Source organism: Tachysurus vachellii, chromosome 12, assembly GCF_030014155.1.
Source record: "Tachysurus vachellii isolate PV-2020 chromosome 12, HZAU_Pvac_v1, whole genome shotgun sequence".
NCBI classification, from domain to species: domain Eukaryota; kingdom Metazoa; phylum Chordata; class Actinopteri; order Siluriformes; family Bagridae; genus Tachysurus; species Tachysurus vachellii.
The window spans coordinates 12,027,951-12,100,039 of record NC_083471.1 but is presented as its reverse complement, the minus strand read 5'-3'; the positions used below and the strand labels follow the sequence as shown (position 1 = coordinate 12,100,039).

The 72,089-nt window shown below is 36.9% G+C and overlaps 4 protein-coding genes, 3 long non-coding RNA genes and 1 pseudogene across 7 annotated transcripts; 4 read left to right on the top strand and 4 right to left on the bottom strand.

The window, feature by feature from the left end:
- The first annotated feature begins 7,237 nt into the window (after positions 1-7,237).
- tbx3b (T-box transcription factor 3b) lies at positions 7,238-10,605 on the top strand. The gene is made up of 4 exons (XM_060882591.1): positions 7,238-7,581; positions 8,476-8,743; positions 9,908-10,054; positions 10,471-10,605. Exons 1-4 carry the CDS (start codon positions 7,310-7,312, stop codon positions 10,603-10,605), a joined length of 822 nt encoding a protein of 273 aa, XP_060738574.1. The 5' UTR covers positions 7,238-7,309.
- Positions 10,606-11,484: 879 nt separating this feature from the next.
- LOC132855370 (uncharacterized) lies at positions 11,485-13,096 on the top strand. Its single transcript, XM_060884265.1, has 2 exons — positions 11,485-11,962; positions 12,630-13,096. The coding sequence occupies exons 1-2, from the start codon at positions 11,570-11,572 to the stop codon at positions 12,840-12,842; spliced, it is 606 nt and encodes a 201-aa protein (XP_060740248.1). The 5' UTR covers positions 11,485-11,569; the 3' UTR covers positions 12,843-13,096.
- A 1,224-nt stretch (positions 13,097-14,320) lies between these two features.
- tm2d2 (TM2 domain containing 2) lies at positions 14,321-21,142 on the top strand. The gene is made up of 4 exons (XM_060884062.1): positions 14,321-14,735; positions 18,661-18,748; positions 19,141-19,262; positions 20,270-21,142. Exons 1-4 carry the CDS (start codon positions 14,410-14,412, stop codon positions 20,481-20,483), a joined length of 750 nt encoding a protein of 249 aa, XP_060740045.1. The 5' UTR covers positions 14,321-14,409; the 3' UTR covers positions 20,484-21,142.
- An 826-nt stretch (positions 21,143-21,968) lies between these two features.
- Positions 21,969-37,729, bottom strand: htra4 (HtrA serine peptidase 4). The gene is made up of 10 exons (XM_060882590.1): positions 37,720-37,729; positions 35,757-36,203; positions 31,544-31,643; positions 31,118-31,322; positions 29,153-29,347; positions 28,617-28,649; positions 24,448-24,562; positions 24,109-24,166; positions 23,322-23,417; positions 21,969-22,302 (listed from the first exon to the last, which is right to left on the bottom strand). The coding sequence occupies exons 1-10, from the start codon at positions 37,727-37,729 to the stop codon at positions 22,137-22,139; spliced, it is 1,425 nt and encodes a 474-aa protein (XP_060738573.1). The 3' UTR covers positions 21,969-22,136.
- Positions 37,730-38,156: 427 nt separating this feature from the next.
- Positions 38,157-44,346, bottom strand: LOC132854295 (deoxynucleoside triphosphate triphosphohydrolase SAMHD1-like; annotated as a pseudogene).
- A 2,710-nt stretch (positions 44,347-47,056) lies between these two features.
- On the bottom strand, positions 47,057-48,447 carry LOC132855377 (uncharacterized). The gene is made up of 3 exons (XR_009649315.1): positions 47,840-48,447; positions 47,709-47,744; positions 47,057-47,328 (listed from the first exon to the last, which is right to left on the bottom strand). It is a non-coding gene; the product is annotated as an uncharacterized LOC132855377 (long non-coding RNA).
- A 16,983-nt stretch (positions 48,448-65,430) lies between these two features.
- LOC132855391 (uncharacterized) lies at positions 65,431-66,162 on the top strand. The gene is made up of 3 exons (XR_009649316.1): positions 65,431-65,550; positions 65,633-65,875; positions 65,972-66,162. It is a non-coding gene; the product is annotated as an uncharacterized LOC132855391 (long non-coding RNA).
- Positions 66,163-67,573: 1,411 nt separating this feature from the next.
- LOC132855338 (uncharacterized) lies at positions 67,574-68,443 on the bottom strand. Its single transcript, XR_009649312.1, has 3 exons — positions 68,410-68,443; positions 67,956-68,023; positions 67,574-67,720 (listed from the first exon to the last, which is right to left on the bottom strand). It is a non-coding gene; the product is annotated as an uncharacterized LOC132855338 (long non-coding RNA).
- Positions 68,444-72,089: the final 3,646 nt, after the last annotated feature.

Sequence of the window (72,089 nt, the reverse complement as noted above, 5' to 3'; positions counted from 1 at the left end):
GACTACACATTTTTTAGTGTGTTGTAGTGTGAAAGACTATTATTGGAGATTTTTTTTTGAAAAAAATTCTGCTGTAGCAATAATCTAAACTTTTATTATTTTTATTTTATTATTATTTTATGCTATTTTATTATTTTTCATGCAGGTGTTGTTTCCCAAAACAGTAAGATCCGTGAAATGGATCCAAACCTAGGAACCTTAGACAGAGCGATGTTTATATCAACCCAATTGAAATCAAATGAATATCTAACTAAAAAACTGCTTGTTTATCTATTGTAGATGTACTGTATAAAAAGTCTGATCTAAAAATGGGAAGTAAACGCATTTGACTGCTGGATGCATGACCTTAACACATCCTGTCCTTAAAACCTAATGATTTATATTATGAAGGAAATGCACAAAAGATATAAATTTGGCTTTAAATCCCACAAAATACATCAAGAAACATCCATTTCATCAGCATCACCAGTCTATCCAGTCCTTCTCACAATTGCTGTATATTATAGTCAAGTGCCCTCAATATGTCACCTTCCTCTCAATAAGCTAATTGTTCTAATGTGTGAAAATTGATTTCAGACCTCCTCCCTAGTCTTCCCATCCCTCACTCTCATTTTTCCCTGTTTCTGTCCTCCTTCTCGGAATGATTCATGTCCTCATTATTGATAAGCCTCTATTGATTTTGTAATGCAGTAAAAGCGTCCGCTTTATGTCCACTCCATTGTTTGTGTGTCTGTGTGTGTTTCCTGAATTAGATGTGTATCACAATCCACCAAATTGGGAAAGAAGGATGAGTGGAGATTCTACAACTTTGGAAAATGTATTTGATTTTCAGATTTTTTTTTCTTGAATATTTTGCAAATCACAAACTTTTCTGAAATTTCTTTATAGCTACTGAGAAACAATAAACAACCTATTTTATTCATGGGGTCAGTAATGTCTGGGGAAATTTTATAAAATTTCTCAAGCAACCTCTCAAATGACTGGCTGTATTTATTAATCAGATATTCAAACAGTCATAGCAATAATCTAACAATATATGTTTTCCATCTATATTAGATTTCTACAAATCAGATCAATCTGTGGATTAAACAATGTAATGTTTATGCTTTGAATCTGCCAAATAGAGATGATCGACCTCGAGCAACAAACTATTAACACCCAGGCTGCTGTGTGTGTTTAGAACCTCTGTGCAAATTCTACTCGTAAGTGTGCATTCCTTAAGATGAAAAAACAGTTTGATGCATCCTGAGTTGTGCCAGTTTCTCAAAGTTTCAATCATTTAGTAAGTGACATTGATCTTGATTATAAGAATTCATATATATATATATTCTATAGACACAATTTGTGCATCTTTAAAAAACCTGCAATAGGAAATTAAAACTTTAAATTAAAATTATGCAGAACTTCATGTTCATGTTCTCATCAAACATTAAAATTTGATCAAGGAAACAATTGCTATGACTTTTACCCTGCATGGTTTGATTATTTTCAGAATATTTCTGATATTGGGATAATTGGGATTTTTCACACAAAAGTCTCAGCAGGTCTGTATCTGGAAATGCCTTGATGATATCAGGAGGTGTATAGCAGCTCAAATAATCACTCTTTACACATCTGGTGAGCAGAAAAGCATCTAAGAATACAACACAATGGACACCAAATTTGGAAGATTTGAAAAACATTTCAAGGTGTAGTGTCAGTCCAGAGATTTATAGAATTTATAGAACCACAGGTATTTGTCACTCATCATTAGTTTGTAATAATGAATATGTGGGTTCAATCTTTATCATTTAAGAGTTCCAGAAACTACATGGCCACAATTTTTTTTATGTCTGCTTATGAATGTGTTGTCACAAAGATTATCTTTCAACAAATCGTGCTGAACTTTACAGATGTTAACTTCAATCAGGTTTCAATCAGGTCCTTGAGAAGCTGGACTGCAGTTGTTCCATGTACAATAAGACACATGATATCATGGTGCTTTTTTTTAATAGTTAATGAAGCAAGACATCTCTAGTGTAACAGGATGTTTTTGCAAAGACTAAACACCTAGACTCACCGTACTTTTTAAACATTAATTCGGTGATTTCTCCTCAAATCACTCAAACCATCAACATCAACAATGTTTACATATACTAGAATGTATTAGAAAAAATTAAGTAAAACAAAATTAGAATACATAATTTAACCCAACTTCACAACTTTCTTGTATAAACACTTTCTAGCATATCTTCTGCTCACCTTATTATAAAAAATAAAAAGGAAAAGTGTATTGAATGTACATGTCTAAAAATTCTCAAGGACGTCTATGAAACTGCAGAAAAACATTGTATTTGTGAAAACTATAGAATTGGCCATGTTTGGCCCTTACGAGAAGAAAAGAATACGAGTTTATCCACACTTGAATCTCTGCTAGGTCGAACCCTATTGATCACTACTTTGTGACTGTGCTTAAAAATTCCAATAAACATCCAGCTGGAAAAGATGGCACAATAAAAAAAAGGCTTAATTTAATATCCATTCACTGCACAACACAATTCAATCATGTAGCGTCCAGTATATCCCCATTGTGGTTTACTCAACTCTGAAGGTCATTTGTGCTAAGCTATCCTTCTCTGAAGAGATTTATCTTTTTTTTTATTGTTATTTGTGATAATTATATTCACCTTGGTTGAAGGTGCTCTAAAGAACCATTTCATGATTATAAAAAACTTAAATACAACAATAAAATGATCCATTTTTTCTCCTGGAAAGCACACAAGCAACAAAAAGAAGGACACTGCATTACCAAAACTGAATAACTGTGAGATTCTTGGATAAATTCAAACTGCTGTTTTCAAATCGCTTACAGTTATAAATTAATTTCAGAGCATCACAAAGCCCTTGATTTATTTTGGTCAGTAGTTTAGTAAATGATGCACATTTGTATTGTGCTAAACATCAAATTGCTTTATATAAGTGTTCTCAGAGGCGAGTAATACTGTAGTACCCTTTATTCCTGAGTGTTGGAAAGGATTTAATAATGATTTTATACAGTGACTTTTCTGTCCACTACAGCAGAAAAAATTGTTCGCAAAAGCTGTCAAGAGAGAAGAATGTCCGAAATAAGTGCCATTTGACCTGCTTCTCTCTTGCACCTTCTCTGTTTAACTGCATTCTTCTCACCTCCTCAGTCCAAACACGGCGGGTCACATGGGCCTGCTAGCGGCCCGACTATTCATCATACTCCCTCTAAGTACACACTGAGGTGTCTGAGAGATCGCAGAGACTAAAGACTCATTCCACCGTCTCTTCTCCCGCTACATTCTTACAGTCTTCAGCTTTACTTACTGCAGAGACTGATCTAAACATTCCTATCTCATTCTCTTTGCTATATTCTCAACAGGTTCTGATCTAATTCCTGATCCAGCAATCTTCATATGTCTAATACTCAACACTTATGCTATCTTGTTTTGAAAATCTACAGAAGTCATCTCAGAAGTATCTGATCTAACGACAGTCTTGTTTCCAATACTGTTACAGTAGGGGTCTAATCTTACAATTACATTACTTCCAATCTCAGTACAGCCTTCTAGTGAGTAGTGATGACTGATTTCCTATTTGCAACATCAACACTGTCTAATCCAGAAAATATCATTATGTTCCCAATATTAAAACCTCAACACTGTGTAATCTAGACAATTACATCATTCTCCCAATATCTGAATCTCAACACTGTCTAATCTAGAGAATAACATCATGTTTCCAATATTATAACCTTAACACTGTCTAATCTAGAGAACAACATCGTGTTTCCAAAATTATTATCCTAGAATACTTCTAAAATACTTTTAAAATACTATAGTATTCCCAACATCAACAGTGTGTAATCTAGAGAATACCATGATGTATTAGACAGTCCCTCGATCCAAATCTGATCAGGATAAAGTGCTTACAGAAATTGAATGTGTGTGAAAGTCTAATCTAGAGACTTGCTTTATAGTGTAATCTCAGCACAGTCTAAAAATCTAGAAACTACTACTAACAGCTCTCAATATATTTTGGTTACCTAATTTACCACTGTGCAATGATGTCACTGAATTTAGTTGGACAATCCAGCGTCCTGTTCTCCACCCCCTTGGCTGGGTCCAGTTTCATTCCGTTCCTTTTGAAGTGACACGAAGAGCACCCTGGGTTTTCCCTCACCCACATGCCAGAAAAGACCGGCTTGTTATTAGTAGACTGCTGGGGATTGGCACAGCTGCCCCATAAGCCTGTGTGTGTATGTGTGAGTGCGTGTGGGAGGGTGGGGGGGGTATTTCTCTCAACGCTGGTGGTACTCCAGAGAGCTGCTGAGTGACATAAAGTTGTTACAAAAGGCTGAGTGTGAAATGATTGAGATATTTTTTGGCATAGGTAACGCTTATGGAGTTGCTCAGGTACTTGGAACTAAACAGAATTTTAACATCAGAAGGCATTATTTCTGCAGCTTTATAACCTAAACTCCAATGTTTTATCATACGAATCTTCTGAAAATCTTGTTTTTGAAATTGTAAATAATTTAACCTGAAATGGTATTCATTTTGGGTTGGAATAAAAAAATAATTGCACACAAGGGCCTATTTAACAGCAGGGCTGGAATAAAAAAAGGTTAAACATAGCTCCCTAAGGGAAATCTGAGTTAATCCAGATTCCGGCACCATTCCAATCCCCCTCCTCTTTCTTATTTTCAACAGCAGAGGTGGCCTTGAATGCAAGGTCCTAAGCTTGGTTTGACTGGCATATACTGAGCCAGGCATTTCACATTTCATGCTTCAAAAGTCTAAAGGAAGAGAGGGATTGAAGGAATGTGTACAATTCGTGAAATATATACACAAATCTATACAATATTTGGCAGTGTCTTAATGGCAAATGTAATGTTAATGTGATTAAAGTACAGAGATGTGAATCCGTGGACATCCTAAATAGCTGGCTCTGTGTTAAAGAGAAAAGATTATTTGAAGCTTTCCACTGGTGATGAAAATTTGGTTTAGAGTTTGCAAAGATGAAATAACTATGAATGAACCAAATAGATTTTTGAAATTCATCAGTAATGTGGCTGGATATGTGTGGAAAACAGCAGAGATGAGGAAATACAGTGAGCTAAACCCAATGCCAGACTCCATTGTAATATAAAGCTGTAACTCAATATGTCACCTAATCCCAATTAACAGCATAGAACGATACGACTCCTGCCCTCATGAAATAAAAACACTTCTTGGCACAATCATTCTGCCACTCACTCCTGCTGATCTCACATCTGTTTTATTAAATGTCACAGAATCTAAAACCCAAAACTGACGAACAGTTTCTCAGTGCCGGTTACAGATCAGAGTCAGTAAGCAAAGGTAGTTAAAAAAAAAAAAAGGCTTTTTATTAATTTAGGCTTTTAAAAAATAATCAGCCAGCACAAGCAAACCAAAGAAGCTAAGAAAACCCAAGGAGAAGCATTAAAGGTGTGGTTGGGGTGGAGCTGGATCAGATAGCAGTAAGTAAACAGAATTTTTCCCCCCAAATATAAAGTTGTTAGATTATATCCCTTAAAATATGTTGGAAATAAAATGCAACAGCTTTAACCTCGAGTACAAGAGGTGCTATATTTCTGAAATTCTTTTCTTAAACAATACGTTCTTTATTTATCATCTTAGATCCATTTAAAAAATTTCTGTAATACATGTGTACAGTGTAGACAATTGTCTAGCAAATCTATTATGTAAACTGTAACTAAAATGAACACTACAGGTAAGCTGGCATCCCTGGGTTTCCTGTGGGTTCTCTGGTTTCCTCCCAGCCTAAAGATTTGGCTTGTATGCTGATTGCAATTTCTAAATTTGTCCATAGTGTGTAAATGTGTGTGTGTGATTGTACCCTGCAATGTGTGTGTATGTGTGTGTCAGTAAAGTGGGTGGGTTTTTTTGTTGTAGTTCATCAAAATGGTTTATTTCTACTTGTAGTGTAAGTCAATTGTATATAGTATGCTGATATTAAATGCCACCTGTGATTATTAGGAAACAAGTACAGGATGGGGCGGTGATGCAGTGCTGTCTGGCAGGTGTGTTTTATGGTATGACGGTTTGTGTTGCTTAGTGTCTTGTAGTTAAAGGAATGGAGATTGATTAATGCCGTGGTACGTAAAGAGGAGGAGAAACTCAGGTTTATTTTACTAAATAGCCAATCACTGGGAGTTTATGTACTGGACATATATCAGCCTCACACTTTATGCTGTACCTCTTTGAGATCTACATTAACTTTTAAACAGTATGTATGGACATAAAACTACAGAATATGCAAGAAGAGATATTTTGCTGAATCATAAAGCTTCGGGTCAGAAATTGTTCGTTTAAAAAAGAAAGAGGGAGATTACTACTCAGTTTATAGGGAGAACCTGTGTTACGAGAGAGAGAGAGAGAGAGAGAGAGAGAGAGAGAGAGAGAGAGAGAGAGAGAGAGAGAGAGAGAGAGATTCTTTAGAAATTTTAAATTGCAGAAAAAAAATCTAATCATACTACTTCGTATGAATCTTTTTCCATTGCATGTGCACATATTTCCTCTTCTTCTTCTTCTTCTTCTTCTTCTTCTTCTTCTTCTTCTTCTTATTATTATTATTACTGAGCACATATGTATTATTATTATTATTATTATTATTATTATTATTATTATTATTATTATTATTATTATTATTTTTATTGTTGTTGTTGTTGTTGTTGTTGTTGTTGTTGTTGTGGTTGTTGTTATTATTATTATAAATATAATTATTATTATTACAAAAGTTGTCTTAATGCAGCTTGACAGATCATAAAGAACATAAAAAAAAAAATAACTCAACCACGTGATTATTTTTGTATGGATTCTTCCTAAATACCATTCATATTGTTGACGTAATGACGTAGCGTTCCTTTAATTTTGCCATATGATTTTGCTTATAAGTGCAGGGTCTGTGTCATGTTTACTAGCCACGCCCAGCTCAAACGCGATTGGTTTGTGCGCGTTGCCCCAGGGAGCCAATCAGAAAGTGTCGTCTTTAGTTCCGTTTAAACTCCAGCTGGACTGTGATGAAGAGAAGAGGTCACCCTGCTCCTCTCACTGCACTTCTTCATTTCCTCCGTCTGTTCTTTTTTCCCTTCAGGAATAAATCATGCTAAAGAGGGTTTAGGAGGTTTTTAAGAGGCTTAGGGGATTAAGGACACATCCTGAAACATGAAGAAACAACTCCATGTCCAGAACTGAAGCTAAGCTCTTTTGAAAAGATCAAAAGTGATTTTATTTTGGTTCTTTGGATCATCCAGGTGTATATGGCGTACCATACTTCATTTTTCCCTTTGCTGGGGTGTGGGAGGCCTCTGATGGAGCAGATCACTGGGAACAGCATCATCATCTCCAGTCCTTCATCATCTTCTTCATTATCATCATCATCAGCTACTCATCATAACCTCCAACATGTGGAGAAAGAGGAAGGGGAGGAAGAGGAGGAGGAGGAAGAGGCGGTGGTGCACCTGGAGGGCATGGAGCTGTGGAGGCAGTTCCATAGGATCGGCACTGAAATGGTCATCACAAAGTCAGGGAGGTAAACAAACAAACATGACAAACTTGTGTTAAATATGCATCATTACCAGTATCAGTTTTTTTTTATTGCTTTAAAGGAAAGAAGGCAAAAGTACTTCAGAAATTCAGAAATTCATTTACTGTGGAGAAATGAAAAAAGTCCCATGTTGTAACTTTTCAGTGAAGCACTGAAAAATACTTGAAAGTTTCATCTGCATGATGAAATGTCTGAAAACCTTGTCTTAGACACGTTTAATCTGTTCAAAAATACTAAAAATATGGTATTGGACACGGGATTTCTAAACATATCTGTCAGTGTGTGATATTTGTGTGCACATTTACTGTATGTACCAGTGAACAAACAAGTTGTTCAGATGTTTTTAATCGAATTAAAAATAATAAAACAAACAAACTAATAAATGAATAAATAATTAAGACGCAGTATAGAACTTTGAACTGTAATACAATATAACAATGAAAAAGCTAATATACAATGTAATTACATTGTATACTCCCTATGTTTAAACTCCTTTATTATCGATCATTTTGGAATACTTCAAATGTTTTAAATCTTATATAAATTTAATCTAAAGGTTCCGTGTTGTATTACTGATCATTACTGAGTTACTATGTTAGTCAAATTTACGCCATTGACGTTGTTGTGTTTGTCCATGTGCCCTTAGTTTAATGTTTAAGCTGAGTAACTTACCATGTTTGTTAAATGCTGAATGTGTATGTGAAATTGTTTCATTTAAATATGATATGTCACAAGTAATATATAAAATTGTCTTGGAGCAACACAGCTGTGTACATCTATAATTATAATAACTAAATTATTATATTTAAAAAGTTTGAGCTTTTATTCCCATAAGGCCTCTGTCAGAATAACACGGCCATGTCTTCATGTTTTCTTGAGGCGGATGTTTCCTCCGTTGCGTGTGCGATGTAATGGTTTGGACCGCAGAGCGAGCTACGTGATGCTGATGGACATCATGTCATCAGACGGCTGCAGGTACAAGTTTCATCACTCGCGCTGGACGGTGGCAGGGAAAGCCGACCCGGAACTGCCCAAGCGTATGTACGTTCACCCGGACAGCCCAGCCTCTGGAGAACACTGGATGTCCCGAGTTGTGACGTTCCACAAGCTGAAACTGACCAACAACATCTCAGATAAACATGGATTTGTGAGTAATGATCACACCTGTAGTCTGAGTTCCAGTTTTTTGTCCTTGTGAAGTTACGCACCTTCTCACCATGTCAGAGTTCCCCAGTTTTCTCCTCTGAGAAATGTGAATTGCTTTGTATCCTTTGTATAAACTCACATATTCTATTTTTATTAAAACCCCATGGTGGTATTTCCTCTCCTCTCCTTTTATGACAGTTGTTACACTTTTATGTCTGAATTTAATTCCGTTCGTGTTTATTATAACTACAACTAGCTGCTGTTTGAGGTTCAGTCAGTGTCACCTGCCAGAATAAGTGCTCAAGAAAGACCAGAAAATGACAGCTAACATTTCTATATGTTGGCAGATAAGACAGAGCAATTAAATGGCATTTCAAAATGGTTTTATTTTTGTAAAGGCTGTTTGAAAAATGAAATATTTTATATTTTATAATATAAAATAATACATTAAAGGGAAAATATATTCCAGCAAAGTGACTAATTTCATCAGATGTTAAAAAAGAACAAATGTTCAAAATAAATAAATAAATTCATCGACAAATGAACAAAAAAACTGTATTAAAAAAAAAATTATTTTATAAGAATGTGAGAACTTTTCGGCTTATATATAAAGTAATACAAGAGTTTATAATTAATATTAAAACTGGTTTAAAACATTAAACAAATGAACAATATATAATTAAATATACAATTTATAAATGAGACAATAAGGTAAATGAATAATATTTAAACTACATATTTATCCCATTATACTTTATTACTTTGTGTGAGAAACTTCGAAAGTTACTGATACTTCAGTGAAATGTGTGGAGTTATTCAGGATTAACTTTTATTAGTAGTATTATAGTAATATAATATATGAAATGTTGATTCTTTACTGAATATTACTATAATCCTGTAATTTCCATTTGTTCAGAATGATGAAGAAATGAAAAGGAAGAAATATTTATAACCTCAAATCACATAGAAATTGATTTCCACGTCCAGTATCGTTGTTCATTTTGTTTAAAGACGTGAAAAGTCTCGAAAAGAAAGCAGTGTTACTACATGATTCTGTACATAATTACTATAAAAATCTAACATCTTTCTTCATCATAATCATTTCACTTTCATTGGTTTTCTAGAATTTTCTCTGTCAGAAATGAGATCATGTTTCTTGTTTCAGACCATTTTGAACTCCATGCATAAATACCAGCCGCGGCTGCACGTGGTGAGAGCCGACGATCTCCTCAAACTTCCCTACAGTGCATTCAGGACCTTCGTGTTTCCCGAGACTGAGTTTATCGCCGTCACTGCGTACCAGAACGACAAGGTTCCTCTCTCGCACTCCTTCCACTTTATTCACCAGCATGTGAACTTTATTATTATTATTATTATTATTATTATTATTATTATTATTATTATTATTTATTTATTTTATTTTTTTTTTATTCAGTAACTACATTATTATTAAAATGTAGCACAGTTGTACAAAATAATAACCTCTACATTTTAATTATAATTAATAAAGTATATTATGCTCTTTTATGGCTCATGTTTATTCATTCTAAATAATAAAAGAATGAAATCTGTGATCGGTGAACACATGATCATATAGTAGGTTTATAAATGATGTAATGTTTTACATTTATTAAGTATTTATTGTTGATGGTATCTTTTTTATGTGATCTAATCAGCACGCAGAGAGGAAGTGAACTGATATTTTACACCACATTTGATGTTGAACAGATAACGCAGCTGAAAATCGACAATAATCCGTTCGCAAAGGGATTCCGGGACACAGGAAACGGGAGGAGGGAGAAAAGGTCAGAACTGGGATGGAGCTGGGATCAAACACGAACAAAGAAAAGCTACATGAATTAACAAATAAATGAGTATGTTTTCTGTTAGAAAACCTGTAATGCTGCAGTTGAAGGCCAGAAACGTGGTGCAACATAAAGACAACGGATCCTCAGAGGACTTGACCTCTGATCGTCCTGGTCGTTTCCTCCAAGTTCCAACTGTTGCTACATCCAAACTTAAAGGTTACAACCTTGCTTTCTCTTCTTCCTCCTCTTCTTCCCCTCATATTACCTCAATAATGATCATAATAAAGGACAAAAAATAACAATAGAATAAAAAATATGAACACAAAATCAGATCTAATTATAAATAAACAAATAAGTACATAAGCAAGAAAATAAATAAATGCAAGCATTAATATGTACAATAAATAAATAAAAATAAATACAAATGAGCAAACAAATAGATATCTAAATAAATATGGAAAAATAAATAAAATGCATTAAATACAATTTCATTTTAAATTTTTAAGATTTTAATTTTCATTTTAAATAAAAAGCCTAAAAAATTACATAAGTGCAAATATATAATAATAATAATAATAATAATAATAATAATAATAATAATAATAATAATAATAATAATGAATAATTAATTAAATGAAGAAAGAAACAAATAAATGAATGACATAAATAGATAAATAGTGAATAGTTTTAGGCAATAGATAAATACATACATAATAGGTAAAAAGTGTATGTACAAAATAAACAAATAAATAAAATATCAAATTAAATAAGCAAAAAATATAGTTTAATAGAGAGACAGTGGAATATGTTGACAAACAAACAAACAAATAAATAAATAAAGTAATTTAATGAAAGAATAATCATCATATAATTAAATAATGACAGTTGCATGTCTGTGTGTGTGTGTGTGTGTGTGTGTGTGTGTGTGTGTGAGTGTGTGTCTGTGTGTGTTTTGTTGTGCAGATGTTTGTCAGAGCGACAGTGAGAGTGACGCAGAAGTTGAGAACTCGATCCATCAGATGAAAACCGACTCCAGAGAAATCTCCTCCATCAGCCACGAGCCCACAGACAGGCAGCCAACCAGAGGCTGTGATACAAATAAACGAGGCCAGAGTGTGGAGAAGCGCCTGTTTGACCTGACCTCTGTACCTCTGCACGCCGAACACTTCACGCGGACTCTGGAGGAGTGTTTCATTCACCGCTGCTGCTTTCCAGGACAGCAGCTTCTCGCCGGCGTGAGAAGAACGTCACGCTTACTGCCAAACCATAACTGTGTAAACATCTGGACGGCCACTGCTCCAGCTGCTGGAGAAAGCATCCGGGGCTGCAGCTACGGCGCCATGGAGACTTCACACCAGGCCATTCTGGGAAATTTCCCACTGTGCCTTCAGCAGCCTGAAACAACCTCGCAGGTACCATTTCATCGCTCTAATAAGAACCTGCAGTCCTAAATGTATCAGTGAAACAGTATCAGTCTCTCAGCATGTCAGTGAGCAGTCACATGAATCCATATAAATTACACCATCACATATCAGCAGCAAAAATATTCAGGTGTCAATATGCAGAAAAAATATTTTTAATAAGAAAATACTTCTACTAATAATATAGAAATAAATACGATAGATACATACAAGGTAAAATATTGAAATAAAATCATTTATAATAGACTTCAACAATGTAAAACTTGTGTCTTGAATGTTTTTTCATTATCATGATTTTTTGTTTCTTTCTTTCTTTTCTGAATAAATATGAAATAATTAAATGAATAATTCCTCAAAATAAAAATACAAAATACCCAAATATTCACACACACACGCACACACACACACACACACACACATATATATATAGTATATTTATCAAATCTGACCACAACTGAAAATAATAAACATTAGCAGAAATGTAATAAAAAGCCAAACAGGAAATAAATGTATAATAAAGTTTTAATGTTTATTGTTGCTGTATTTAAATGAGGATTTCACTTGGGGTTGATGATTGAAATCCTTTTCATAAATATTAAACTCTAATTTTGTACTGGATTTTTATGTGTTTTTATTTTTTTTTATTCGTGTTATTCAGGCTCTGATCATCTCTCATTGTTACCCGTATAACTGCATGCTGGCGACTCCTTGGACCCAGCGCATGGCCGCTTCGGCTCGCTGTGCTCCGTATCCTCTCCCACATGCCTCCCACACACACCTGCTGCAGCCCCGACGCCACACTCCAGCCCGAGTCCAGCCCGAGAGCAAAGCCTGCAGGGATCACAGGTCGCCCACGCAACCTTCCACATAAAAGACTTCATTTCAACTGAGCAGCAATAAACATTTCACACCTGTGACTGAAGTGAGAATAAATAAAAAAATCATAACGTAGAATAGGAGCTGGAGAAAGGCTCTTAATCTTCAACCGTTCACCTGTAAGTGGGCAAAACAGGGTAAGACAAGTCACTTCTTATTCATTTTATATTTTCCTGTGCAGCACAGAACATTCTGAGCTGAGTGAATTAAATGCATTGAGCTACAGCAACATTTACATGTTACAAATACATTTTGAACCAAAGCTTCCAAATTACACTAAGAAAATAAAACTAAAATTTACGTATTAGTACTATTAAAAAACGATCTTCCAGCTTTGTGAAAATGATCTTTTGCGATTGTGTTTTGATTAATCCCAAATCTCTAATTATTTATGTAAGACAAATTATTTATGTAAGACTCTAATTATGCTTATGTAAGATAAATCACACTGTACTTTCAGTGATCTTCTCCTTCATCAAATGAGCAAAAAGGTTAAAACATTAAAGAGTTATATTTGACATGGCTTGTCTTCCCCTGTTCTCCTCGACTCATCGGTAAGAAATCCATCACAGAATAAATGGAAATATAAATCAAGAAATATGAAGTTTTGGCTATTTATTATTGAGCATTTTGCAGATATGTGTGCATGAGTAATATATTGGAAGAGAAAGTGAAAGATATATGAAATGGACTTGTCATCAAATAAAGTGAATTTCTTTGTATACAGGACTCTGTGAGCATGATTCTGTTACTGTCTTTACACTGGGGTTGGAAATGATTTACTGTAATTGAACGTCAAATGTTGGTGTGTCTTAAATGTCACACAGATTCAGAAGGAGTTTGAGAGGTAGGTCATTTATAGACAGGAAATAAAAGACATTATTATTATTATAAATTAGTTATTATTATCAATTATCAACTATTATTATATCATTTTTGCTCCAAAACTATCATTTGGCAGTCATTTACAAAAAGCATTATAATTTATTTTAAAAGATTATTACTGTAGAACAGATGAATGTAACACTATTATTATTATTAGTGACTAAGAAATATATTAATTATTCAACTAATCAGAGCATTAATGAGACTTTGTGATGCTAAAATGAAAGTAAGCCTAAAAAATAAACAGAAACGACAGTAACTAGAACCTGCATCGACTCCATAGACTTTAACTGGCAAAAAAAATTGTAAAATAAATAAATAATATAGCCGCATATGTCAACGTCATCAGCGTGCGACGCTCTTAACAAACGCTTAATAATGATTAACGTTAATTAACGCTCCAATTTAGCTGTACAGTTTGTGTTTATGTATTTTTCCCACCTGTACAGCGTCCAGCCCAAACACTGTTATGTGTTGTCTAGACAACATTTTACAGTTTGTAATGCGCTTCATATTGCGTCATCACGAAGAGCTCGCTGATTGGAAAACCGTCCAACCGTCCCGCCAATCCTAGCTCAGTAGGCGGGACTTGCTGACATACGGGTAGCGACGCGGAGGCTTGTGTGGTTAGCATGAGCTAGCTCTTTAATCAGCGTCTTGAAGCGAAAGTCTTCGCCATGTCTCACATTTCTGTAAATTATGTGTTGTTAGGCGGACAGTTTTTCTTGCTCGTGTCGGTGCTGCTTTTGCAATGCCTGGAAGGGACTGAATCCGAAAACGCCACCACACCCGGAAGCAGAGAGACAACAGCAACCAGCACCATTACAACGACAACAACAACAACAACAACAACAACAGCAGCAGCTACTACAATCACAGCGCTGTTAACACAGCAACCTGAAGAAAATATAACATATAATAACATCACAACAGCAGAGCCGACAAACCACACGGAGCATTATGAATACAGCCCTCCATCACCGGTCGTCCTCTGCCGGTACCTGTAAGTGTTTAACGTTACCGAGCTCCTGAACTCAAAACCTGTTCGTAAATGCTGTATCATAATGGCCGATACTACAGAATTGCCAGGTTAAATATACAAAGAATCACTTTGTAATAATGTAAAGAAGATTTAAAAATTCTGTCAGTCGTTCCAATGTTTATTTTTCTCCCCAATGTCTCTGGAGACATTTAATGAGAGGTTATGATGAACATCCAGTTATTACTACATGTAGTACATGGATAGATTATCCGCTATAGCAGACATCCCAACCTGCAAAAAGAATTTTCCGGGAGGTATTCCGGTATCCCGCCATGGGAAAAGTCACTCTTACAAAATGTACTTCGTGCAACATTGTCATTATGTTTAACGCTTATAAGACAGGGGGACACTTTCGTGTAGTCTGGCGTAAAATGTGTATTATACTGTGGTTTTTCTGGAGCTCTCTCCCTCTGCCATGGGCCATGATGGCGCTTCTGTTTCTAGATACACTGATTAATTCGGTTCGGGAGAAGAGATAAAAGCCCCGCCCACACTGACTATTGATTGGTTGATTTACCGAATCAGGCCAATCAGGATGCTCTCTGTCTTACATGCGCTTAATGAGGCACACTAGCACACACACGCCATAGATATATACACCTATGCACACACGCAAGGTCTCTCGCTCCCATAGATATATACACTAGATGTCGCCTTGTATAGGGCAGTACATTGGAACGAATGCGTCAACTTAGCCGCCATCTTGGTACGGGGGACCCCCTCCTCTTAATGCATCAGCGTAAATGTAGGCAAAGAAATAAAATCACCATAAATCGTCATGAATGCCATTTTCTATTTTTTTTGGTCGTTCCAAAGGTCAGACATGTATTTATCATTAAGTCCAGAGAAAATTTAAGGTTTTGATATTTAGATAATCTACTTTTTCACAATATAATGCATAGTGCTAGTAGGTGTAAGTTTATTACTTACATTCTTCCACTTCCAACTTCAAATGAACAATCACTACTTACCTTCTAGCCTACTGCATGTGTTATGTTACTGCATAACACTGCTACAATGGTGTGACTATAAATGTTCATTTAAACATTTAAATTGTATTGGTTTATTAGACATGATACACAAAGCAATTTGCAGGTGGAAGCAAATCACAAATTTGAGAAAAACATAATGTGAAAGTTAGATAGTTGAGCTGCCAAAGACTGTTCAATCTTTTATTTATTCTTTTCCCGCAATATTTTTGCAACATTAAAAAAGTAAAGTCAGATAAACCAAAAAAAACCCCCCACAAAGTTTGACTCTGAGGCTGAACTTGTGTGTTACACTGCCAACCTAACTGGTGACATCCTACCAGGACTGTCAGCTGAGTTAACCATTTAAAAAAAAAGTGCTTAGTGTCCCTGCAACTTGTCCATGACTGACGTCTTTGTCACTTGGGACTCTACAAACAGATTCAGATTCTGATTATTTTATTTAATACCATGTCAGCAATCAAAAGCTATTTTCATGGCAAAAATTCAATTACAAAAACACAAATATCATATAAATACAATAAAAACAAAACAAATATAAACAGCAAGTCATATTATACATTTTTTTACTAACATAAGATAAAAAATCCAAACCCGTTTCAGGCATAATGTCATTAAATGTGTCCTTATGTGAAGTAACTTCATAAAAGAGCATTCTGCTAGTGTTAAGTCCAGGACAATCTAATAAAATATGTTTGACAGATAAGGGAATCTTATAAAACATACATAAAGTTGGGTCTTCACCTTTAAGCAAAAAAAGCATGGGTCAATTTTTAATGTCCTTATTAAGAGCTTCGGATTCTACAAACATTGTCTGTTTTCCTAACTGTCAAAAACTAATGGGTAACTAGCATGGATTAGCTGCGGTCGTTAACCAAGGACTGAAACAAACCAATGGAACAAGAAATATAATTTCCTAACATTCAATATCGTAATCCCTTGCTGTCTGGTTTTTAGATTTCTTTCATTTGAACAACCATATGCAGCACAGAAGTCCGGCATCGTCCATGCATTTAAGGTAAAGGAGCACCGTACAAAGATGGCGGCGGTTTTGATGCATTTTTAGGACCCCAGTGCGACATCTAGTGTATATATCTATAGCCCTATTCGGACGGGACTAGGGGGTCGTTAGAGAAATTTCAGTTTCACAGACGGGCATTTTTTGATTTTAATCCCGTCCGAATCTGCCATGTCTGTCTTTTTCTCACATGACCTGTGTAAAAGTTCCAGAGCAAATTACCTACTGTTTTTCAGCAAAATCTGCGCTCCTCTGAGAAATCTAATCTCGTCTGAATGCGAATGTCTGTGATTGCCGAAAATGTTTTGGTCAACGTGAACTACCGTATTAACCCTAGCGCACCGGTATTCAAGGTTCTGCTTTCTGCACACCAATAATGGATGTAAATGTGTAAGAGTTCTTTCATTTCTATAGTCAATTACATAATGTGAAAAATATATAAAAACGTATTTATTCCAGTGGGTTTATAAGAAGTTCTATATAAAACCATATGATGTTAATAAACTATTGATCGGTCATATGACCATACGCAATCCACGCATCATGGACATGTGGTCTTGTAAAACACAGACATGTAAAACACAGACACTCCTACCTCCGTAATAAACACAGAGATGTTAGTCCCGTCCGAATCCATACATGAAATGACAGACGTCGGCTGAAAAAAATTCTAACTCAAACGTCGTTTGGAAAACTAGTCCCTCTCGCTCGCTCGCTCTAGATTCTGGGGAGATTTTAACCAATTTGCGGGCATCAGGGAGCCGCTATCAATATGCGGGAGACTCCCGAAACTTCCGGGATACTTGGGATCAGTGGTGTAGTCGGGGCCATACGCACGTTTACGGAGTATGCTTACTTTTTCCCCAGGGCTGTTTGCGTCTTTTCTGCGACCCTCGTCTTTTCTTCCCCTTTAACTGCGTCGCATTTTTTAACTCGCAAAACTTCGTTGTAATTGGTTCATTTTTATTTGAATTCCGCCCCCTTATTGTATATTGTAAACTCTATGGTCTCTGTACTTGCTTTAGCTCAATGCACATTGCACAATAACAAGGGATATGTCCGCTGGGTATTTGTGCTTCTGTCATCCCAAGGCATTTTATGTAGAACCATTTTGTGCAGGTTCCACACTGAATCTATAAGGGGGGAAATATGTAAATTATATCTATAAAATATTTGCTTTAGGAATCCTGTAATGCATAAACGTATTGAAATATTTAATTACTTTAAATTTATCCATACACTCCCTGACAAAAGCGTTGTCACCTATCCAAGTTGTAGGAACAACAGATAATAACTTGACTTCTAGTTGATCATTTGGGATCAGAAGTGGCTTATATGAAAGGCAAAGGCCTCTAGATTAAGCTTATTTTTGCCCCCATATTGAATGTAACCCCAAACCATGATTCTTCCTCCACCGAACTTGACTGATTCTGTGTGAATCTTGGGTCCGTGTGGGTTCCAATAGGTCTTCTGCAGTATTTGCGATGATTGGGATGCAGTTCAATAGATGATTCATCAAAAAAATCAACCTTATGCCACTTTTTCACAGTCCATGTTACAATAGATAGAAAAAATGTTGAAAAAAAGAGGTGGGCGGGGGTAGTAGTATGCCACTTTTTTTTGAGGACTACACCACTGCTTGGGATGTCTGCTATAGGATTGGATTGGAGTGATGAATCGCTAAATTGAGGGAATTTGAAACAGCTTTCTAGTATAAAAAGCATAAATCTCGTTATTATTACTGTCTTTCTCAGGCATTGTGTTTAATATTAACACAAAGATAATTTAGGAACATCAAAATATGGTGTTAATATATTTATCTTCCTTGTCATTATGTGATTTATTTATTTTTTTATTTATTTATCTATTTTTTATTCAGTCCTGAGGAGTTTATATACTGCAAAGAACCTGTCAATCACGACGGAAACCTCACAGCCTTCCTGGATCTGGGACACGGCTGTGTAAAGGCAAGTACACCTTCCCACCACCCCTGTATTTTTACTTCTTCCCCAGAATAATTATGCCCCAAGTATGAGTGAACGAAGGAAGTCGATTCTTGTGTGGTTCGGTGCACTTTTGAAGATCTGAATCATTAAATGAGTGTAAAAATTAGGTTTATTAACAGCTTGAAAGTAGGAAAAAGAGCAAGGTACAAACTCCACTCGTGCTTGTACAGTAAAATAGCAGCTTTTAAAATGAAATTTGGGACATGGCCTCTGTTGAGTAAACCAAGTACTGTTTGATTAACTCCCTGTCTATTATACTACTATAAAGCGTTATAAAACTGCTACATTTTTATAATTAACACCGCCACCTTGTTTATTTTTTTGCTTTTAATTTCTGCTTTTTCTTTTTACAGATTGGAAATCAAGGTCAGGTGTACAAAGACGTGAATCACACTCAGGTGCAGTGTGCAGCCCTGGATGGCATCGAGTGTGCCGGACCTCGGGAATTCCTCAGAGGGAACGAACCATGCATCAAGTACTAGAACAGCTTCCTCATTGTTTGTTTTTCAAGTAACTAAATCATATTCAGCCTGTTAGAGGAAAAACCATCTGCTCCAAAGTGGACCGTTTTCCTGTAGCAGCGTCTCATTGTCTTTTAATCCTCTTACACCATAGCAAGTTTGCTGGATTATTTAACAACACTTTTCATTCTTTTCTCTCTGTACATTAGTAAGATGAAAGAAAAAAAAACAGTTTACAGACAATCCAGAACTCCTGAGCACTGAGACTTGAGACTCCTTCCATAAATATTGAATGCACAGAGTCTTCTAGCGATAAAATATTGATATACTGTATATAATAATGTTGCTCTGTGTGCACCACACACCACTAGAGGGTAGTCTAGCATTATGATTAAACACACCATGCTGAAGGCTGTTCTTTACAGTGTTGTATTGCTTCTAAAGGTAATATCTACAGATTTCATGTTCTAGGGGCGTAATTATGTAACCCACTTCCATTTGTCCTTCTATCTACAATTAACTGCATGTTCTTATGCGCTACGAAATGCCACATTTGCACCATGGTGCTGACAAGGTTAGAAAGCGCAGCCAGAATCACACTCCTATCTACCTTTTTTATTAAGAACAACAGGACTAGGCACTGCAGACAGATGTATCAGTTTAATCAGTTTCAGTGTTTCTGACTTCAAGAAGATTTTTCAATTAACATCCATTTTTATACTCCACAGTGCGACAAACAGGATCAGACATGCCACATCAGAAAATCTGTTATAAATCTGTTAATCAGTCACTCTAGAATTTCACAGATTTATTTTCCCTGATTTTGGTGAATGCTTGATTTGTCCGCAGCAATATGAAACTATATGAATTTGTTAAAACACAAACACAGGATTCTTTGTTTATACTCCAACCATTGAAGACACATTCCCATGAATTATTCTAACCCCACCCTATAAATATTTAGAATACAAGAAAAAAGTTCTATCATATACTGTAGATCTAATGTAAAGTGTGTCCACAGATACACGGGCCACTACTTCATCACCACGCTCTTGTACTCCTTCTTTCTGGGCTGCTTTGGAGTGGACCGCTTCTGCCTGGGCCACACGGGCACCGCCGTTGGAAAACTCCTGACTCTCGGAGGCCTGGGAATCTGGTGGTTTGTGGATCTCATCCTGCTCATAACCGGAGGACTGACGCCCAGCGATGGCAGCAACTGGTGCACGTTCTACTGATTGCTCACGTTTCCATCCGCAAGCGTCAGCAGATTTTTTTTTTACCGTGCTACTGTATCGTCACTGACACAAAGCACTTGATGTAAATGCAGCCTAGTTTGTGATTCTTTAAAATGAAAAGTCTAACATACGGCTTTGTTTTGTACAGTGTAAAGATTGTAAGTATTTTATTTGTTGCTGTAAATAAAATGTCATTCAATGTGTACAATACAGTGCATAAGTATTCACCCCCTTTAAGAAAGAGCTCTTTCTGCTCTGTATTTTGACCTTTAGAATAAATTCATACGTGTTTAATCAAGACACAGTGCAACTGTTTCATTTGTTTCAGTGCTTGGCCTTTCTGGAGAAAATCATTTATTCCTTGTCCCATGTATAAGCGGCTGTCGCTGTGTTTGATTTGCTTGATAAAATGTCATTTGCATAGGAAAGCTTACTGTCATGAAAATTTCGGTCATAAAGGCGCTGTTTATCGTATTACAGATCAACTATAGCACCGGAGATGCAAAATAAAACATCACTCACTCAAACCTTCTGAAGAAAACATGCAACAAACATATAAAACAATATCATTAGATATAAGACAAATCTTTGAAGCTTGGCACTGATCTCTGTTCCTGCTTTCAGTCAGTAATTGAATAAATTATGACTCTTTTGTTGAATCTGTGTGGTGTTAGGTCTCTGTCTGATTTATTTTACAGCAGGAAACGAACGTGTTGAAATGCCAATGGATTTATGGATTTAATTCTAATAACACGACATAATTGCTGTTGTTTTCAGCAACAAATTCTGATTTCTCATATGAACTGCCTGCAGCCTTTGACTTCAAAAAATATTAAATCTTTAAAAGCACCACAGAAACATTCCCTTTTGTTAGGAATTGAGAGAGAGAGAGAAATATTTCACCATAAAGACAATAAGGATAAAATTTGGGATGTAATTTCCTACAAAAACAATGCCCTTACGTATGCATATAGAGTTAATTGTGTTGTTCATTTGCATAATATTGTTTGTCACAACTGTCGTTTATTTATAGATATTAATTATAGATATATAGATTTATTAGTAAACTTTCTTTGCATTAAAACTGACCTTTGTTTGTAGTGCATTATGGGTAATACAGACAGTCCCATCACTACCACGAATAACCAAACCCTGAATTCTGATGCTGCATTCACATACGCTTTTTTCCGCTAATATACACTTTCACATACGCTTTTTTTTCCGCTAATATACACTTTCACATTCACATACGCTTTTTTTGTCGCTGTTATACAAAGCCACCAGTAGCTGCTGTTCCTATGCTAATACCGGTTGCCATGGCACTAGCAACTACAATTCTTTTCTTGACGCTAAAATGAAATCTTTTGGTGGAAGATTTATTTGGTGTTTGTGTATAAAATTCTGCAGCGTATATAATCAAACGAGAAGAAGATGAAGCAGCATGCTCACTTCTTTCTTCAATCCAATTGGTAGTCTCTGCTCCAAGTCGCTCCATAGTTCAACTTTTCTGAATTCACTGGACATGTCCACACGCGAAGTCGTCAGCTCTCGCTGAAAATAAACGTCTCTGGTTGCTTCATCTCTGCGGCTTGCAGTATGTGTGAATGCAGCATTAGATTGCGGTTGACAGTAACAGTGTTTGGGGTTCAGATATCACTCCAGTTCTCCTGGCACAACCGTCAAAGTGACAGCTTCGTTTAGGCGCCGCACTGTCACCAAGAGCGTTTTGGCTGATTGCACAGCGTGACTCACGTCGTCCGTGCTCTGAACTGACTTGCCGTTAATGCTGATGATCACATCGTGGTTCTTCAGGCCAGCGCTAAAAAAAAATAATAATTACACTCAGACGTGTGATGTTTGATCCCTAACATTATACAATCATGACGTGATACATTTTTGCAGAAATAGCTAGTTGCCTCTGCCAGGAGGTTACACGCTGCATAGATGTTGCTTTTAACATGATAATGACTTTAAACATATGTCCAAATCAATCAAACCGTAAAAGAACCATCCAGTTGAGATGAACATGAATCTGTGACCTGCAGAGAGCTGCTATACTGATGTTCATTAATAGAACTGTACTGCTAAAACTCTCATGCATCCTAATATACAGAAACATATTACCTCAAGCTTAGGTTATAGAATGGCTTTTCTCCAGAGTGGATGCTACTATGATACAAAGGGGATGCTTGTTTGTGTTAATGTGAGCCGATTTAGCCAGACTAATTGATGGTCTAAGATAATCGGACAGTGAATACCTTCTCACTATAGAAGATTTTATCAGGATAAATTCGTACACCAGGACCAGCGGATGAGGCCCAGATTGAACCTGCCTTTAGGAGAGATTCTAGGAAGGCGTAGATTTCCATCACCAAGATCATGATTCTGAATCAAAAGGGGATCATTTTCTGAGCACCGGGAGGCATCACCTTACTTTAACAACCACCTTCTTTTGTTCCTAAACCTCGCTAATCCCATCACTCAGCAGCTTTGGGGCAATGAGATTAATTGCACCTTTTTTGTTCACGCTCAAATCTTTTGTGGTTCCATAAAGCTCAGAAAAACCCTACAGTCTGTGCTTGCCACCTTTTTGTCATGCTGCCAACATGCCTTGCGGTGCATGACACATCATTATGGTGCAGAGAGAAAATGGAATGTTATCAAGCTGAGAAACGCACTGTAGAAGAAGCCCTGTGGCAAAAACTGGGACATAAATTGCATAAGGAAAGCTGGGCGTGATCACATGAGCGCCGCCTCAGGCTGCTGGGGTTACGTTGGAAGGAGCGAGAGATGAGGAGAGAGAGAGAGAGATGGGAAGGTCTGGGCCTGTTCTCTAACCTGGAGGCAGCCGTTCCAGGGATGACCTCGTAGATGTACACTCCTAAACTGACATCTGGGAAATCGCTCTCCCTCTCTTTCAGATTTCTGATTAAACTGCAAGAAAAAAACCACACAGATATATAATATAGAAAATGCACAGGAAAAGGTCACTTACAGAAACACTAACATGAGGCAGAGTGAATGTTGATTTGCATTTTTTTCATTGCTAAGATGCACATGCTTGATGGAATTGTTGCACTCGTTTTTTCTTTTCTGTACAGAAGATTTTTTAATGTAAGACTCACGCAGCCACTATTTTTCTCTGTTTATTGTCAATAAGATTTTTTATTATTTGATTTGTTTTCATTTTGGAGCCTTGAAAGCTGAATACTGAACCGAATGTTCTGGAAGCTACTGTAGTAATGAAGCTATTGCTGGCACTATACAGTAGTTTCTGAGCCCAATTGCTTGTTATGCAGTCTTTATTTTTTGAAACATTTTAATTAATTTCCTTAACCTGTTGGGTTAATCTTTTTTAAAAAGATATTTTCTGTGTATTTCCTGGCATGTTGTTTGAATGTATTGTTCCAGGCTAAAGTCGCCAAACTCTGAATGTTTTCATGCTAGCGAAAAAAAAAAAAAACTTGAGCAGTTTTGTCTGTAATTTATTAAATAGTATGTATATTTAAATAAAGATTTTCTATATTTTTTTCAAAAGAAGATCAAAAAGAAGCTTAAGTACCAGTCAGGACTTTTCATTTTGTCTAGCATAACAAAACATGGTAGCTAAATGGGCAGAACTTACGCTGGCGTCAGCTGAAACATTCTCACTCCCATATATCGTTTTTTGGGCTGCGTGTTCCCTGTAATCAAATGAGAACCACAATATGTTCATGTATTTCATGCTTAAACAATACAATGTTCAGTTTATTTCAACTCACTGTCCCTCTCTTTAGGACTAGAGAAGCGAAAGAATTAAAAACAGAAGGGTTAAAATAATAAAAATAAATAAATAAATAAAACCTTCAGAAAGAAGAGAGAAGAAAACATTATGTACATGTTCATAAATAAATAAAAAACAGAACAGTTTGACAGAGAAATAATAAAGCGTACGATTTATGTGGAGAAACAATGCTGGACAAACCTTTCCTTTGTCTCTCGTAGGAGTCTGCTAGGAACTGCCTTATCCGGTCCGAGGGAATCGCAAATGATATTCCTGCTGTGACCTTCAGCGTGTTTATGCCGATGACATCTCCATCCTTGAGACACAAACCCGACAGCATAATAACCAAAAAGCATCAAATTCCGAACAGTCTGGCTTTAGGAAAACATAAAGGTCGCACCGCACCACTTGTTTGAGAAGTGCAGTCCAAATTACTCCTGAAAGTTCTCTCCATTTTAATCAGAAAAAAAAGCAGAAATGGCAAATTAGCAGCTGGTATTTTGGGCCTGACCGTTTTAAACTGATTGAAGCATCACAGAAATGCAGCAGTATGAAAAATGAGATTCATTAAGGTTGAATAATAATAGAGCTGTTCTGGCCTTAGTCTGGTTTTTTAGACAGTCGACACATCATGTGAACTTATCTTCCACATTAATTAGTCCATGTGTGAGGACATTTTAAAGCCCTTATTAATGCCTGCTGGAATTTTTGTTCTTTCAAATTGGGTTTGATATGTAGTCAAATCTAATCCCTCTGTTTTACCACAACATGGCTGGATTCCTGAATCAGAGGGTGTTGATTAATTGTTGATTAATAAAAGAGGCAGTTGGATATTGATGCACTTGTTCATAATGTAATTATTTCTATAGTAACATTGAACGAACAGGTAGGTCACAAACAAACAAAGGAATTAATAAATAATTGTGCTCTTACAAATACAACATTGAAAAATGTTGAAGGAAATTGTTTATATAATAGTTTTTGGAAGGAGTCTCCAGTGTCAGCACTTTGTAACTGGAAGTTTTCAGGAGCTGCATTAACTTTAACAGAGAAAATGAGATGCTGGTGAAGAAATAACTTAATAACTGGTGTTTATGGAGATAATAGCTTCGAATGTAACTATAATCAGATAAAAAGCACAATTTGTCATTAATTAAAATAATAGCTGGCAAATTGCTGTGGAATAAAACACTATGTAATGTGCTGTTACTTTTGGGTGATAACAAGGGCATTACAACATTGATTAATTACCTATAACAACATGCCCTGAAGTATTTTATTCCTTACTTAATTTATCCATCCATATAATAAAAAAAAAATCACTTGTTACTTGCATCAGTAGCAAAGGTGGTTATTTTCAAACCAAGGTTGCCAGATTGTTTGTGTGACCAAATTACACCTAAACCTGTTTCCAGAAACCTGGAGCCAGACTCAAAAGGGAACTTCATTCTCAAATGATTCAAATGATTATAAACACAGGAGAGAGTGATTATAAATAATAATGTCCTTTCTACAGTCATATACAGTCAACTGGAGCTTCTAAGCAACTCATAATTAGCTCATTATCTGAGTACAGCTTTCATGTGCTCAATGATGGAGATACAGCGAAGAGAGAGCGTTATTTTGTGTATTGATTAAGACACTGTTCTCCTGATAGTCCTCATGGGGTCAGCAACTTCTCTTTGAATGTCTGAAATCTTCATTAAACGGAATCCAACTATACAACTGGACCAGGGGTCTCATTTATAAAGCGTGCGTACGCACAAAACGGGGCTGGAAAAGTAAGTACGCCAGTTCCCACGCAAAGGTTGTGATCTATAAAAAACAAACTTGACAAGAGAATGTGCACACCTTTAAGCAAACTTTGAGCTGTGCGTACGCACATTCTGGAGACAAAGGGAATTGGCGACACAGATGGTGAGGTCGTGAACTGAAGTTAGATTGTAGAAAATATATGTGAGAAGAACGATTATAAGAATTAATGACATTTAATTTTCACTCCATGTCATACATTATATCCATGAAGATTAAATCCAACAGTGTTATTTGTGCCAATAGACCAAAAAAATCCAAACGTAATTCAAAATGTATTTAAAAAAAAAATAATAATAATAATCAGCGCTGCCTTACAGTCACATTGTCCACAACGGGAGCACAGGAGGAGATGGCGCGACTACATGTGATACAGAATAGCAACCTTTTTATTAGAGAACTGCAAAGCAGAGTGTAAAAACGAAATATTTTCATTAATGTACATATATCATAAAATATCAACGTCTGCAAATACAGTCATGAAGCACAATCGCTACTCATCATCGGTCCTAACTATTATGGTGTTCATTACAAAACCGTCATGAAGAAGCATGTGTACACTATAACATTTTCGTCTTAAATTTTTGCCCACAAATTAATTCTGTGATTTTGTCAAGGTGTTAGCGATCAGTCTAATTGCTAGAAACATATAAATCCTCCGGTGACCCGGGTATGTAATGCTTCATGATGGCACTGCTGGCACTGTTGGAGAATTACGCCAATGGCAGAATAAGGAGAGAACGAGTTTTCAGGGACCATGATGATGACTGGCTAATAAGCCGATTTAGATTCCCTAGAGCTGTGCTCTTAGATCTATGTGCTGAATTGGGTCTAGTATTAGAGAGGGCAACACGCCGGAACCATGCCATCCCAGTCCAAATACAAGTCCTCACCACTCTGGGGTTCTTGGCAACCAGCTGTTTCCAGTGAGAATTGGCAGACAGGTAAATTATTTATATAAAAAAACTATAAGTAATCCTCAACTTTGTCTCTAAGACCTTTTTGTATATGAAATAATTCTATTGGAATCTATCATCTCACCCTATAGGTCTGGTATATCACAGCCGTCCCTGAGTGCCATAATATCTGTTATTTTGAATGGTATACTTAATATGGTAGTCGATACATCAGGTTCCCCTACACTGTGTGAGAACAGGCCGAAATTAAAATGCAATTTGCAGCAATGTCTGGTTTCCCTAATGTAATCGGCACAATTGACTACAGTCATGTTGCTATAAGGGCACCATCTGAAAATGAATTTGCTTATGTTTAACAATATTAAAAAGTAGAAACTAACAATTTTGTTTTTAATATAATTACAACAATGTTGTTTTTAATATAATTATAACCTGCAGGAGACAGTGGCTACCCCCTGAGACGGTGGCTCCTCACCCCATTTTTAAACCCGCAGAGCGCAGAGGAAACTCATTATAACGAGGTCCACTCTCGTGCCCGCGCAGTGATTTGCATTGACTATTTATGGTTAAAAATGTGCGTGTACAGGGCGGGATTTGAGGCTGGTTCACGTACGCACATCTGCGGGTGATCTGTGATTTATAAAGGGAACATTGCTTAGAGGAGTGCGTACGCACGGTTTTATAAATCTGAATATTTTTTGGCGTACGCCATTTTTGGCTTTTGGGCGTACGCAAACCTTTAGTAGGGATCCTACGCACAGTTTTATAAATGAGACCCCAGACCAGAACAAACCGTGAATGCCTGCAGAACAATAGCAAAATGAATATTGAACGAAGTAATATAGTTAGTTTATTGTTGCTTCTGTCTGTTAATGAAACATGTCTTCATTAACTCCATGAAAAAGGTCATTAGTGATGAGATAAATATTGATAATTTACTGATCTCTGGTTTCTAGGTTTAACACAAAAACATGTTCATTGCTGTGTTGTTCTTGTTGGTCTTCAACTTTAACTAGACATTTTTAACATTGGCTAATTTATTATTTTAAAAAAAACAATGCAAGAATTATTTATCGTTATTAATGCTAAGTTCATTTTATTTTTATTACATAGTTTCAGTTACCTTAAGGCAACCTTAATGTAAAATTGTTACCAATAGATGACCTTCTTAGACACAATCTGGCAATCTGGCTTTTGACAGAAGTTCTCTGCTGTTTTATTGTTCAGAAGGTAACTACGAATGAAATTCAGAGACCCTTAGTAGAATCAGATTCCTCTGAACCTATAGATATATAAATGTGCTTTCACCTCAGCCTTAAAAAAAGGAAAAAAACTTAACACAGGTCATTTTAAAATCTCTCAATTTCTGGTCACTAAATGAGAGTGTTGTTTTATTGCCAATTGCAGGGGGAAGCTGGATTGAAATATCACCCTGGGGCATGGCTTTGAGCAAACAGTGTTCTCACACTCTCAGGATCAATAGGAGAATATAAACCAGTGCAGATGATTTATCCAGACGAAAGCGAAACATAAACCAACAGTAGTTAAACAGAGAAAAAAGAGAGATCTAGAGCAAGAAACCCAGCATGAAGGATTAAAAACCAAAAAAGGATTGAGACACACAGAAGCTGATATGCTTACCAAATTAACCAGCGGCCCTCCAGAGTTGCCGTACTGCAAAACAAGTCAAATTTCATACACTTCGTTTTCTTTCACACCGCATGAAATCATCCTTATCTCCTGTACATGAAGCTTCAGAAGTGTTGAATGAGGTTAAAGTTCTCCCATGCTCTCCAAGCTAGACTTTAGTTTCCAATAACATATATATTTCTAACACATATTTCCACAGAGAAGCAGACAAAATATTTTGAATCAAAATATTTTAGTAGATGCAATAAATGATAATGAAATCAACTAATAATGTTTTCCACACAAATGACAGATGCAGAAGCTAAATTAACAATTATTAGTATAAGTTTGGGTGCAAATGTTATCCTTAGGACAAAACAAGAGATAAGATAATTAATTAATCAATTAATTAATTAATTAATTAATTGAACCTATTTCTAGCCATTTCTTTAAATCTATGGGGGCTCAGACTTTTACCCTGCACTCTACTCTCTCACAGGATTTTTTCTCTCAGGCAAACTCTTGACTGTATTCTTCCTTGCACATACGTTAATGATGGCGTCGGTCTGGATGTACTCCATGTCGGAGTTGTGGAGGCCAAGCTCACGGCTGCCGCGCTGCGTGGTGCTGATGATGCCTGTAGTGACGGTGTTCTGAAGCGAGAATGGGCTGCCGACAGCCACCACAAACTCGCCCGGCCGCAGGTCAGAGGAGCGGCCCAGAGACAGGACAGGCAAAGCCTCCTGCACGGACACAAAGTAAAGTTTAAACTCCAACAGTGTGGATACAGAAATCAATCTACCCTTGATCAATGTTCTCATTTTCACATCCAGTAACCACCTGTGTTTCAAAAGAGCTTGTCCATTTTGCTTATATAAACATCCCCACTTTACTACATGACCCATCAGCCACTGCATGTCCTACACCTGATCTGCTATTCCTCTAATCAGCACCCCAGTTTAACTTCTGGTTTCTGCAAACACCATCGTCTTTTGCTGATCATGTGGCATCATTTCAGGTACCTAAATATAATCTTACAATTTAATTAGTGCTTATGTCCTGAATGCTACTATGAAAACAACAACTGCAATGTAGATATGAATATGATTACAACCAAAGGACAAGTATTAAATTGTTTGTTTTTGCCACTTCAAACATGTGCAAATGCAGAAGGACAAAAAAGTCTGCTTTATGTATGTTATTAAAAATTCCTCTCTATTTTCAGGATAATTCCAGAGAAAGAGTTTAAAGGACTTTAATACGTATGTGTTGTGATTATTAATGTCCTGGCAAAAAAATTAAGCTGCCTATTGGGGGAAAAAAAACGCCACTCATCTGCACTCCTGCAGCATTGCCTGAAAGCTTTTTGGCGAGAAGTGAAAGGTAAAAGGCGGCACAGAAACGTGTCTCTGCCTGTCTTGCCTTGTCCGTGCCTAGCAGGGAGTGTTTTTATAGTAGAGCGAATGACACTCTCACTATTACCTGCTCTCCACGGGCACAACGCCTTGCTCCATCCCTGCCTTTCCCTCTCCAGGGTGCCGGCAGCGATGGATGTACCCCCATCTGCCTGAAAACGTTTTAGTCCATCTCATGAAGTCTGAACACTGCTTGTGACTGATTAATAGAGTCATTTGCTGTTGCCCTGCACAAGGTTACTGTGGCCTTACATACAATACAAGAAGATGGGATTTTCTTAGTGGCCTTAACAGGGTAAAGGAAATGTTAACTTGCTGCTCTTTTTTTTTTGCTAAGATCTGAGAGAGTTTCATACAATAGATGCTTCTTGCCTTAACCACCAAAGTATCATGAGGCAAATAGATACGTTTACATGTATATATGTGCAGATGAGAATTTCAGGCTAGATTTTGACCGTGTCAAGGACTGGATCTAAACCTTGCAGTAGTTTATGTGGCTCCTACTGGAATAATTGTATCCTGATCCTTTGAGATTACTCAGTGATGACTAGTAATGGCTATGTAACAATTGACAATGATGAAACACCAATGTGAACAGTGGTGGCCCAAGCCCTTTTGGCCTAATAGGCAAAACATTTTCTTTTCACATTCTGGCTGTCAGTAAGGCAACACACTGGACACAACATCAAAACAAACATCACCAATTACTGGATATGGATTTCACCTTGCATCATCAGTCTGCAGTTCATTTTTATTTATTTTCTTTGTTTGTTTTAGTCAACTTATCTAAATTTTTGTGATATCCTTAGTGTGCAAGCTGTTCTTTATATTGTCTTATCATTTTTAATTTGGACATCAAAGTTTTGTTCAAAACACTTTAAATCTTTTTGAGACGCGTCAAGCTTGAGTGCAAATCAACTTTAGCAAATGTCCTGCACTCGATACGGTGCTGCAGATCGCATTGTAGATTGACTGAGTTGCAAGTTGTTGTTCCCGAAGACCAATCAACAATCACCACTGTTTCTTTAGACTAATCACAGATCAACATTGTTCCCAGCAACCAATCACATGTTTGCCAAGTGGTACAATCCAGCTTACCTCTGCATCAATCTTAATCAGAGCGATATCCAATTTCTGGTCCACATCTTTGATCGTAGCATCATAATGGACACCACTGTTAAGCTCCACATTAATTCGCTGTTTGTTGGCTAGGACATGGGCATTGGTGACTATCCATCCATCTTCAGACACAATAAACCCTGAGCCAGTGGAGACAGGCATTTCCTGGTTTGTATATGGCAGTCTGAGGAAAAAGAATGAGTATTTGGATGAGAAGCTTCCATTATGCCCCAAAAGTATAGGCTCTGTGACTTTGTTGGAAGTATTATAGCAAGAGTTAGTCTAGTCATGATGCTAAAAGTTAAACAAGTGAGAGCTCTCCAAATGACCCCCTGATCTTGAAAAGATGCTCTTGCTGACTTCAGCTGTTCCATTTGTAAGTCTGCACCAATGAATTTTTCTTACCTTTTGAACAGCTCTAGATGAACGACTGCAGGAGCGATCTTGTCCACTACGTCTGCTATGAAGTTGAATTTGTTACGCATGCTGCTGGGGTTCTGAGAACCTGTTGAGGTAAAAGCACAAAATCTTGATTTGAATGATCTTTAATGATCTTTTATTGCCTCTGAAGTGAAAGTGTTAGTGTATTAAGATTACATTACAGACAATGTACCCTTATTAGCTCTGAATTTATTAATATACTTGAGAGCATACTGTTTGTTGTTTATAAGCCTTCCTCAGGGTCACCCCATTCCCAAGCATGTCCTTTTGCAAACCCTTTTTTGTAAAACTTCAGCCTTGTTAGAAGACCTCTCTCATTAGTCTGCTTTCTTAGTTCCACATATAACTTTTGTTACTGTTTTTGTAAAAAAGGTAAGAGATTGGGTTGTTATAATATATCATTAAACTGCACCTAAACCATCATCGCTCTGTATGCCCACCAGCCTATATACAGTCAGACAAAAAAAAATATTGTATAGGGGCAAATGAGCAACATGTGCAAACATGCCACATGTCAGAGCATTAAAGCTGTCCTGAGCATTAAAGCTGCTGCACTTAAAATGCCAGAGGTGATTTCATTGCCTTAAAGTGACGTGGGATGCTTATCTGTGCCCTCTCCTGAGTACACTGCAGGATGTAAACAGCATGCAAATATGTTTTATGGATTCCTGTAATGTAGAGAAATGAGAAATTTGGAGCACAGCAAGTGTTTCTGTTTTTGGAAGGTTCTACAATGGCATAGTACAGTTACAGTACGTGCCAATTTCTCTGCTGTTGCGTTTTTTTTCTCTGTGTGTAACACATGACAGATTGTATAAATCACTGAATACTGTTCCTTGGATTAGTTTTAAACACATCATCAATGATAGAACTCATGTTCACATAAAACTATCATACATTGTCTTCAATGAACTGATTCTGATAAACCCAGAAATTGTAGCTGTTTCAGTAGAATATTTATGACAGCATCTTGGTCTTATCCCAATGCTCTAGCCATGATACACAAAGAGATTATCACTGTTAAACTCATTTGGATCTTTGAACTGGAAATGGTTGTTAAAAGGTATTGATCAGTAGATGCAAAAATGTTTTAATATACTTGGATATACAAACTGCCAGTGTGAAGGCCATCATCAACAAGTGGAGAAGAAGAAGCCTTTATTTCACATATGTTACAGCACAGTGAAATTCTTTTCTTCACATATCCCAACTTTAGAGGTTGTGGACAAATCAGATTTTTTTAATGATCAGAGCACAAGGTCAGCCATGATACAGCACCCCTGGAGCAGTGAGGGTTAAAGGCCTTGCTCAAAGGCCCAACAGTAGCGGCTTGGCAGTGCTGGGGCTTGAACCCCGATCTTCCTTGATGGGTGGAAACACACTGACAAAATAAATCTCTGTTTAAAAATGACAAAAAGAAAAGGCAGGTTTGGCTGCCCAGAATCCTATAGAAACATTAAATGGCACTGCAGAAATATCTGGCATTTACTTCCGTTCTCTCACATTCTTCACCTGTCTGGACAATGAGGTAGGGCCTTTAAAAACCTCCAGGCTTACTGACATTTTGCCAAAATATTCATCAAATCACCCCCAAGTCATGTAAAAAAAAATCTAAAAGAAGTTTGGTGCAAAAACAAGACATCTGAATAACACCATACCCATGGTGAAGCATGATAGTGGCATAATACTATAGGGCTGCTTCTCTTTAGCTGGGACTGGGGAAGAAAAGAACGAATATTGGAATAACTCAGTTAGAGCCTGTTCCAAATCTTATCAAAAACCTGTGGACTGACTTAGAGGTTTGTGTACAAACAATCCCTATGTAAAGTAATAACATATTGGCCAGGAAGAGTGAAACAAAAGTGACCAAATAGACTGAGTGCTACATTACAAGCAAAACTATATACTATTATAATATACTATTACTGTTACTTGAACGAACTATTAGTTGAATGATGTACAACCAGATTATTGTATGTTTTCTTCTTTTTCTTCTAAAATGTTTTTATTTATATTTAACTTGAATTCTGTTGTTGGAAAAGATCTAACATGACTTATCTATGTTTTTCCAGGACACAAAAACCTTTTACAAGCTTATATACACTTTAAAAAAGATACACTTGATTAAAAATCTGTTGATTACCGTGGGATGGAGAGAACTGAAAAGACAACTATAAATCTCTATTTGTATTCTACCAAGATTTTTAAATCAGGTTATTACAAAGTCTTTGACTTGCCTCAGATCAGATTCACTGTAGAAATGAAGCATCATGTATCATGATTGAGTTTTAATGTACATAATAAAATTAAATATGAGACTAATGTTTTTGTGTACTGTATATTTTTTAAATAAAAATGTATGAGGACAGATGGAAAAAGACAGGTCAATGCAGGACAATGCAGGACTAGCAAAAGTTGGCTTTTATATCTTGCTACAGGACTACAAAAATACAAAAATAAAACATTTTGAGATATCAACAAATGGCTGATGTGATGTGAGTATTCTGACGTTGATAATTTTTCTACATAATGCTTTCTTTCTTTTATACAATAACGATTTGTCAATGATTAGATTTTTTATTATATAATGACCATGTATGTATGTTTTAAGTTATTTATCGATAAATGTAATATAAACTATTAAAAAAAAAATGGCAATCGTTGTGAATGAGAATTTTTGTCTCTCTTTTAGTTACTAAAACAAAAATGTATCTAGTTTGAGAAACCATAAAAAAATGCATTATCTTCTGTCCTGAAGACTTTTTCAAAAAGTTAAAATGGTGACTTTATCTCTGACTGTTACAAAGGGCCCACACATAAGATTACATCTAACATAAAAATTCAAAAGATAAAATGAATACATCTAAGTTGTAAAATTGATAATAGGTTGAAAAAAGAATACTTACTTTTATTTCTTATAAAGTTAAAATGATATTCAGGACCGCAATGATACAAAAACATAGGTTATCAATATAAAGGCTGAGAGCTAACATTACAGGTAGACTGTGCAAAAATGAAACATGCACTGTCAGCATTGTTTAATGGACTGAGCTATGAAAGTTCTCCCGACATTAAAAGAGCTCTATAATGTGGTCCAGTTTTTTTTTTTAAATCATTCAGAGTTTTATAGGAATACCAATAAATCCATCATCACAAACACCCCAAGTTACGATGTCACGAGGGGCCTGGCTTAAATTTTACATGAAGATGTGAAGTTTGACTCTGGCTTCACTGACACGTGAACTGACACGTGAGCTTTGTCTTTGACACTGGAGCATGTACAGTATATGTAAAGGGTAGTTTAATGCAAATATAGAGGACAATTCTGTTATTTCATTTGAGGAACAATGCTGTACAGTATTTAGTGGATCAGAATTTCTAAAATATCAAAGGTGCAATCTGAAATCAGTTATATTACTTATAGAACATGTGTGTGTCAGAATTTTTACAGCTTTCATAAGTGGAGAAATGGTTATCTTTTATCACAGGGTAACTTTAATACAATTACTGATTAAAATACTGAAATACCCTCTAAATGTATTTGACGTTAATGCGTGTCAGAGTAAGCTGAAGCAAAGTCAGCTTTGTTGAGTGTTATTTTAATCTATTTTAAATCATCTTTATTCAACTGTCCATTGCACATCTTCATTTAAATATGTGGTTGTGATCAGCCTCCTGGAGTTCAGGGAGTTTCCTGCTTTCTTGTCCTGTGGCTGTATCATTACAGTATGAGTGATGCAGCAACACAACTTCACTTTAAATAACAAATTTACAATAACAATAATCCAAAATGTACTTTCTGATTGCATTATTTTCTCTTTTTTGGTGAATTTGAATGTGAAATTGAACTTTTTTTTTATCTGGGTGTCCACTTGTTGTTGAACCTCATTATAATGGCTAAATATGTGTTATATATTCATTTCTATATTAATATAATCAATCAACATCTTTATTAAAAGCCATACTTGTTGCTTTATTGTTGTTTTATTGTTTGTTATTCATTAATAGAACAAATTATTAGTTCCTTTCCAGTTGGTTATTTAACTCTTAATCATGACCATATCTGTTTTAAGCAGAATAACTTAGTTCAATTTAATAAATGAAGCAAGATAAAAAATAAAAAATCAAAAATACACTAATAGTGTAAGAAACGGCAGCGCGCGCCTCATTTACTCACCGGACTCGCACGCGCCTTTTTGGACAGGAATGACAGCGGGCGCGCGGCTCCGCTCGGCCTTCCGGTTCTCCGCTCTGAGGCGGCACTCACTCGGGTACGTGCGACCGTCGCTTCCGCAGACGGGTCCAGCGGTGACGCATACGCAGGTGCGTGCGCGTGCCCCCACCCACACCGGCGCGCGATCGCATCGCAGACCATCACCGCAGCGCGTGCGGCCCCGCTCACCGCACGGGTCACCCTCGCCCGAGGCGCACACCGAGCAGCAGCGGCACGCGTCTCTCACCACACCGAAATAGCAGGAGTCCGGTGTTGTTGTGCAGCGGGACGTGTCACAAGCATCCGTGCATTCCCGCTCCGGCCTGTGCGTGACGAGCCGCGCGTGAATGAACGAGACCGCGAGCAAACACGTCACTACTTTTACTTCCCACATAATCACGAAAGTTTGTGCTGCAGTTAGTCAGATGTTTACCTGATGATCATCGCCTGCTTCTAAAACTTCTAGAAAGCTACAGCACCAGCTCACAGCACTCAGCATCTTAACTCCTGATTGCACTTTTACTCTCAGCAGCTCTTCTGATCTTCAAATGCAGTCCTACTGAAAGTGCAGTATTTGCTCTATGTACACTATGTGCACTGAGCTTTCAGAGGAGGAGCCCTTTGGGAGGACACTTCTACAGTAATCCCACCCTATAGTCAAAAAAGTTCACTAAACTTATTATCATATTGAACACTGATTGATATACAGTCTGTGGAATTACATGTCTAGTTACATGCTACAATAATAATACTATAAAAGCTGACTTGCTTTGTAGTGAGTAGACCTAAATGTTACATATTAATAATAAAGATAAATATATATGGATAGATACCTGTCCAGCTATCCAGCTTTTATTCCTAAAACACTGCAATCCAGACTAAAGGATTAAAGTGAAAACATTTTACTGAATACATGCATTTACAGTACAGCATGATAGACTCCACAGAAAGCATGCATGAGAAAGGCAGAGTTAAGTTTTTAATATGCCTGCCTTCAGAAAAAAGTGCCTGCACTCTTAATAGGTATATGTATAAAGTGTTTATTACTGATGTTATAAAAGTATGAATATTAAATGGATAACTAAATGGATATTTGTGATTTGTTAGCACCAACAATTGTAAAACACATACTTTTTTTAATTTATACTTAATGTTGTGGAATGTCCATGAAGCAGCTTTCCTGAAGTCTCTTATAAGGACAAAATAAAAAAAAACAAAACAAAACAAACAAACAAACAAAAAAAAACAAAACACAAAGCACAGTTTGTGATATTAGCAAGAAACCATAAAGTCATCTGTCATAAGAATCTTAATGTCTTAAAATGTACATTTACAACTTTACCCTTGATTTTAACAAAGCACTGACCCTGTCTATCTTTTTATTTTTTATTTTTTTATATATATATATACAAATCTGTATATTTGTGCGTTGGTCCTGCTAATATTTGCTCATTTATATCATTATCGGTTGTGTCTTAGTTCAGAGAAGTGTGTTATTGTGCATGTTTTTTACAAAGTGGCAACAACACACAAGTGAAGATAATTTTTTTAATCCCACAATTCTTTCATCACATAGCCAATCACTGATCACTGACCTTAAACTCTAATACATTTGACTTAGTTTTTTAGTTTCTAAAAAACACAAAAAAACAACCAGCCAAAAAAAAAACCCAGATCAAACCATACTATGTAAATATTACTACATTCCACTTAATATAATTACTACTACAGAAGAAACATTATTATATCATTTGTATTGTGATAAGATTAATGTCCTAAAGTAAGGTTATGAAATAAAAGTAGAAACATAGTCAAACATTTCAATTGATACATATATATATATATATATATATATATATATATATATATATATATATATATATATATATATATATATATATAAACATGCTTAGTTTTCTATGCTTACTTGTAATCATCTTAAAGTGACACACTAGTTACTTGTTAGTTACTAATTTATTCTGATTAATATTTTTTTCATATTTTATGTTAAACAGTGTACCAAAAGTCACCAAAACCATATTAAAATCATTCAGAATATAACTGAATTCAAAGGTAAAAGAAAAGCCCCAAAAAGAAATCTGCCATAAACAAATACACACTATATGAATTTTAAAGAAATTACATGGATTCATCATTCATATGTATATGCACATTTCTCTTGATTTCAGCACACAAATACATTTCTTTTCTCTAGATGAGCACAGCCATTTGCCTGAGCAATGAGCTTAAAAAGAAAGCATAATATTTTATAGAATAACCTTGGATTTGAAAATTACCCCTTCCATTTTTTTCCCCAGCAAAAGATTTTGTGAAGAGCTGGGCACACACTTTATACTATCACACTTACACATTTTCACTTGATTCCTCATTTGAGGATGAGGAACCTGGCTTTGTTTCTGTTGTTGGCTTCCATAAGTCTTTCACAATTTTCCATAATTCGTCAAGTGGGGGGTTTTGGGGTACCTCTTTGTAGAAAACCATGACCTTGATTTCAGAAAAGTTCTTGGGCAGCATGTAGGAAACCTGCAGAAAGACAAAATTATTAATAAACTGGGTTTGTACCATCCATCAATTTCCTGTAGTGCTTATCCTACACAGCCTGGAGTCTATCCCAGGGACAAGGTGGGTGACATTCTGTTCAGGGTGCCAGCCCAGTGCTCACACACACTCTCACACACACACTCTCATACTAAGGACAATTTGGAAATGGTAATCAGCCTACAGCACATGGGAGGGAAACTAGAGTACATGGAAAAAACATTTGGAGAATGCATAAACACGCATGGTGGAGGAAGGAGTCAAACCAGACCTTTCATTTATAAATTTAACTTCTGCAATTTTAAGAATGGAAGAATCCGCAAAAACCCTGTGCATGAAAATGTAAACTCTACAATTATGTGTAAAAGTGTGTACCTCATTTTCATCCAGTTTCACGGACTTTTCCAGGTTGCTTTTCCTGTAGAATCTGAGATATTTTATTGGATCTTCTTCTTCCTTTCCGTAACTTAATTTAACAAGCTGTAATGAATAAAGACAAATCAGCCACACTTACACACAGATAGGTAAATTTATTTCACAAACAGACTGTAGTCAAAAGTATGTGCTCAATGTGCCTTATCTGTCAATAACCTTTGTTTATTCACTGTCTTTCTGGACCTAGTTTCTAGTTTACTCCTTTTGTTCTCGTCCCTTATTTATGTTTGCTGATTGATGGCCTGTGTCTGATATCTTGACATTAAGTTTGCCTGTTGATTTGGATCTGTTTGTCCTGCATTGTTTGCAAATTGTTGCACACATGCACTTTATGTGAATAGATTAAACGAATGTTGTTTCCAATGTGTTATTAAGACTGCCTTACCTGCAGATGCATCTATCTCAATCTCTCTATCCTTATAAAAACTTATACCAAAATATCCAACAAGATGTGTTGCAAAAAGATTTCTGATTTACAAAACAGCCCAAGCCCCAAAATCTTAAGCCACTTTTTTAGATTGATATTATTTTTGTCACTTACCTTGACAGTATATTGTTTAGCTGCACTTGTATTTTGCACCGAATCATGCCACACAAACACACACACACACACACACACACACACACACACACACACACACACACACACACACACACACAAACTTTTGGGTCCAAAGCATTTTTTAGTTAATTACTTTTTTTTTTGCCAGTTTTTGATTTCCTCTGTTTTTAGTGTTTGTAAATCTTTGTTTCAGATCCTCATACAAATGACCTATTCCCTGTAAATTACTCATGATAAAATTTTTAAATGTCCCCTCTGTGAGGAAAAAAAGTAATTTCCCAAAAATGATGTTTTTGACATCAATCAATGTCTAATAGGTACAAGTAGCTAATTAAATTACTGTCTAATGCATTGCTTTTTCCATAAAATCAGTAAAACACAAGCAACTGAAAGGGATAATGATTTTAGGTTTTTGTGCTGCTCAGGATTTTAAAACCACTTAATTCCCAAAATTCAACTCACGTTTGTCCTGATATTCTCGAACCATTTTTTTAGTGCTTCCTACACACACACACACATACACACACACACACACACACACACACACACACACACACACACACACACACACACACACACACAAAATCATTTTGCAAGCAATTATATATTTTTTACAGTTTTTCTTTACTGTATGTCTCACTGCCTTTAATCAGGTATCACCACATTTTACCATATACCCCACATACTATATATTAAGAAATTAATTTGTAACACTGCCTAGTAATTGGTAAAATAAAATTGGCACAAATGCGCATGACTAACCTCTTTTTCTTTAGCTCCTACCGAACGAATTAGCTCATTTGTCTTGAACATGTTACTACCGACAAACTTGTAAAGCTCGCGTTCCTGAATTCTTCTAATGATTTCCTGTGCAGTTTTGAGATCTTCTTCTGTTGACCGCATGATTTCCATAAGGATATCATCTGGGGGAAAAGAGGATGTATGTGAGTTTATTTTATGTTTGTTAAGATATGAATGGTCTAGGAGAGACAAAGGTGTGAACCTGTGAGTTTCACGAATGTTTTAGGGTCCGAAACTGCCTCAGAGATAGTCTTTCCATCCAGTTTATAGTGACCTTCAGCAGCCACAAGTGCATCAGTAATCCTTTAAAGATAAGAAAACATGGTGAAAATATGTGCTTTTATCTTGATAAAACTACAGTTACTACTATCACTGGCAATATTCAAAAATGTTGTACAGTATTTGTATGAACGCAAATGTTTGTCTAAATCTCACATGAAGTGTCAATGATGGTTGATTTTCCAAGTTAACTCACATTGTTTCGATTGCCACCTTAACCCTGTGATGGCAGACGGTGTAGTGAAGCATGTATCGATTATGGAAGAGCTCGTACATGTTTATCGCTTCCTGAAGGATATAAGAGAGAAATTCAATATGTTTTTTATATCAAGTGTCTTTTTGCATTAAAGGATTTCCACACTTTACCTTATCTCTCATGCAAATCTGCTTTTTCGGTTCATCCTCACTGCAGCAAACTCATGCAAAAATCATAAAGCGCTTATGTGAGAAGTTGCTTTTCATCCCCAGATGCAGGCAATCTCTAGGAAAAAAAAAAAAAAAAAAATATATAGGACAGTCTCATACATTTAGCAATACGTTAACAATACGAATGGCATTATTTAAAAATGATTGTGCATTTTACACAGAGAATATGCACAAGTGAAACTCACCTGCTGATATAATCCATTTTGTCAACATCAATGCCTGTGAGTTTATTGGCCACAATCTCATACAAGTAGGACTTGGCCTGTGTTCTTCCACGGTAGGGCCACTATATCAGTCAAAACATATACAGATCATAAAAATGAAACAGAAATTTGCTGTGACTATTGTCTTATATTGATCCTTACATCTATAACCTATTTGACCCTATGATTGTGCTTTATTTATGTGTGTGTGGTGTATTTCTGTTATTATTACCTCATCAGAAGATCTTGAAGGTGGTTGGCCCAAAATAAGTTCATGGATGAAATCGAAGTCTCTTTTTTTAAATCTTAATGTTTTACCTTCATACTTGTAACATTCTTTTAGCATCTTTTCCTCAATGCCATGTGAGATCAGCAGGTCAAACATTTTGACTGATTGTTCTTCATGCTATGCCATAGACAAAAAAGAGCAGTATAAATAAATCCATATTTATTATTAAACTACAATAGTGATAATTTTACAGATCTCTTCAAATGAACAGGCTTAACTCTAAAACTGAAATTAAACAGAATACATAGCATAGTTTGATTACAAACACAAATTCCTCACCTTCCAATTTTTTAATTCCTCTGAAATTTTCCCTGGTATTGAAGCCTTATTGAGAGAGAACAAGCAAAAATAAACCAAATAACTCTCTATTGAACCAGAACCTTGCATTAATCTTAGCTATTTAAATGGAATATTCAAATTCACTCTGGTGGTAAATTTAATTTTAAATTGTTTAGTTACCAGTTTCTCTGATAGCTCCATCGTGACTTCTTCAAATAAATGTGAAAATGGGCCGTGACCTTCATATGAAAAGTAGATTTTACTGATTAATTTTCAGAATATTAATTAGGTATAGACATAATACAGAAGAGTTAAACTGAAAATATTTCTGTAACAAATTCAAGATTAAATTGTTGGAACATGATCCACTCTATTCTTTGCTGCTGCCCGCATGATCAACTACAGTGACCACTACCATTCTTCACCCTAACATATATGAGAGCATCCCATGCTCCTTCAATTCCATCTTCCAGAAATACAACCTTTCTTAACCACCAGTCCTGACTGTGTCGGTGTCTATGTTCTGCCTGCTGCTGTTTCTGTGCACCACTACATTGCATAATTCCAAGCTTTGTTTCCTGTGTTACATTGTACACCATGGATTTGACCCTAGATTCTAAATCCCAGTTTCATCTTCTCAGAGCTCATACTCAGCAGCTACAAAATAATTTTCGAAGAACTGAAAATGATTTAGTATATATATCTGTTACATTTTAGATGTTGAAAAATAATCTATTCACAAAAACAGATTCTTGTTGCATCTGGATTTAGATTTGATTTGTGTTATTCCATTGTATTATTTAAGTGTTATAGTTTAATGCAGTGTGAATAACTAACCTAGGTCATGGCACAATCCTGCAATCTGAACACAGAGGATATCTTTAATAGAAATATTTTGTCCTTGAGCTTTCAGACTTTTTACGAGTTCCCCTGCCAGATGACACACATTGTTAAAAGAAAAAAAGGTGTAGAATTATTATTCATGTTATCCATATAATAAATATTGTGATGTGTTTTCAGCATGTCAGCATCAAAGTCCTTGATTGATTGCCCTGTATCAAATATTTATTTTCTAAATATCTAGTATTAAATCATAGAAAATCTAGCAACAACATTTAGTAATCAGAACACACTGTCAAAAACTGCCTCAATGGAGAATGAAGGAGGACCCACATACAGTGTTCACACACTCAGTTTTATCCACAGAGCATTGCTATGTTCTTCCTGGTGTACTGGGAAGACTACGGCCCAAAGGACATTCATGATTACTTTCTGATTTCTTAGACTGCCTGCTCTCAGACTTTGAGGCAGGCCCCACTGCAGTAGTGGTTTGGCTTTAGGAGTCACATGACAAGGGGATCTGTCATGTCTTTATAGGACATTTCACCACCAAACCACAAGAGGGAACCCTTCATAACTTTTAAAAACCACAGCTGTGGCCAAAAGTTTTGAAAATGACACAAATCTTTTATTATTTATTTATTATTATTATTTATTATTATTATTATTATTTATTATTAAAAGCTTTTATTGACAATTACATGTCTAAATATTGACAATTCATTTCTGAACCATTTATACTGTACCATTGCATCCTTTCCCATTTAGGACCCTTGCTCTCTGCTCTGATTTTCTTGATTTCTGGATTATCTTCTGGTACAGATCTATGAAGTGATCTGCACTTTTGAACTATGCATATAGTTTTTGACTTGCATATCCAATTGACTCCCGGTATTTTGATATTATTACTAAAATATATTATTTGTTCCTCATTTTAGCAACTTCTGCTCTCCGGCTAACATAGTTTCCTATTCATATAAATGTTTTGACATTTTCACCCAATGGAGTGCTCAAAGCGATTGTGAGAAGCTCCCGGAAAGACGTGACAGATTCCTCCCATCTGCTTGATGTTCCTCAGGCGTTGAAACTCTGGAGTATCAATGATGTCCACCAGCAAGGGATGCATCTTAATAGGGCCATGGATGGAGTCATTGAATATCTGCAATATGACAAAAATCTCACTTCTTTCATAACAGTTAGAAATGCAAATATAGATGCTTATATTATATCCTTCACTGTTTAAGTATAGTGGAGTATTATATAATATTTTGCCATAAATACTGCATATGCACCAGTCCTTAATACATTCCACCTAAGCTGCAATTTAATACAGTGTCCATAGAAGCATAATGTTTGTGTTTTCTTTTTCACTCACATGCTGGGGTAAATAAAAGTGAAACAGTGAAAATTACAGCCTCAGTTGGTCAGATATCTTAAACCTACTGTAAGTTTTCAGGGTAACCAAGCTATCATGAGCGAATGTCTGAAGCTGTGCAACATACCGGAGTAGATAAGTGTGGATGCCGGTCAGGCCTACTTGTTAATTTAAAGAAACAACCACACAAACCTTTGCTGGGCGTACAGTATGCTGCTGGGACAGAAACAAGGACTCTGGTAAGTCCAAGGGTGGGGGGGGCTCTGCATCTATGTACACGACAACTGGTGCAGTAACGCCAGCATTGCAGACAGTCACTGCTCTCCTGTTCTGGAGTTTCTGGCTCTTAAATGCAGGCCCTTGTACCTGCCTTATGAAATTACCGCTGTTATGGTAATTAACAAAATAATGCGTACATTCCACCCAATGCTAACACTAATACTGCACAAGGCTATCTGCAACATGCCATTCATTTACATCAGACTACCTTCCCTGATGCTGGCCATATCATAGCGGGGGATTTTAATCATGCAGACCTAAAAATAGTTCTCCCCAAATTCCATTAACATATCAAATGTGCAATTAGAGGAAAAAATACAATGGTTAAGGCCTACTCAAACATCAAGAAAGGCTATACCAGCATAACCATGAATTCCATGCTGGTCCAGGCTGGTTTTTACTGGTTCATGCTGGTATACAGGGAGTGCAGAATTATTAGAGAAGTTGTATTTTTGAGGATTAATTTTATTATTGAACAACAACCATGTTCTCAATGAACCCAAAAAACTCATTAATAGCAAAGCTGAATATTTTTGGAAGTAGTTTTTAGTTTGTTTGTAGTTTTAGCTATTTTAGGAGGATATCTGTGTGTGCAGGTGACTATTACTGTGCATAATTATTAGGCAACTTAACAAAAAACAAATATATACCCATTTCAATTATTTATTTTCACCAGTGAAACCAATATTACATCTCAACATTCACTAATATACATTTCTGACATTCAAAAACAAAACAAAAACAAATCAGTGACCAATATAGCCACCTTTCTTTGCAAGGACACTCAAAAGCCTGCCATCCATGGATTCTGTCAGTGTTTTGATCTGTTCACCGTCAACATTGCATGCAGCAGCAACCACAGCCTCCCAGACACTCTTCAGAGAGGTGTACTGTTTTCCCTCCTTGTAAATCTCACATTTGATGATGGACCACAGGTTCTCTATGGGGTTCAGATCAGGTGAACAAGGAGGCCATGTCATTAGTTTTTCTTCTTTTAGACCCTTTCTTGCCAGCCACGCTGTGGAGTACTTGGACGCGTGTGATGGAGCATTGTCCTGCATGAAAATCATGTTTTTCTTGAAGGATGCAGACTTCTTCCTGTACCACTGCTTGAAGAAGGTGTCTTCCAGAAACTGGCAGTAGGACTGGGAGTTGAGCTTGACCCCATCCTCAACCCGAAAAGGCCCCACAAGCTCATCTTTGATGATACCAGCCCAAACCAGTACTCCACCTCCACCTTGCTGGCGTCTCAGTCGGACTGGAGCTCTCTGCCCTTTACCGATCCAGCCACGAGCCCATCCATCTGGCCCATCAAGACTCACTCTCATTTCATCAGTCCATAAAACCTTAGAAAAATCAGTCTTCAGATATTTCTTGGCCCAGTCTTGACGTTTCAGCTTGTGTGTCTTGTTCAGTGGTGGTCGTTTTTCAGCCTTTCTTACCTTGGCCATGTCTCTGAGTATTGCACACCTTGTGCTTTTGGGCACTCCAGTGATGTTGCAGCTCTGAAATATGGCAAAACTGGTGGCAAGTGGCATCTTGGCAGCTGCACGCTTGACTTTTCTCAGTTCATGGGCAGTTATTTTGCGCCTTGGTTTTTCCACACGCTTCTTGCGACCCTGTTGACTATTTTGAATGAAACGCTTGATTGTTCGATGATCACGCTTCAGAAGCTTGGCAATTTTAAGAGTGCTGCATCCCTCTGCAAGATATCTCACTATTTTTGACTTTTCGGAGCCTGTCAAGTCCTTCTTTTGACCCATTTTGCCAAAGGAAAGGAAGTTGCCTAATAATTATGCACACCTGATATAGGGTGTAGATGTCATTAGACCACACCCCTTCTCATTACAGAGATGCACATCACCTAATATGCTTAATTGGTTGTAGGCTTTCGAGCCTATACAGCTTGGAGTAAGACAACATGCATAAAGAGGATGATGTGGTCAAAATACTCATTTGCCTAATAATTCTGCACTCCCTGTAGTGCTGGTATAATGCTGGTCAGTGCTGGTATAGTGCTGGTATAGTATAGCTGGGTGGCCAGCATAGTCATGGTGTTATCGAGCAAAACGGGGCTGGTGTAGCTGGTTAACCAGTATGATCTTTCTGGAATGAGCTTTAAGGGAACAACCTTTATTTTTGCTTGTGTATGTTTCTATGTAACACATTAATATAAGATTAAAACACAATATATTGGAATATATTTAATTATAAGTGTGTTATTTCTTTTGCTCCCAATTTTGAATAAAGAACTGAAATAACAAAGCTCAAAAAGCTTTGAATAACAAAGAATAAAAACATTTAAAAATCGTTCGTTAGGGATTAAAGTGTCTCCACAAATTAAATATAGTAATACCAACAAATGTTGACTTCCCGGGCTCCATGTGGGAAGCAGCATATAAATCATACAGAATGATGGTTTTTGAAAGAATATATATATATGCTATATAATCCTGCTAATATCCTATATATAATGCTATATCATAATGCTATATATCCTATATATAATCCATTTGTCTCAATTAAGAGGTAGTTACGTTGTTGGTTTGTTTTTTTAGTAAAGCGGTAATGTGAAGAGATATTACCCAGCATCAGCGTTGCTATGCAACCTTTAAAGCAACTATGTTCACGAAGGTAAATGTAGTTCCTGCACTTTCCAAAAATAAATCTCGCAATGTTTTCAACTACATTATATACCTTACAGTGTTTATCGAAATTAGTGTAAGAGCACCTAAAGTGAGAATTGCTCAAATATATATACAGTATATATGTGTGTGTGTGTGTGTGTGTGTGTGTGTATATATATATATATATATATACATATATATATATATATATGTATATATATATATATATATACACACACACACACACACACACACACACACACACACAATATACATATATTTGAGCAATTCTATTCTTTGCATTTAAAATTACTTGACTGTAAAGTTCCATTAAATATTGGAGGTGGATTCTCTTGTCTTTGGATCTAGTTCTTGTTGTGATAATGCCATTCATTTTTAATTAATTTTTAGCTCCAACAAATATATTTTTTTATATTAATATATCTAGCCACCTAGCTGCTACCTCCTAAATCATGATAAATGTGTACTTAACCATCACATTACTGATGAAATCACAATGTATGCACAATTAAAAATCACCTTGAATGTTCTTTCATCCATATTTTGCTCTGAATCTGAAGCCTTATTTCAGTGGATTAGAGAAAGGAATTAAACTCATGTTTCATAATTCACACAAATTAAGCATGTTCAGCTTGGCAATAGATAAATATTAATATAGCTTATACATATGTATTTTCAGGAACTGATTTATTCTAGAATCAGGGTAACACTGGATCCTCCCTCCCAACCATACTGAATCAATTCTGATAAATATTACACCATTTAACTTTGGCATTCCTTATAGCACCTACTGTACATTCCACTACATTTACGAAATCTTTACTTTTGATTTATCGATTCAGTTTTTTTCCCTTTCACTTAATTTCTCATTTCAGAGAAATGGCAAGTCTGAGAGGAAATACAAAAAAAATTTTTAAAAGAACAGCTCAGTTTATTTATACCTCATTCTGTGTATAAATTCCAACACTTTATTAAATCTGTCAATACAAATATGATAACAACAAAAGTAAAATGTTAATTTTTAACATCACATCATTAATAAAAACACAATATATGCAAGTATAAAACTCACATTGTTTGTTCCTGTAGCCATATTTTGCCCTGAACCTGAAGCCTTGTTTCAGGCGATTGAAGGGAACAACATTAAGGTTAATATGTTTATTCTGTCCATTCTGATCAATATCACACTGTTAAACTTTGGCATTGCTTATAGCACATAGATAACAGTACATTTACAGAATTTTTACTTATGATTTCTCAGTTAATCTTTTCCCTTTTCCTTGTTTCATAGAAATGGCAAGTCTAAGAGGAAATACACTACGTTACAACCCGTGGTGACTGTTTTCTTGTGTGTTCTTTGTGAAGGGTTGTGTGCAGGCCTGATTCCCATACATAGTTTCTGGCCTGCCTAGCCTGCCCTGATCTCAGGTTTACCTTGATTACATCATTACTGGTGCTTAAAGAAGATGAAGGGTAGAAAGTTGGAGGGTGGTAGAAGTGGTTTGTTTGCAATATTGTAGGAGATAGTACTTGTGATTATTGAGTTTTCTGTACTGGTTTTGACTTGTGCCTGTTTTCCCCTGACTTTGAGCTTTGTTTCCATTTTGGACTTGTTAGCTGTGTGTTCACTCTCTGTATATATATCAATCACTGTACATACTCTTCCATTATTTCACTGGCAGTAGGGGAGTGGTTGCCATTTCCTTTGGGAGTAGGTTCTTTTCCAAGATGATTAATAATAACTGTATGGTCCATCTATCCGTCCATTCTATCCCCTATCCCTCCCTGAGACACTGCTGTATTCTGTAGTCTTGGTATCATTGGATCCACCTTCCCAACCCTGCTGAGTCAATTCTCTGGCATTCCTTATAGCACATAGATTCCACTTCAATTTCAAGTTTCAAGTCCACTTCAAGTTTTTCCTTTCAATTAAAACCTTAATTTCTTGTTTCATAGAAATGGCAAGTCTAAGAGGAAATAGACAATAAAATGAAAAGAGGGATTATGTTTTTAAAGGGAGTTCTGGGAGTAAATTAAAATAAACTACTTCACCAAATCTGTCAATAGAATTATGGTAATAAAAGTAAAATGTTAATCATAACACACATTAAAAACACAACATAAGCAAGTATAAAACTCACCTCATTAATTCCTGTAGCCATATTTTGCCCTGAACCTGAAGCCTTGTTTTAGTGGATTAGAGAAGGGAACAAAATTAATCTTATTGTTTTATAATTCACACAAATTGCGCATGTGCAGCTTAAACATTTATCTTGAGATATTGCTTTATTCTAGAGTCAGTGGAGTAGTGGATCCTGCTTCCCAACCCTGTTCTTGTACCCTAGACTCTATTCTGATAAATATTACACTGTTAAACTTTGGTATTTTTTCCCTTTCATTTCAAACCTTAATTTCTCATTTCAGAAATACATAATAAAATGAAAAGAAGCGATTAGGTCCTTAAAGGGCCTTTTTGTGTATAAATTCAAACACTTCTCGCTTGTAGAACATGTAAAAATGTTACATGTACTTGAGCTGGTTGTGCTTACTTTAAAGGACATATTTCTATACATATCAAATACTATAAATGTCAAATGGCCATGACTGTGTCCCTGAACAAGACCTTTAATTTTCAAACTTAGTTGTATCCTTACTATCCTGACCTGTAAGCTGTGTTTTACGTGTCAGCTAAATAAGAAAATTTACTGGTTTATTTGCCATTTAATACAGTTTGATATTATGCTATACTGTATGTATATGCATATTTGATATGTCCATTTTATGTGCTTAGATTTTAGTGCCTCTAATTTCAAAGCCTCACAGGTTTTAAATATAAAAAAAATAATTTTTTTCAGTTGGTCATTTGAACCACCGTGAGAAGCACCGGGTTGGTAGAACAGGGGGTATCCATGGCACCACTGGAGGACCTGTGACCGTAAGTCAGCAGGAACAACAATCGCCCCAGTTCTGTTTGGATGGGGTTAAATGGTGCAAGGAAAATGCACATGGGTGAATTCGGTTATAAGAAGACAGGATAATTTAGGGTTCGTTGGTGCTGTTGGGACAAAACAGGTCAGAGTCCCTGGTCAGAGGCGTAAACTTCGACTATAAATTGGCGGGCTGGGTCAGGCAGTGTCAGGATGTACGAGGTCATAGCCTCCCTTTCAAATCCAGCAAAGCTGTAAAGCTGGCCGTGATGGAACATGGAGCTGGGGAGGAGCCCAATGCTGCAGTCGTAGGGCCGGTGAGGAGGCAGGGATGAGGCCTTAGTCTTGCTGAAGACTTCCCCCAGGTTGAAATATTGCAGGAACCAGACTGAGGTCAGGAGGGGATTCGTTGGCCAACAGAACCAAAGGAGGAGTAGGGCTGAGAATGCACTGAGACTGGCAGTTGGAGCACAAGTCCAGGATGTGCCCACTGGTCTAGTCCAGGTGATGCTTGTGTTGAAAAAGCCATGGGAAGCCCAACATAACAGGAGTCTGGTGGATAGAAATCACCAGGAAAGCCACTCCTAAAATTGATTAGCAATGGTGACTAGTACAGGCCTGGTCCTGAGCATGGCCTGGTGAAGGATGTGACCTTCCAAGGCACTGACTGGAACACTTTACAATCCTTCATGCTCTTTGAGATCACAAATCTCAGGACTTCTGGTAGTTCCCAGAATATCAAAGTCTACTAAAGGTGGTACGGCATTTTCGTATTTAGCTCCCAAACTTTGGAATAGTCTTCCTGTGTGTTTAAATGTAGATTAAAAACTTCTCTTTAGTCACACGTACACATTATACTTCCCATAATCTTGTGCTCTAATACATACAAAGCAATAATCTAAACTCTTCAGCTCTGGAACATAGATTTGTTTTACTTTAGAGTAACTCATGTGGCTTAGTCATTTTCCTGAATTTTCCTGAAGTCAAAGCTAGGGATGCACCGATCCGATATTTTGGATCGGTATCGACGCCGATCAAAGCATTTTGAGTGGATCGGGTATTGGTGGTGCATGACCGATCCAAATCCGATACCCATGGCCGTGGTCATGGGTATTGCACTTTTCAGAGTGCCGCCAGTCGAATCCATTCCGCTTGAGGAACGCCCTAATAAATTAAACTCCATTTTCCATTCTCCATTCAAATTAAGCTCCATTTTACCTACAGCATTGACCACGCTCCTGCTTCCTGAAATCCATGGGCGCCGGAATCATTATATGTGTGTGGGACAGGACACACCCACTTTTTATTTACTTCCAACGCCTATGCCCGTGGTGGTTGATTAATGAACAGCAAACATCACAGACTATTGCTTGAACTTATGAGAAAAATACACCTATATATTAAATTACATTAATGAAAATAAATCTAATAAATTTTATGGGAAATATGTTGCCCATCGCCTGTGATAGACAGGCAAGTTTAGCAGGCACCCTTTCCATTTTCCTCAGCGTGTTAAACATGTCGCTCATTTGGGTGCAAGGTTTACTGTTTAATATATTTTGCATTGTGTTTCAAGAGTTCTAATATAAGATTCACTTTAAAATATTGCCTTTTCTTCAGAAAATAATTTAATTTAATAATCGCAGTATATATGGTTTAGATTGTTATACCATTAACTAAAAAGTACTGTTTGCTACTGCATTAATACTTTTTTGAGGTTTCTTGTGTCTTCATTTTTTATCCAGTAATGGGAATTTTTGTATTTCTTTGCCAGAAACAAATAAATCTTAATAACTAAACGAGTTGTATACATTCTTTAGTTTTAAAGGTAGAAAAGAACACAGATATCAGATCGGTATCGGTATTGGCCGATACTGGCAAACGGTGGTATCGGAATCGGATCGGAAGAGAAAAAGTGGTATCGGTGCATCCCTAGTCAAAACCAGAAGGAGCTTGTAGTCTTGTGCATGTTTTGTATATGACAATATATGTGATCTTAAAAAGAGAAAAGGTTAATTTAAAGGTAATTTATGTTAAAACCAGTGGTGTCAAAAGTATTCACATTCATTACTCAGGTAGAAGTATAGATACTAGGGTTTAAAAAGACTTATGTAGAATTTGAAGTATCAACTCAAGCTTTTTACTCAAGTAAACGTGTAAAAGTACTGGTTTCAAAACTACTTAAAGTATAAAAGTAATGCAAGGAAAAAATGCCATTAAGGACAAAAGCTTAGGCAGTTCCACAGGGGCCTATTGTGCACTACCCAACCTCCTCAAAAAACATATTTCTAAAGGCCATAATGACTATAATGTTATATTAAAATGATAATGTTGAAATATTTGGGATGCACTAAGCTGCACTAATACTGTACTGTATATGCCCATCGAAAAAGAACGCATTTTAGTACAATGCAAATACATTAAAGAACCATATATGTGTACTACTGAGCTGAGTTTCATGGAGCAGAAGATATGACCAGTTGGCTATAAGCATTGTAATGGTGCAAAAAGTCAAACTTCAGAGGCATGTCATCAATAACCTTTATTGAAACAAACACATGGGACTCAAACAACAACAGGGTAATCAACATCAGTTCAGCACAGAACATGCGACAAAGAATTACCAATAGGTTTCGTTCAGCCGCAAAAGCAGCTGGTTCTCAAAGTTCTTTGAGCCAATGCATGCTCTTCTTGGCCTGAAGATCAGCCCTGCAACACAACAGTCTTTCACAGGCTGCTGAGACAGGGAGTGCTGTATTAAGCTTAGGTGATAGCTGGCACACAGCTGGGAAGGACTTCGGTACCTCTACTGTGTCTCCTGGGCACCCCAGGTACAGTACACATCCAACTGCTGGGTTGTTTCAAGAGGGCTGGTCTTCTTCAAGGAGGAAAAGAAGTCCTCTTCCTCAGATGATTGGGAGCCCTCACTGATGTGATTCTCAGCCTGACAGTCCAAGTGGTTTCTGATGTAGTCAAGGCCTGTGAAATAAAAACAAAAATCAGGACAATTTAGACCATATGACAGTATTGTAATTGTGTATTGGATAGTGTGTGTGTGTGTGTGTGTGTGTGTGTGTGTGAGAGATTAAATTTCATTTTAAACTCAATTCAAACTCATTTCACTGTCTCCATAGAAATTACACAGATTAGGGATATAGTTCACCCAAAAATGAAAATTCTGTCATCATTTTCTCATCCTCATGTTGTCTAAATCTGTATGAATTACTTTTTTCTGATGAACACAAAAGAAGATATTTTGATAAATGATGGTAAGCACACAGCTGTTTGTAACCATTGACTTCCATAGTAGGAAAAACTACTATGTGCTGTTCTTTATGGGTCCTGGTCCTCCTGGTGGCTGTTGTCACATCGAATTTCACCTTGGGGATTCATAAAATCTACTCTACTGTTCTCTAAAAGCATGTAAACCTGACCATTGCACCCATGTGTGGGCCTTCACCACAAAGTTTTGAAGCAAACAATTTGTAGAATGTCTTTGAATGCTGTTTTCCCATACCAACTAAGTCAGCATTTCAGTTTCAGACAACTCAAAACAAAGGCTAGTATCCTTTAATATTTCTCTAAACATATAGACTCACATACGCACACATGGAACTGTGCTGCTCATCCATTTCCATCTCTCTCTCTCTCTCTCTCTCTCTTTGTCTATCTTTCTCATGTTTGAGATATGCAATATTTTTCAAACAATCAAATGTAAACAGTGCTGTGAATGAACAACCAACTGAAATAAGCCATGAGCTGTTTCTGTGATTTGTCCTATTCTAAGTGCCCCCAGAATGAGCACAATGGGCCCACACCTGCTGCCCTGCAGTCTACTTGAAGCTTGGAGAAGAGCCTGGAAGCACTGCTCCTACTCTGTACACAGCTCATGGAGGGTTTGATATTGTGCCTAGTGGTTGCTGGTGAGAGTCTTGATGAATACTGCAAGTGGCAAAAGCTCTATGACAGTGGGTCATCTTCCTCAGTCCCTGGATAAAGCACCAGTGTGATAATTTATGAGGTGGAACAGAAATGAGGATGACAGAGGCAGGCTTGGCACAACTGAATACAAAATCTCTTGATTCTTTGTCAGTATTCTTTTACTTTTCTCCACACCACACATAACATACTGTGCAAAGGTTTTGGCAGTTGTGAAGAAATGCTGTAAAGTAAGAATGCTTTCAAAAATATGTATTTCAATTGTTTATTTTTTGTCAATTTACAAGTGAGCAAATAGCAGAAACATCTAGCTCAAATAAATATTTTGTGTTTCTGCCCTAACAGCATCAATTTTTACACTTGCACAAAGTCAAGGATTTAGTAGGATCAGAGTGTTAGGTGTAACCATTCCAAGCAAGTGATAATGATCATCAAATTCATATGTAGGTTGAAACACAATCATTAACTGAAACAGAAACAGCTGTGTAGGAGGCTAAAACTTTTTGAGGTACAGCCAAACTCTGCTACTATCATGAGGTTGTGTAAGACATTTTCATGTCACGGGTCATACATCATGACAAGACTGACAGGAACATTTACATTTATAGCATATGGCAGACACCTTCATCCAGAGCAATGTAAAAAAGTGCTTTTAAATCTCATTTAATAACTCTCGTTCACTAGGTTACAGACTTAAGATACCATAAGCCTAAAACACTGTTCAAAGTTGTTGTTGTTGTTTTTTAATACACATATACGACAAACAGGGGAGAAAGTGCTAGTTCAAGTATTTCATGAAGAAATAGCTCTTCAACCATCGTTACCCCTAGGGAAAGTTCATTCTACCACCTCAGTGCCAGAACAGAAATGAGTCTTGTTGTATACCTACCACTTACCCTGAGGGGTGGTGGGACCAGTCGAGCAGTGCTGGTAGCTCTGAGGGTGTGAGGTGCAGTGCGAGGATTGATAAGGTCTTGGAGGTAAGAGGGAGCTGGTTCATTTTTGGCTTTGTAGGCAAGCATCAGTGTTTTGTATCTGATGTGTGCAGCTACCAGTAGCAAATGGAGAAAGCACAGCAGCGGGGTGGTATGCAAGAACTTGGGCAGGTTGTTAACAAGTCGTACAGCTGCATTTTGGATCATTTGCAGAGGACGAATTGCGTTCATAGGTATACCTGCCAACAGTCAGTTGCAGTAGTCCAGTCTTGAGATGACAAGAGACTGAACAAGTACCTGAGCAGCCTGTGTGGACAAAAATGTGAGAAAAAGGGCTGATTGACCATGGTTATATCAAGGTTACAAGCTGTAGCTGAAGGGGAGATCAGATCGTTATGCAGGGATATTGCAAGATCATGCCCTGGGGATGAATCACCTGGGACGATCAGCAGTTCAGTTTTGCTGCGATTGAACTTCAAATGATGAGCTGTCATCCACGATGAAATGTCTGCCAGACATGCTGAGATCCGAACAGAAGCTGTGGTATCTGAGGGCGGAAAGTAAATAAAATAAATTGAGTATCATCAACATAGAAGTGGTAAAAGAACCTGTGAGAGGAAATAACTTTACAGGGTATACAGGGAGAAAAGGAGAGGACCAAGCACTAAGCCCTGTGATAAATCAGTGGAGCATCTGCAAGGAGCAGATGTCACTCCCCTTCATATTACCTGATATGAGTGACCTTCTTCCAGGTAGAAAGCAAACCATTCCCATGCTGACCCACAAATTCAAGACTCCTGTGGGTGGACAAGGGAGTCTTGTGGTTGACCGTATCAAATGCTGCTGAAAGGTCAAGGAGGATGAGGACATCATGTAGTTTTTCAGAGACAGCCATTTAGCAGCATGTAGTTTTTCAGAGACTTCCAAAAGGGCTGTCTCTGTTGAATGTGCAGCAGTTATAGCGAGACTGGTTCGGATATTGAAGGTTGTTTTGTGAGAGATAGACAGACAGTTGATTATAGACAATGCTTTCAAGACTTTTTGAAAGAAAAGAGAGAAGTCTGAACCGGTCTGTAGTTACTGATGTCTGATGGATCCAGAGCAGGATTCTTCAGGATGGGAATAACCCTTGCTTTCTATATAGTTGGTACAGGACCAGATGTTAGGGATCCATTGATAATGGTGTTGATGAAGGGCAGATAATCGTGTTGATGAAGAGTCCCTGCATCTTGTAAGATGCAGGGACTCTCCCAGGCACAGATTTCAAACAGACCAGGGTTTTCAAGATGCATTGTTCAAGATATTTTGCACAAAAGGGCAATGTTGAGGATCATAGGTGCAGTGGTCAACCAAGGAACTTAAAGCAGCAGATCAAAGACACATCATGCATCCAAAAGGATATCAGCAAAGAAGTGCTGGAAATCAGTGGGACCCAGTTACACCTATATACTGTCTGGAGACGTCTGGCTGAAAATGGTCACGTGGAAGAATTGTGACCAAAAAGCCAAATCTCAGACAAAAAAAAAAGTCAAAATTTGAAGGTGGTTTGTGGCTGCTTGCAAGTTTGTGGCTGCATTTCTGCAAATTTAGTTGGAGATTTGGTCAGGATTAACGGTATAGTTAGATATAATAGGAGATGCGGAGATATAATACTTCTATTTTTAAAAGCATTCTTACTTTCCAGCGTTTCCCTTACTCCTGAATAAAACCTTTGTATAAATATATATATATATATATATATATATATATATATATATATATATATATATATATATATATATATATATTTGTAATAATTGTATTTCTTAATAATATTTACCTTGACAGTAAATTGTTCTCACTGATCCACCCCGTCATTGCTTCAGCCTTGGCTATAGGTCAAGTTCTAAGGTCAAGGTCAAGTTCTAAGGACCTAATCATCTGTTCCCTTGTTGAATATGCAGTGCCATTAAATTTTATTTTTAATTCATTTGCATATAGTTAATCAAACTTCGTTTAATATTCTCATATAAGTGACCTGTATTAGTGTTTTGGTGCTTAGAAAAAATACAAGCTAATGACTATTAAGCCTTCTGAACATCTTCACAGAAAAGAGAAGATAAATATATTATGTACACTTTACATGGTACTTTCACATGCTAATAATTACACACACACACCCATAGATGTGGTTTTACTGGCATGGACACATTCAGGTTATACTTCCTGCTTCTATGAAAAACAAAAACAAACAAACAACAAACAACAAAAAAACAAAACAACACGCTTTCCATATAATGACTAGGCTGTTATTAGCTTAGTAGTATGTGAGAAATACTGTATATGTGACAAGATCACTGTTCTGTTTTTCTTTATACATGTCTTTAATGTTGTAATTGTTAATTGACCAAATAATGTGTGTGTTTTTGTACATATCTCTACATTAATATCAATGTAAGCAACACTTCAGTTCACATTTTTTTATTATTATTTTAATTATTATTTTTAATCCATCCAGCTGTGGCTTAGTAAATGTGCCTGATCCTTTTTGCAAACATTAAACAAAAGTAGTTTGAAGTTGAATATGTAATTTATTACTACACAAATTGATACCATCTTCCCATATAGTGTATAAAGTGTAATGAAGACACAGTGCTCTAGTATAGAATCAAGTTTGAAAAATGACAGAAAATGACAAAATGACAAACTCCATCCTATAAATATACACCTTAATAAATATTTAAGATAATAAATATCTTAAAATCAACCCAATTAGTGCCACTGTAGCCGATTCGCTCTTGGTGGTGGACGTGGTCAGCATGAGCACTCTGACCAGATATTCCACTCTGATCACTCTGACCAGATACGTATGCTACTTCTTTGGAATGCGACCAGATGGGCTAGCCTTCACTCCCCATGTGAATCAGTGAACCTTGGGCACTTAGTACGCTGCTGCCTGTTTTCCAATTGTCCTTCCTTGAACCAGGGCCGGCCCTGCGCATAGGCAGAATAGGCAAATGCTAAGGGTGCCGCCCACCACTAGGGGCGCCCGTCGCCCAAATTATTATTTTTATTAATATATATGTATATATATTTTATTACCTGAAAAGTATTTTATTTATATATTTATTATATATATTGTATTGCTGTAAGAAAGGCAAGGAAAGCAAGGTCTCCGTAATATAGGTTTTTTTTATGTAGTTTGTGTGTTTCCAAAATATTTTCAAAATAAAGAAAAACAGGACAAAGCTGTGCAGTTTTTTTCTGTGTAAGTTTATGAACAAAATGATCGGAACACAATTATCTGTGATTCCAGGGGCACCAGGAGAAATCTTGCCTAGGGCAGCAAATTGGCCAGGGCCGGCCCTGCCTTGAACAACAATCATGAAAGAGTTCAGGATTGTTAAAATTCTGAAAAACTGAAACTTCACAGGCTAATTATTATATTAAAATGTTGCTAGGTAATGACTATTAAGCCTTCTGAACATTACAGAAAAGAGTAAATATATATTTTTAAATTCAGGCACTTTTGCATGATAATAATTCCACACACACACACACACATAGATGGTTTTTATACAGGCATAAACACATTCAGGTTATATTTCCTGTTTTAATGAAAAACTAAAAAAAAACCCGCTATAAACCTGCTACACCTCATGCAGTGTTGTTATTGTGACCAAATTTGTGTTTGTTTGTACATATTGTTACAATATTAACTATGTAAGGAAAGCTTTGTAAAACTGTATGTTAACAGGATAGCAGATGGAAGCTAATACCATATTTACAAATATTTTTACACAGAAGTAGCATATTTAAAAAAGCATTGGGCCTAAAACAGAACCTTGTGTAACACCGAACCATAACTTGGTATGCAAAGTAGAGTAACCATACATATACAATCTGATATTGATCAGATAAATAAGACCAGAGCCAGAAGAGCATTGTATCCTTAAATCCAACAACATTTTTTAGCATATCAACAAGATGAGTTTGATTAGTGGAGCTGCAATAAGGTGAAGCAACACCAGCAAGGAGACATGACTCCCTATCAAAGGCCAGTGTAAGGTCATTTACCACTTTAACCAGCGCTGTCTCTGTGCTATGATAAGGTGCAAATCCTGACTGAGATACTATTTGAATGTTATTTTTATGTAGATTATTTTTATGCTCATCATTTAGGCCGTGGACAGTGCTTTTCGTGTAGAACATAAAGACCTTGGTTTCTTGAAAGACTGCTGGCTTAATGTAAGAGACCTAGTGAGATACATTCAAATTAACACTCAGATTGCAGATGAAAATGCTTCTCTAGCCATAAAGTAATCTATACCATAAAATTGCTTGCACATTGCAGTATCTTTTTTATAGACGTCATCTAAGATTTATAAAGAAATTTAAAACAATGAGATAATGGTCAAAAAGCAAATAACTACCTCATCTTTCCTCAGCTTTATGGCTTTCCTGACATTGTCTCTTCTGTAGAACCAAAGAGAATCTATGGGATTGTTCTCTCCCTGCCCATAATCAATGTTAATTACCTGAAATAGATGGTACCAAAGCAGGCCCGGCTCCAGATATGAGATGAAAGGTGGGCCAAGTGATATTCCAGGTGGGCCGATCCCTTGTGCCATCACTTTTCAAACAGAATGCAGCTGAATCAGCAGTGTCATATTTCTGTTTTATTTTTTTCAGAACCATGGATGCCAAAATTTCAATCACTTCATTCTGGATGGTTTTGGAAGTGTACTTTGCATTTTGTGGGATACCTGATGTAATGTCAGCCAGGTATTTATCTTTTTCCAACGTGTATTTAAACAACTTGGCAAAAAGCCCAGCAGCTACGCAATCTTCCTCACTGTCACGTGTTTCACAATCCCCGCGTAGTGGAAGCTCATTAAGAACACCTGCCATGCTTTTTATGTAATAGCGAATCTGTTGGGGGCTGAGCAAACATTCTACGGTCTCCCCCGACACCGATCGGCGGCAAAACTCTGTCCATGAGGTCGAGGATTGTAAATGAGCTTGGCTGCACGCATGTTTTTGAAGACCGCGGTCACGTTCTAATGCTGCTTTCCAGTTTCGAAAACCTGTCGAAACGAACGTGTCCTTTTCAGAGAAAGCAACACCGAACACTCGACATGGAAAACAAAAGCATGCATCGCGATCTACAGAATATTCAAGCCACGGCCGTGACTGATACCAAGCGGCCGAAAAACATCTCTCTCTCCCTCCAAAAAAAGTTCGGGGGTATGATTTCAGAACCGGCTTGTAAGGATTCGCCCTGTTTAAATCATTCAGGACAGAATTGCTGCATCTTTGAGTGGGTGTATTTGTGCTTTTGACACCATCGGAAGCTGCAGATGAACTCGACTCATCCATTTCTCCGACCTCATTGCTGCAAATGGATGAGGAGGTGGTAGCTGTGTCCTGGAGAGCTAAAGTGGTTTTCTTTTGTCCTTTCGGAACAAGAAATCTGTACATGTTGTATTTTATTAGGCTATATATAGTGTGTTAATCAAGTTCACTAACAGTTCTAATAAAGTTACTGTGACTGTCGTTTATTACTTTATAAGCACGTCCGTTTACCTCAAAGGTTGCGTGAATGTGAAAATGAGCTAAGTCTGTCTAGGAGGGGAAAAAAGGGGAAAATAACGTATCTCGAGCTGAATTGAATATCGCACCAATTTTGTGATTGGCTATTATGTGGTGTGGGGCCAGGGTGGGCCAAGGCTCTGATTGGGTGGGCCAGGCCCACTCTGGCCCCCCGTGGAGCCGGGCCTGTACCAAAGTGATTAATCATTCAGCAGCAGTCATGAACAGGGAGTAATGTGGCAGCAAATTATTACTTGTATTGAGGTGAAGGTGTAAATTCAGATAATTTGTGATTAATTCTGATTAATTAATTTAATGTGGTGTCAAAAAAACAGTTTTCCAGGGACAAAGAGACATAGTAGTTATTAACATCATGTTGAATATGCAGTTTAAATACTAAATGAATATTATATTTAAATTCTCTTACAATGCTCTCATATAAAATGCTACCCATTGTAACAATTTTACATATTCAATATATTGGATTTCATTATATGTTTATATTATCATTTACATTCACCTTTTTAAAAAAAATTGTATTACATAACTTGACATTAAAGAATGACAAGAAGCATCATGGCCTGATATTTTTCATTAGGCTTTAAAACCTAAAACCCCAAACCACAGCCCATTGAAAAATATTATGGGTTTTCTGTTCCACACACTGTGACTCTAAAGTCTTCTTCAGAGCTTTGTTTGAACTTGCTCAGTTTCTGAGAAACACACACACACACACAAACACAGAGCTCCAGTAGATAAAATCCCCCCATTCAATAAAACTCTTTAAAATGTTTGTAAGTTGATTTAGAATTGTAAAAAAAAAAAAAAAGCCCAATGACAATGCTGTTATGCTTCTGTTATGTCAGTTTAATAATTGCAATAAACAGAAATGTAAATAAACGTTTTCACATGCTTAGTGCTCAGCCATTTTGGTTTCCCTCTGTATACAGTAGTTTGCCACCAATAAATCTATAAAGATCACATCTCTCAATTTTCTCAATGATCTCTTCTGCATTTGGTTTTGCACTTTTAATATCATCAAGAATGTTATCTGTTAACAGCAAAACAGATAAAAAAAAGTAAAGTACAACATGCACAGATTAAAAATGGTCAAACATTCTCATTTATATTGGGTATGATCTATTGTTCTAGTTTTTACCTGAATAAATAACTTAATTGCAATGGTTTGGTGTGATTTTATGTGCATTTGTTTTGTTTAGTGTTTTTGAGTCCAACTATTGGACCTCTTTAAAATGTTAATTCGGTGTCTGCTTTATTATTGGTTATTTAAAGTCACATTGAATATATCACATGATCAGAGCAGCCATGTGAATGAATTGAATTGCATTAAGTTTATGATAAACAAACATGATATGATCAAACTATAATAGAATTTCTGGAATAAGATTAAATTCTACATATTCAATCAAGATCAGGATCCCAATCCAATCCCAAGACATTGAAGCTGTGCAGCAGCAACTTTAACCACTACACTACTATATCTGGTGCAATCTAGTAAACTTTTCAGAAGGAAATTTTCTTGTGAATTGTTGATTGTTTGTGCCAAACTGCTTCTGTTTTCAAAGTTTAAGTTGCAGAGTCGTTTGTTAAATGTATCCCCAGACTGAATTGATAAATCTCAAAAACATGATTGCTTTTGGGATACACTCAGACACAGGATTCCTACTTAACATGTGTCCTTCTTTAAGTCTGTTATTTACTAAGATTCTTCGTTATTTGGACACTCACCCCACATTAGTTTGTGTTTGTGTGTGTGTGTGTGTGTGCATGTGTGTGATTCAGGGCAATAAAATATTTTAAATGGGAACCTGTGAGTTTCAAGTATGTACTCATATCAGATACAGTGTCAGAGATTTTCTTGCCATCCAGCCTAAAGTCTAAATGTTCAGGTGCCAAAAGTGCATCAATAATCCTGGAAAAAAGATGGGGGTAGGGGAGGGGTGTTGGGCATTGGCATAAACATGCATGCTTTTATCTTTATTACACAAATACACTTTTTTCATTCTGAGTGATTTAAGCATCATACAGTGTCATATAGCTAAACCCAGTGCTTAAAATGCATGTGATGTACTTTGATCTGATTTTACTGGTGAACTCACATCCTTTCAATTGCTTTTGTAACCCTGTGTTGGTAGGCGTTTTGGTGAAGCAGGTAGCGAATGTGAAAGAGTTTGTACATATTCAGTGCTTCCTGAAAGAAAAAGAAAAAAGTTTTTAATTAAAGGTGATTGTAGCTTACATGATTCCACATTATTTTAAAGCTCACCTTATCTCTCATGCAGATCTTCTTTTCGTTATTCTCGTGCAAACTTCATGTAGCGATCATGGGAGAAGTTGCTTTTCATTCCCAGATGGAGGCAATCTCTGGGACAGGAAACATAAATACTGTATGCAGCATATACAATACATTTCCCTACAATTATTTGGAAATTGTACTTTAAACAAAATAAGACTATAAACACTGAATGCAAGCACATCACGACTCACCTACTGAAATAATCCATTTTGTCGACATCAATACCTGTGATTTTATTGGCCACAATATCATGCAAGTAGGACTTCTAATTTGGTTTTCCTTTGTAGGACCACTGCATTAAATAAGACAAAATATAATATAAACTTGCTGTAACAGCAGGGTAAATGCACATTATATAACTATATATTATTTTTCCTGTTAAATCTTAAATCTTTTTATTTATGTCTGTTTACATTGTCAGTAGTGTTAATTTCGTCACCTATTAATTTAGTCTTAGTCTTAGTCTTGTGCCAAATGTCCTTAGTTTTAGTCATATTTAGTCATTCACATATCTTTTTTGTTAGTCTTAGTTTTAGTTGACTAAAAGTCTCGTCATTTTAGTCTAGTTTTAGTCAAAAGAAAACTCAAGGTATCTTAGTCAAGTTTTAGTCGACTAAAAATCTTTAATTTTAGTCTAGTTTTAGTCAAAAAATTGTAGCTTGACCACATCTGGAATCTATTGTAAGAATAAATACAACGAGGCCTCATTAAATGCAATAATATCAGGAACACAAGTGTTATAGTGGAATAAATAACTTAATGAAAAGCCTAAGATCAAAACTGTAGGTGTGTGTGTGTGTGTGTGTGTGTGTGTATATATATGTATATATATATATATATATATATATATATATATATATATATATATATATATATATATATATATATATATAAATTACCGACTTAATGCAAGTTATACATGGTATTGCACACACCATTATTGATGATATTTGGAGCAATATTACATGTAATTGTTAAACTTGATTCCCTTACATATACATTTGTTTTTAAGCCTAATTATTAACTTTGATTATGATGTGATGGAAGCAGATGCAGAGGGCTCAGTTGAGGACTCATCGATTCCCCAAGCTGAGGTCACTGAGGTGGTTGAGAAGCTCCTCAGTGGCAAGGCACCAGGGGTGGATGAGAGTCGCCCTGAGTACCTCAAGTCTCTGGATGTTGTGGGGTTGTCTTGGTTGACACGCCTCTGCAACATCGCGTGGTGGCTGGGGACAGTGCCTCTGGACTGGCAGACTGGGGTGGTGGTCCCTCTGTTTAAGAAAGGGGACCGGAGGGTGTGTTCCAACTACAGGGGATCACACTCCTCAGCCTCCTTGGAAAAGTCTATGCCAGGGTACTGGAGAGGAGAATTCGGCCGATAGTCGAACCTCGGATTCAGGAGGAACAATGCAGGTTTCGTCCCGGTCGTGGAACACTGGACCATCTCTATACCCTCACCAGGTTGCTGGAGGGTTCATGGGAGTTTGCCCAACCAGTCCACATGTGCTTTGTGGATCTGGAGAAGGCATTCGACTGTGTCCCTCGTGCTGATCTGTGGGGGGTGCTCTGGGAGTATGGGGTCCGGGGCCCTCTGCTAAGGGCTGTCCGGTCCCTATATGACCGGAGCAGGAATTTGGCTCTGCTTTTTGCAGATGATGTTGTCCTGCTGGCTTCTTCAAATCAGGACCTTCAGCGTGCACTGGGACGGTTTGCAGCTGAGTGTGAAGCGGCAGGGATGAGAATCAGCACCTCCAAGTCCGAGGCCATGGTTCTCGGCCGGAAAAGGGTGGCTTGTCCCCTTCAGGTTGGTGGAGAGCTCCTGCCTCAAGTGGAGGAGTTTAAGTATCTTGGGGTCTTGTTCACGAGTGAGGGAAGGATGGAGCGGGAGATCGACAGGCGGATCGGTGTATCTTCTGCAGTGATGCGGTTGATATACCGGTCTGTTGTGGTGAAGAAAGAGCTGAGCCGCAAGGCGAAGCTCTCTATTTACCAGTTGATCTACGTTCCTACTCTCACCTATGGTCATGAGCTTTGGGTCATGACCGAAAGGACAAGATCCTGGATACAGGCGGCCGAAATGAGTTTCCTCCGCAGGGTGGCTGGGCACTCCCTTAGAGATAGGGTGAGGAGCTCGGTCACTCGGGAGGAGCTCAGAGTAGAGCCGCTGCTCCTCCACATCGAGAGGAGTCAGCTGAGGTGGCTCGGGCATCTGTTCCGGATGCCTCCTGGACGCCTCCCTGGGGAGGTGTTCCGGGCATGTCCAACCGGGAGGAGGCCCCGGGGAAGACCTAGGAAACGCTGGAGGGACTATGTCTCTTGGCTGGCCTGGGAACGCCTCGGTATTCCCCCGGATTAGCTGGAGGAAGTGTCTGGGGAGAGGGCAGTCTGGGTGTCCCTGCTCAGACTGCTGCCCCCGCGACCCGGCCCCGGATAAGCGGTAGAAGATGGATGGATGGATGGATGGATTATGATGTGATTGTGACAGGGGCTTGGGAAGAGCTTTCAGGTTGGGGGTGCTGAGTTTTTTCTGTCACCACTTTTGAATAAGAAACAATATCGAGGCTATAAAACTTGTCAGAACTCCGCGAATCACAAAAGTATCAGTGAGAAGTTGAGAACACTCGTTTAAACAGAGCGTTGCCATGGACACACAGGATTCTAACCGAAGAGACGGAGCGCACTGGTTTCTTTAGAGGAAACAATACAATCGTTTTAAATCAAAAAACTCCTTTTCAAATCATCATTTTGAGTCAAATTATCGATTTATTTGATAGATAACAATATAATAAGCGGGATCCGCTTCGCGGACCTGTAACTTGAGCAACAGCGCGAAGCTGCGAACTCGTACTGAATATTTTAAAGGCGTAATGTGGCAGGATAGTTTACTGTTGTGCCGTCAGGTAGTAATAGCCTATCGGAGAGCGCCGCTGTGTATAAAGGAGGGTGTCCGGTTCATGGTGATTGAATGCGCGTCATTTTGAGGTGCTCTTCCGGTTTCCGGTTCCGTGCTTCAACAGAGGCCGCTGGGTGTTAATGGTGCGGCTAGCTGCACGGCAGTTCAGCTTTGTTCCAGTTACTTTCAGTTGCCTGGGAGGTAAGAGGCTGTTAGCAGCATGGCTACGCTGTTTTGTTGTGGTCGTACAATAGGCTAATGCCGCACGTATGCTTTATTGTAGTGTTTCGCAACGGAAAGAAAAGGGTCAAAAACAATCTCTGTGACAGACTGTCTACCCCCAGGTATGTGAGTTTGTTTTATCTATTTTTATGTGAGACGCTAGGCTAAATGCCGGGGGTGTAGTGTTAATTGCTTTATTTCCCCCAGCCAGTGTTATTTCGTCACCCGATGTTCATCCATATCCGGTTTATTACTGAACCAATACTGTATCTGTGATTTGGTGTGGCAGACGGCTATTTCTCCGGTATGTCCTAGCATTTTATTTAGGGGTTTTTCTGTGGGTTTTAGAATTTGTTTTTTTTTAATGCACTTACTTAATGTGCATAATATTTTCTGTTAGGTTCCGGGGAATTCCTGCTGTATGTGCAGTTGATGCTGCACCTTGTTCCCGGGACAACGCTGCTGTTTTGTTCCGTGTTAATTTTTTTTGTGTTAAATTGCTTTGCTCCTCGTTAAATTGTTCTCTTTGGTAACTGTTTATTTTTGGTTTCGGTTTTGTTTCTTGATTTATAGCCACACTGTTACCTTCTTTCCGACACTGTTACTGTGCTTTAAATCCTACCTTGAGGTAGGAAGCCTTTTTGCTGAAGTCAGTGTGGCAATTAAATGAAGTAACAAAATAACTAATTACCACACTGACTTCAGCAAAAAGGCTTCCTACCTCAAGGTAGGATTTAAAGCACAGTAACAGTGTCGGAAAGAAGGTAACAGTGTGGCTATAAATCAAGAAACAAAACCGAAACCAAAAATAAACAGTTACCAAAGAGAACAATTTAACGAGGAGCAAAGCAATTTAACACAAAAAAAATTAACACGGAACAAAACAGCAGCGTTGTCCCGGGAACAAGGTGCAGCATCAACTGCACATACAGCAGGAATTCCCCGGAACCTAACAGAAAATATTATGCACATTAAGTAAGTGCATTTAAAAAAAAAACACCGTGTGCTGTTTCTGTGCACCGTGTGCTGTGTGACCACCGACAGAAATTTCACTGAGCACTGAGTGAGTGTGTTGTGATTGAGCACATGCATGGTGTGGATATTTAAACCTACTTCTGTTTCAGCCTGTCTTGTGCCGATCAGCTGCAGCCCTGCATGAACTTTTGATTTTCCTTTTTTTGTTTATTCTGAAACTTTATTTTTCGGGTTGTTAATAAATTAAATTCTATTTTTGTACCCACGTCTCCTGCTCATTTATTAATCGGTAGAACGAATTTGTGCTCCTTATAGTATTGTGAGGTGTTTCATATTTCCCTGGGTGAGAGTCCCAGGGTGGCGTAGTCTGTCATTTACATATTTAGGTTTGCATATTGTGCTTTCCGTCCATTTACCACTCCGTCACAGTAACAGCTGATGAAAAAGCAGAGACAATTGTAGACGAAAATGAAGAGAGATTTTATCTTAGTTTTTATTTTATACAAAACATTTTCGTCTAGTCTTTTTTCGTCAACAATAACGCATGTTAATTTAGTCTTAGTCAGCATTTTTGGACAGTGGTGCAGTCTTGTCATCGTCTCGTCTTAGTCATGACAAAAAAGGTTGTTGACGAACATATTTCGTCTCGTCTCGTCTGACGAAATTAACACTAATTGTCAGGACTCTGCCCGGACTTTGGCCACGTGCCTTTTGTTTATGTTCTGTGTTCACGTGTCTTCCCCGCCCTTGTCTCTTCCTCCCTGCTTCTGCACACCTGTTCCTGATGTTTCTGCTTGTCTTGTCTATTTAGTTGAGCCACGTTGCTTTGTGCAGCATGGAATCTGTTGTCTTCGTCTGGTTTTGTCTTTGTCCTGTTTAGTGTTCTTTTAGTTAATAAATCCTGTTTTTGTTTAGCTGTCCTGCGTTTGGGTCCATTTTATTCCCGCGTACGTGACATACATATTAATCTATTTATTATTACATTTATATCTGAAGATTGCTCTGGCAGTTGATTGCTCACCTCATTAGGTGGATTTGGGTCAAAGATGAGCTCCTTGATAAACACAATGTCTTGATTATCAAGTCCATATCCAACCATGATTTCCTTAATTGTTTTGCCATTCTTTTTGTTGATCAGTTGTTCAAACATTTTGATTGATGCATTTTCATGCTACTTCATGAGAACAAAAGCAAAAGAATACGATGTGTTACAGCTTAAAATAATTGAAAGTATTAATTTATGATTGTTCAGGGATTGTTCATTTTTATCTACAGTGATAATTATTTTCACCACATTTATTTTCTCACAATTAAAATGGGTTTAGATTCAAGAAAAAAAGGAAATATTTAGGAAACTAAAAAGAAACTAAAAAGGCAATTATCCATTGTACAGATTTTAAACTATTTACCTTCCAATTTAATTCTGGCTTTGCCTCCTTCATGAAGGTCTCAAATAAATGAGAGAAAGGGCCATGACCTTCATTTGAAAAAAGTAGAAAACAGGTTTGAATAATTATCAGTGTGATAGTGATGTGGGAATTGACACTGAACTACCCATCACCCAGCATGCCATGTGTCTACATCCCATGTCCTAATGAAAAGCATAAGTCCTGGTTTCTCTATGGTTCTTTTTCAAGCTATCACTCTTGTCACTATATTCTGCGGATGTTGTGTCACAGCCTTGCTCATGCCTTTGTTTGATTCATATCTAGTGTTAATGTTTAGGATTCTTGTTAAAAGTTTCTACTTGCTACTTTTATTTTTTTATTTGTAAATAATTTTGCAAATTTGTCTTTTATTTGGATTGTGTTATTCCACAAGCCAGTTTAATAATAGCCATATAATACACAGGGAATAACTCACCCAGGTCATGACACAATCCTGCAATCTGAACACATCTTTTTCAGTTATCTCCTCTTCATGAGCTCTCAGACTCCGCACGAGTTCTCCTGCTAGATGAGCCACACTATGAAGGAAAGTAAAATGTTGTATCATGATGTGGTATAAATATTGTAAGATATTACATAATGATTTAGCTTGAAATATTAGCAGCAGTAAGTCAGCAGCAATTAAATCTGTAGTGTATTAGTAACAAGATTCAAAGGACCAACTGTTATTGGGATTATTCATTCATTATTTATTTATTCAAATTGATATTTTATCATTGTTTTTATTCCAAGAAAGGCTTGCCTTGAAAAAAAATGCATAGCATTAGCTGACTATATTATTAGCTGACTATTTTCTTTCTTTCTTTCTTTCTTTCTCATCAGCTCTCCTGGTCCATAATCTTTATAGAAATTATCAGAATATGAATGATCACTTACCATCATCAAAATCAGCTACTACAATCTTCACCTAAAATAATTTAATGTTAGTATAAAAGTATGACAGTTTTACCCGATGGAATGTTCAAAGCCTCCTAGCTGATTGATTTTTCTCAGTCGCTGAAACTCTGGTGTGTCAATGATTTTAACCAGCAGGGGATGCAGCCTGATATGGCCATGGACAGTCATTAAAGATCTGTGATACAAAAAAAAAGTGTCCGCAATTCATTTCTCCCCTAGCAACATCTATCAGTGTTAATCCTATTAATGTTATATTTAGTACTGTTCATAGGTCTCATCACCAGAAATGTGAAATATTTCATTCTAATGTTATGAAGGTATTCAAAAAATCATCTAGTCTCCTCATAGATTTTCTGATGTACAGCTGAGTGTGCAGCATGTGGAAGAGACAATAAGCAACCCATGTCATAATGCATGAGGAGTGATGACAGACAAGAATTATTTTAATACCCTGTGATTTTACAGAGTTCAAATATTTTTATGTTAAGTGACTTGAGTGCATTAAGAATTTAATGTAACATTAATGTGTCTTTGTTTTAATTCTCAATACACTATATATTTATATAATCCAGAAAATAATTCAGTGATCATTTTAATTCATAAAGCTGCCATAAAAACAACATATTGAAGACAAATCCTCAAACGTGCTTCTGAGAGGAGATTATATTTGACCAGTTGGATGAACCAATTTCCTTGGCATATTTGATCTGAAAAACAATGTTATCACTTTGGAATGAAATTTGTGAATGTTGTGAAATTGGGTGGTCTGATACAAAATTTTCTATGTTTTGTTTAACACATGTAAATGTAAATTCCAGGAAATAAAAGTTGAACTTTTAAAACTTAAACTCCTATTTCCTTCTTTTGATTTTAAACCAAACACTCTTTGGCATATAGCACAAACAAATGAATTGGCTTTAAAATTCCAGTAACTTTGCAGGGGACTATAACATCTGCCAAAGGTAGGAATCAGGCTGATACTGTATCTCCAGAAGGATATCCAGGAGTCCAGACCCAAGTGCAGGATAAAAACGGACCAAGAACGTTATTAGAAAACAAGTTCTGACCTTTTTGCCTGTTCCTTGGCTCTGCCTACAGTATTGAATACCATTTTGGATTAGTTCTTTGTGTAATTTTGTACAGCAATAAAATACACATATGGATCCAAGATCCTCTGCATTCATTATAGAATACTTCACCTCAAATGGATCCAAGTGGATGTTTCACAGCTCCATGCCCTCATCGCTCAACAAGGTGAAATGCTGCTTGCCTATCAGGGGCAAATCAAGTCAACATTCAAGAAGCTTTTGTCAATTTAACCATATGTAGATCTGAAAATCTAAAACATCACAGGCTAATTATTATATTAAAATTATATGTTGTCTGAAATTAAGTACTACCTAATAACTATCAAGCTGTTTTGAACATCTTCACCAAGAATAGTAAATATATATTTTGGATTGGTTCCCAGTGTACACTCGAAATGTTACTTCTGCATGATAATCATTCCACACACACCCAGAGATGTGGTTGTACTGGCATGGAGACATTCAGGTTATACATCTTGCTTCAATGACAAACATATTGATGTCATCCCTGATTCAGCAAAGGTCAAATTTTATTTATGAAGAACAGCATGACTTTGAAATCATAAAATATTCCATGCTGAATGTAGAAGATCTGGAGAGAAATATGAATATTAACACAAAAAAATGCTTGTTTATAGTTTAATTACTATAGTTTAATTGCACAATAATACTATAAAAGCATGACTTTCTTTGTGTTGAGTAAACCTCTCATCTCATCTCATCTCATTTTCTACCGCTTATCCGAACTACCTCAGGTCACGGGGAGTCTGTGCCTATCTCAGGCGTCATCGGGCATCAAGGCAGGATACACCCTGGACGGAGTGCCAACCCATCGCAGGGCACACACACACACACTCTCATTCACTCACGCAATCACACACTACGGACAATTTTCCAGAGATGCCAATCAACCTACCATGCATGTCTTTGGACCGGGGGAGGAAACCGGAGTACCCGGAGGAAACCCCCGAGGCACGGGGAGAACATGCAAACTCCACACACACAAGGCGGAGGTGGGAATCGAACCCCCAACCCTGGAGGTGTGAGGCGAACGTGCTAACCACTAAGCCACAGTGCCCCCTTGAGTAAACCTAAATTTTATAAATATTAATAATACATTTTTGAGATATAACTGTCCAGCCATCCAGTTTTTATTCCTAAAACACTACAGTCCAGACTAAAGGATTAAAGTGAATACATGCATTTACAACATGATGGATTCCAGAGAAAAAACACATGCGAAGCGCAGACAAGAGCTTTGTTTTTTAAAATGCCTGCCTTCAGAGACCAAAAGAAAAGTTCCTGACCTGATGATAATAAGTACAGTGTAAAAAATATCTGTAAATTTATACTGTAGAAATGCTACAGTATAAAACCGTATTTCAAAAAATATGCAAGAAGAGTAGAATTTAGGGTACACACCTGTAATTTTTTGAGTAAGACATTAAATTTAACAGTTAAAAACATGAAAATACCGTTTATTGTCGTAAAATGAACAATTCACTGTATTACTTACAGTAAAAAAATAACACCTTTATTTTGTCTTAATATTATTCTTATTGAAAATACATAAATATGTTCAATGTGGACTTAATACCACAAAACAGAACACAGGACATAAACAATATTAACATCTGTGTGTGTGTAAAGTTGACATATAAGGACTTCTATAAAATAAAGATTTAATTGTCTGCCTAAAACCATCAAAAGTTGTCTAACTTAAACTTTGCAAGATTGATTTTGAGGATTGAAATTTTGTTTTGCAACTGTGCAAAATCAACTGATTTCATTTTTTTTTCAGTATTTTCAAATATCAACGCTTTCATTTATTTCATTTCATTAAAATCAAAGCTATGTTTGTCTCTGCCTCCAGGAATTTATTTTAACTTAAGAAAATCAATTCAGCAAGCATTTAAAAGATCCCTTAAGCATCATCCAATCAAGATACATGATGCGCCTTGGCTCAAGTGGGCAAAAAATTTGACTGGTTGAATATACTGATTGGTGCTGAGCACACAGTAGCGTTTGCATTTCCATCACATGTACCCTGTTTTCATGAAGCATAAACACACAGACAGTACATGTTGTCAGACTTGAAAGCGATAAAAAG

What these genes read in the sequence shown, in the direction of transcription:
- tbx3b (XM_060882591.1), top strand. Translation starts at nt 7,310, where the DNA reads ATGGCGTACCATACTTCATTTTTCCCTTTGCTGGGGTGTGGGAGGCCT. An exon ending in TCTCAGATAAACATGGATTT is followed by an intron (nt 8,744 to 9,907) that starts GTGAGTAATGAT and finishes TTCTTGTTTCAG; the next exon opens with ACCATTTTGAACTCCATGCA. An exon ending in CTGCGTACCAGAACGACAAG is followed by an intron (nt 10,055 to 10,470) that starts GTTCCTCTCTCG and finishes GATGTTGAACAG; the next exon opens with ATAACGCAGCTGAAAATCGA.
- LOC132855370 (XM_060884265.1), top strand. Translation starts at nt 11,570, where the DNA reads ATGAAAACCGACTCCAGAGAAATCTCCTCCATCAGCCACGAGCCCACA. An exon ending in AGCCTGAAACAACCTCGCAG is followed by an intron (nt 11,963 to 12,629) that starts GTACCATTTCAT and finishes CGTGTTATTCAG; the next exon opens with GCTCTGATCATCTCTCATTG.
- tm2d2 (XM_060884062.1), top strand. Translation starts at nt 14,410, where the DNA reads ATGTCTCACATTTCTGTAAATTATGTGTTGTTAGGCGGACAGTTTTTC. An exon ending in TGGGACACGGCTGTGTAAAG is followed by an intron (nt 18,749 to 19,140) that starts GCAAGTACACCT and finishes TTCTTTTTACAG; the next exon opens with ATTGGAAATCAAGGTCAGGT. An exon ending in GGGAACGAACCATGCATCAA is followed by an intron (nt 19,263 to 20,269) that starts GTACTAGAACAG and finishes GTGTGTCCACAG; the next exon opens with ATACACGGGCCACTACTTCA.
- htra4 (XM_060882590.1), bottom strand. An exon ending in AAAAGGCGCGTGCGAGTCCG is followed by an intron (nt 31,644 to 35,756) that starts GTGAGTAAATGA and finishes TTACCTCAACAG; the next exon opens with GTTCTCAGAACCCCAGCAGC. An exon ending in AGACCGACGCCATCATTAAC is followed by an intron (nt 28,650 to 29,152) that starts GTATGTGCAAGG and finishes CTTGTTTTGCAG; the next exon opens with TACGGCAACTCTGGAGGGCC.